The following is a 60,948-nucleotide window of genomic DNA, read 5'->3' as shown; positions in this document are numbered from 1 at the left end:
GATCTTTTCATTTTGTTTTCTTGTTTCATCCTTGAGCCTGCACTTTCTAGAAGTCAGGTCATTTCATTCTTCTGTAGCTCCAGGGCTGCTGGGAGTGTCTGTTTCCAGTTACTGCTGCCCTTTCCTTTGTTTTTGTCTTTCAGATGTTGGGGCCACCAGTCTCTCCCTCCCTCTTTCCCGTCTCAGTCCCTCCCTCCCTTCTTTTTCTCTCTCCTTCCTCTCAACCCACTTTCTGTACACTATCTTCCTTCTTTCCTTATTGATTTATTTTTAATTTTTGATCCTTAAGTTAGAATATGCTAAGCACAGAGTGTACTAAGTTACATCCCAGCCCCCCACACCCTCTCTTTGAAAGGACTGCGGCTTCTTGTGGTAGCCCAGGCTGGCCTCTTGCTTCTGTGGACTATAGTACATCCTCCATTCAGTACACAGCACTCACCAGTTAGGTTTTTATCTTTTAGACTGTTAGACTTACTGTTTTATGGGTATGAGTGTTCTGCCTGTGTGCTTGTATGTGTACCACAAGAGTTTCTGGTGCCTACAGAATTCAGATGAGGGCATTAGATCCCTGGGTCTAGAGTTACAGGCGGTTACGAGCTGCCATTTGGGTGCTGGGGAATTGAACTTGGATCCTTGCAAGATCAGCCAGTGCTCTTAACTACTGGGCCATCTCTCCAAACTATCATATTTTAAAAGAACTTGCTTCCACAGCCCACTGAGGACTCGCCGCTTGCCATCTCTGCTCTTCTATAACCAGGCAGCCTCGGCTCAACAACGAGAATCTCCGCCTTTCTCTGTTCTTCACTCCCCTACACTGGAGTGAACATTTTCTCTGCCTGACCCCCGAGATCCTCCTCTCCTTGTTCTCTTGCTTCTCCTTCTTGGTTTTCCTCCTATTTATCCTCTCTGCCTGCCAGCCCTGCCTATCCTTGCTTCTGCCTCGCTATTGGCCGTTCATCTCTTTATTAGACCATCAGGTGTTTTCGACAGGCACAGTCACACAGCTTCACAGAGTTAAACAAATGCAGCGTAAACAAAAGTCACCCAGCTGAAGATACCATCCCCTAACAGGTACCTCTGCTATCATCAGAACTCTCTTTTACTTCTCTGGAGTTTTGGGTCCCTGTGCACTAGGTGCCGTGTGAGGAAGACCACCTCTAAGATAAGCAGACACTTGCTCGGAGTGGTGGTGCTCACTCGGAATCCCAGAGTTTGGAGGCAGGAGGATCAGGAATTTGAGGTCACCCTGGGCTACGTGAGACCGGACTGGAGGAAGGGCTGCTTGTGGACAGCTAACCCTTCCTTCAGCTGCTCCTTTGTCTTCACACTCTTCCCTGGTCCCCAGTGCCAGCTGTCAGTAGCTCTGAGCCTGGCTAGTCACAAACACCTGCACAGGCTGGCCCCCTGCCAGTCATACACACTCCCTATCGCTGCTATGTCCTGACTGTGCCCCTCCCTCCTCACGCTTGACTGCAGGCTCAGGCCCAGCCTCATGTTTCTCGAAGAAGGTAGTTTATCATTTTGTCCCATCTGTCCTGTGAGGCCTGGGACAACAGTCCTGCGTCAGTAATTTATTTGTCTTAGCCCAGACAGGTGCCTACTGAGTCAAGTCTCAACCCACTGCTCCTGGTCTGAAATGAGTTCAGCCATTTTAACTATTTTCAATTAAATTCCTCTGCCTGGTTTTGTGGTGGTCTGCAGTGCTGGGGACCAAACCCTTGTGCCCTGGTCTGTGTGTCGTCTTAGCTCAGATTTATATGTGACCATCCATCCTGCTTTGGGAATTCCCCCAGTGGAAAAGCCTGGGTTCTTTCCTTCTCTCTGAGAGGAAGCAGATGTTACACCAGGAAGAGGTGTGAATGCCAAGGGTTCCAGAAAGGGCTTGTGGTCCACGGGAGCCAGATGTCCCCTCCCATGGTGGCTCCCTTGCCCAAGGATCCACCCTCCGTGGCACCATCTCCAGGTGGCCATGTGGAGAGGGTGTTAGAACCGCTTCTGGGAGGAAGAAACTAAAGAGCCATGGGATTCAAACAAGTAAGCACTGTCACCGTGAGTCTGCAGCAGGCTGACAGAAGTGCTGGCCGTGGCTGGAGAAGCGCAGTGAAGAACAGGTGAGGATCTAGCTCAGTGCAGACGGCTGAGGCAGGAGCAAGGCCACACAGCAGAACGCGAGGCCTGTGGGCCATCATTTCCTTCAGGCAGTTTACTTTAGACCACTTTTGGAGTAGACCTCTCTGGACCGACCCCCCACTTCTGATACCCCTTCTATATATGTGTCTGTTTAAATTCTAGTTATTCTTTTTTTGGTTTTGGTTTTTCGAGACAGGGTTTCTCTGTAGCTTTGGAGCCTGTCCTGGAACTAACTAGCTCTTGTAGACCAGGCTGGCCTTGAACTCACAGAGATCCAGCTGCCTCTGCGTGCTGAGATTAAAGGTGTGCACTACTGCTGCCCGGCTCATTCTTAAGTCTTCACACTTAAGCGTTCACAAGTCTGTACTGGTCAGGAACTTCAACTCCACATGTCATGTCTCAGAGAAAATCTTTTTAAAAAATGGAGAGGGGGACACCTGCAATTGCAGAAGGAGAGCAACTGGAGAGTAGCTAGCCTGGGCTACATAATGAAAACCTCATCTGAGGAATGAGAGATCGCCAACCCCCCACCCCCTCCACTTCTTCCTTGTCTCTGTGGCTATTCCTAGTCTCATTTAAAAGGCTGTGTTGGGACTCTAGACAAGGTTCAGCATTGGGGACTGCCTGATGCTCTTGCAGAGGACCTGAGGTGGTCACTTAATGTGGCTGTCACAACTCAGTTCTACCACATGCATCTCCGTGGCTAGGGCCTGGGGACCAGGCAGCTGGGCACATCCTCTCATCCTCCCTTGCTCTCTCAGTGGCACTGGCAACTTCCCCAACCCAATCCTGGGGTGGGGCTGGGGAAAGCAGATCTATAAGGCTCCTTCCTTGTCCTGTCCTCAGCATTTGTGGGTGTGAGCTGTTTCTGGAATTGCCCCCTGAGGATCTGCCCACACCTCTGGAGGGTCCATGGGGCTCACAGCCCCTAGCCTGAGCCCCGGTACCGAGAGAAAGGAGACTGTTGCCAAGGACTCCAGGGGAGTGGACTCAACTCTGGTCCAGACCCAAGGCACCCAGCCCTCCTGGAGACATTGTGTGAGCCGGGCTGGGCGTCCAGACACAGCCCCCGCCGCCCCACCCTAGCCAGGGTGGTGCTTGTGTGGGAAGGACTTTTAAGTCCAGCCGCCAGACCCCTGATCGGGAGAGACTAAGAGGGCTGGCCACCATGCATAGCTCCTGCAGCCTCTGGGCGACAGCCCTGTCCCCACTGCTGCTGCTGCTGACCGCTGCTGGCCCCACCTCAGCCCTCACGGAGGATGAGAAGCAAACCATGGTGGAGCTTCACAACTTCTACCGTGCCCAGGTGTCGCCCCCAGCCTCAGACATGCTGCAGATGGTGAGTGTGACTGAGGGCCCCGCCTCCTGGGATTGGAGGGGTGCTGGGCGCAACCCTTTACCTCACCCCACTCCTTATGGGGATGCTCTCAGACCCCTTCCTCTGGCCAGCGGCAGAGTCCCTAATGCTGTATAATGCTGGTCCTCATATGCAGCTCCATTATCTAGATGGGGAAACTGAGGCTTGAGGGACTGGCACTCAGGCTTTAACCCTGGCTCCCCACACTGATGGCCTCCTCCTCAACTCTTCCCAAGATGTGGTGACCTGAGGGGAAGCTCTTTGTGAATGGCCTGACAATCCCCCAGGAGAGGAGCCTGGATGAACCTGGGAAGCACTGGGGAGGGGAGAGCAGGCCTGAGAAGGGCCACAGGTGCTGTCTCCAGAACCCAGATTGTGGTTTAGGGCCCCTTCTGTCACCATGTGGGCCCTCAGCTTCTCGTCAGTGAAATGAGGTCTTAAGCACATTCACATATGTGGGCTGAATCTCACACATGTAATCCTGCATGCAGTGAAGTCTAAAGCACACATGTAGCACAAATACAAACTGTCTTCACGGCAGCAAGAAGGGCGCAGACAACAGGAGCCAGAGGCAGGGTGGCAGAGGCCAATCTGGCAGGAGGGATGCTATCAGATGACAGGGTTGGGACAGGATGTCTGCTCTGGTTTCAACTGATAAAGTGAGATCCCTTTCCGTTCTTGCAGAGGTCTGACTGGTCCAGCGCCCCACCCCACCCCCAGACACCCTCTGGTGACCTGGAACCCCTGAGCCAAGAGCCAAGTCACCAGGGAAATACAGCAGCAAAGCTGGGGTCCCCACGTTTAGGTTATAGCCTCAGCTTGTCCTCTGTGGCTTGGTGACTCTGAGGGAGCCTTTTCCTGCTGGACGGTTAGGTATGGCAGTCCCTGCCCTGCAGGTCACACAGAAGTGAGAAGTGCTCACAGCACCGTAGCCATCTCAACCCCGTTGTCCTTGGCAACCAGGGACCGCAGACAAATCTGAAGCCGGGATACTAGTTATCAGTTACCTGGACTCTGAGGTCCAGAGTCGCCATAGACACTGCGTACCCCTGCTGCCAGTGTGCACCTTGCTCAGGGTGCCCCCCACCTGGCTAGCACCTTGTCATTTAGCCCCATCTCTTTCTCCACCCTCAGCCTGGCTACACAGCCTTCCCATGCCCCACAATACTGAGTTGCCTGTGCCATTGACCACAGCGGTCATGTTCTCCAAGTGACTTATGACTATGTGAAGTTGGGTTTCTTGGTTCTTACTGTTGCTTTAGCCTGGCCCAGTGCCCAGGACTACTGAATGACAGGGTGGACGGACCTACTTCCAGGACAGAGGTTCTTGCAATGCCACAGGCTGAGAAACCCACGGTGGCTTCCCTCTTGGTCAGGAAGAACTGACATCTATGAAGTACCCACAATCCCCAGCACGGTGATCGATGGAGAGCAGGGTACTGTCAGCTCTAAAAGGGGCCTGTCTCTCCTGGAGCCCTGCAGATCACCCTAGAGTCCCTGACCACAGCTTCCACCCCCACTGTTGCCAGAGTCCATGGGACTACCCAATCCTGTGATTTGAAACCAATGACTAGAGCAGGGACAGCCAGGTGTCCTTCAGGTAAAAACGCTTGCCTGAGCAAGCCTGAGTCCCCTCCCTAGAGTGACAAAGAATGGACCCTGAAGGTCCTACAGGCACTGTTGGGTGTGCGCTAGCCTCACGACACACACGCACACCTTTAGTATGTACAAAATTTTAAAAATGACGGGAGAGAAAGGAGTCAGTAAGGCGCAGCGGCGGTTCTGTCCGGGTTCAGGCTCCCGTGAGGGCTCCAGGTGGCTGCTCCAGAAAGCACTGACTGGGTGGGAAGTGGGTATGGTCTCGTTGTCACCAGCTCTTGCTGCTTTTTTGGCTGTCGGGCTCTGGAAGCTGGAATGGTGCCCCCCAAGCATCCGTTTCCAGGAAAGGCCAAGAACAGAATTTAATAGGATCCAGACCTTCCGCCTCAGGCCTTGGGGTCAGATGCCCCAATCCTTCACCTCCCACACTGGCTGCATCTTCTCCTAGCCGGGGACAGAACTTCGGAGGGGCTCTAAGCAAAACTCTTTTCCCAGCGTCTCACCGGAGATGCCCACGGAGAGCATTGACCTGGGGTTAAGCAAGGCTCTGACGACTGGAAGTGAGGGACCTTCTGTGTGCCACACAGACACAATTTCATCTGGAGAAGGGACCCGATGAAGGGAGTTGAGCTCTTAGGAAGAGTGCCTGCTGGGAAGGGCCTAGGCAGTGGGGTGGGCCCTGTGTTAGATGCATGGACCAGAACAAACCATCAGTCCTCCAGCATATCACTGGACACGTCCCGAGCGTCTCCACCCCCTCCCCAGCTACAGAACACTCCAAGATCACACTCGGCCTCAGTCCCCCATCTCGCCCTGCGAGGGGTAAGAGAGGCCTGAGGTGGCACTCTCCCGATCCCACTGAAACCCACGGGGATCGGATTTCTGAGAAAGGTCGGGAGTCACCTTGCTAAGAGGTGGTGAGGCAAGTCCTGTCTCTGGCCTACTGAGGTCCCAGGACACCCCAGCCTACTCTGACCACCCTCACCTCCCTCTCCTGCCTCCCTGGCTGCCCTGCAGAGGTGGGACGACGACCTAGCCGCCTTCGCCAAGGCCTATGCGCAGAAATGCGTGTGGGGACACAACAAGGAGCGCGGGCGGCGCGGGGAGAACTTGTTCGCCATCACCGACGAGGGCATGGACGTGCCGCTGGCCGTGGGGAACTGGTTTGAGGAGCGCGAACATTACAATCTCAGCACCACCACCTGCGATCCGGGCCAGATGTGCGGCCACTACACTCAGGTGACAGGTCCAGGAGGGCGGGGGTGGGGCGGAGGAAGGGCAAACGGCGTCGCGTGCTGAGCTCAGGTGTGGGTGGGGGCGAGGGCTGAGGCCTCCAGGTGCTGGGCAGGCCTCTGCTTGTTGGATCAGCCACGTGATGGGGGCGTCTCTTGGTGTCCGGCACCGCCGCCAGCACGATGGGCGGGGCGGACCGGGGCCTCCAGGTGTATGGGGTCACGTGTGTGGAGAGGGTCTGGACCTCGTGAAGTAGGGGGAGGGCTCCAAGTGATGTGCCACGTGCGTGCGTGAGTTTGGTCTCGACCTCGAGGTGCACGTTGGGCGGGGGTGGGGTGCGCTGAGGCCTCTTAGTGTTGGGTGGAGCCACCTGGTCCGGGGCGGGGCGGGCAGGATCTGCGGGTGTTGGGTGGAGCCTCGCGCTGGGCCAGGTGGGGCGGTTCATAGCTTTTTGGCTCCACTGGGAGCAGCCTGGCTTTAGAATGGTACTCTCCTTAGAGCCTCTGTAAACGATGTGCACAGCAGATAGCGCGCAGAGGCCACTCAGACTGCCCCATCGTTTTCATCTCTTCGTAAAGGCTCATCTTTTGACAACCTCGGTCAACCTTTTCAGCCTGGTGTCACAGCGCCGGTCTCCTGAATGCAATGATTGTCCTGGGTGACAGTGGACCCCGAGAGGTCCAAAGCATTCGCAGCAGCCGCACATGCCCCACTTACCCCTTTCCTGCCACTTGTTGCTCTTGGCTCTCGCGCGCTCTCTCTCCCTCCCTCCCTCCTTTCCCTCTTTTTCTTTTTTTGATTTTTTGAAACAGGGTTTCTCAGTGTAGTCTTGGCTGTCCTCGAACTCATAGAGATCTGCCTGCCTCTGCCTCCTCCCGAGTGCTGGGATTCAAGGCATGCACCACCACTGCCCAGCACTCTCGGCGTTTTTCACGTCTAATTTGCTGTTTCAAATCTGCCAAACTGATAAAGCAGACGAACCCATTTAATTTTTGTTTTAGAAAAAAACTCTGTAGATAAGAGTAGTGGGTAAAGGAGTTGCCACCAAGCCCGACCAAGCTGGATCCCCTCTACCCCATTTACAAAAAAAGTTTTAGAAACATTTAGGATTAGAGCTGGGTGGTGGTGCACGCCTTTAATCCCAGCACTCAGGAGGAAGAAGCAGGCAGATCTGAGTTTGAGGCCAGCCTGGTCTACAAGAGCTAGTGCCAGGGCAGGCTCCCAAAGCTACAGAGAAACCCTGTCTCAAAAACAAAACAACACACACACACCCCAAAAAAAACAAAACAGCAAAACCACTTAGGATTAGAATTAAAGGAATTGTTTTCTCTTCCCAATGCTTATTGTACAAATGATTACACCAGAAAAAGAATCCCACCCACATCCCTCCCTCCCATTTTCAGTGCCCTGTGGAGCTGATATTTTTAGCCCTAATCTTAAGGAAATACTCAGAAGCACCCACCCAAGATGGGAAGTTGTGAGGTCCCAGCACCCTCCCTCCTGGGACCTTGCAACTCACCTCACCCGACAGACACAGTGCCCCCAGACTGACCAAGCTCTCTCTGGCTCTACCCGGACCTAGGAGCCATCTGTGCCCAAACAGGAACCCAAGGAGCCGTAGATAGCACAAGCAGGGCCCCTCCCCACCTCCCACCCCCAGACAACGGTGAGCCTGGAAATGGACGAGAGCCCGGTGTTCTCACACCCGTGGCAGGACACACATTTTTGTTGTTGAGCCAGGTCTCATTAGGTAACCAAGGTGGCTTGAACTCCCACGGAGATCTGCCTGCCTCTGCCTCCAGAGCTGGGATTAACGCTGTTTTTGTATATAAGAAGAAATTATTCTAGTAGCCAGCCCATTCCCCCAAAGAGGCAGACAAAATGAGTGAGAAGGGCCCTGGCGGAGGAGATAGCTGGGATGAGGAAGGTTTCAGTTCAGAGTAGCCCTTCCTTGGTCTTCCCTGTGGCTGTGACTCTCCACTATCTCTTCTTTGAGTGTACCCCTTGTTTAAGAGGACAGAGCTGGGTGTGGTGGCAGACGCCTTGATTCCAGCACTCAGGGGGCAGAGGCAGGCAGATCTCTTGAGTTCTCTCTCAGTCAACCTGGTCTACAAAGCAAGTTCCTGGATAGCCAGGGCTACACGGAGAAACCCTGCCCAAAAGAAATCCCACAAAACAAAACAAACAAAAAACATCCTAAGAACCTCTAGAAAGAGGCCACAGGGAAAGTGGACAGGGTGTATCAGAGGCGTGGTGACTTTGTTTGACAGGAGAGGGTAGCCGCTATGACCTCCAACCTCTAGCCGACTCGGAAGGCCAAGGCTATAGAGTGTCTTCAAGCCACCCACAGAAAGCTGGAGTGGAGCTAGCTGGGGCAGGGACTGTCTGCCCAGCCCAGAGCTAACTGCTGGGTTTACCCTCCTTTAGGTAGTCTGGAGCAAGACGGAGAGGGTTGGCTGCGGTTCCCACTTCTGTGAGTCGCTCCACGGAGTGGAGGAAGTCAATATCCATTTGCTGGTGTGCAACTATGAGCCCCCGTAAGTGCCCTTGAGGCCGGCGGTTTGGGAGAGAACAGACCTGGATACAGCTCAAGGACGCTGTGGGCTGGCCCTATCCCTCCTGGCAGCTGTGATGTCCCTCCGATGGCAGATCTAATTTAGTTAGTCAGAGGATGCCAAGGAGCCTGTGGTCCCCAGCAAGCAACTTGTGGGAGTTAGCAGCCCCGTGGGCTCCTAACCTGTTGTGCCTCTGGGGATCAGGGGGATGGGTAAGAAGGAGCAGACCTTCCCCTGCAGCAACGCCTTCTCCTTCAGGGGGAACGTGAAGGGGCGCAAGCCCTACCAGGAAGGGACTCCTTGCTCCCAGTGCCCCGTTGGCTACAACTGCGAGAACTCTCTCTGTGGTGAGTGACAGGCCAGAGCTGAGAAGGGGTTGGGAGAATGCGACGCTGTCTGGGTGGCCTCGAGTCTCAGGACTCCCATCTTGAGAAGCAGGTGATGGGGCTACAGATGCGACAGCGGGGACCCTCTGCGACTTTCTGCCCTTCCTGCACCGCCACCTTGGCGCCCCAAGTGACAGATTCCATCCTTCGGTCCCTACAGAGGGTTGAGAACCAGAGGCCCTGGAGTGCCGTGCCAGGGGGCGTGGCTGAGCGGGAAGGTTTGGGCTGGTGGGCGGGGTCTTTGATCAAATAGGCGGTGCCTCCAATTCAGTCCCTAAGGGAAGCTTGGAGAAAATGGTGGGTGGAGGAGTCGTGTCAGTGACGAGAATTTACATTACCAGAGGGGCACACCCGCTGCAGAGGAGTGTGGCTTGCGCGTCCCTGTGGAACATTGCGCGGCCGGGTGGGGTCCCGTTTGCAACACTAATGCTTAACCTTGCCAAACAGAGCCCACAAGAAACCCGAAAGAGGAGCAGGATTCTCCTCCACGGGTGACTGAGGTCCCTTCCATCACCCGGGCAACTGAAGCACCAAGCTCCAGGGAAACCGGTACTCCTTCCCTAGCAACCTCTGAAACTCTACGTTTCTCCTCGGTAACAAAGGTCTCGGACTCCCTGGCAACCGAGTCCTCACCTGCGGTAGAAACAAAAGCCCTATCTTCCTTAGCAACGGAAGGCCCTTCCTCCATGGCAACAGAGGCTCAATCTTTCCCGATCGAGGTCCCCTACGTTTCCACTACGCACACCCAGCCCTCAATGGATGAAAGGCCAGTTAACTTCCTCACATCAGCGCTTATCCCTGTCCCCAAATCTACGGACAAAGAAGGCAGCAAGTCGAGCGCAACCTCCGTGAGCTCAGAGAAATCTCTGTACCCTAAAATGTCCTTGACACAGACAGGAGAGTCCCTACCCCTGGCCCACGAGGAGGCTGAGGCGGACGCTGAGTTGCCCGAAGCAGAGGCAGAGTTGCCTGAGGCAGAAGCTGAATTGCCAGAGACAGAGGCTGAATTGCCTGAGGCAGAGGTCCAGTTGCCTGAAGCAGAGGCTGAATTGCCTGAAGCAGAGGTCCGGTTGCCTGAAGTAGAGGTCTGGTTGCCTGAAGCAGAGACCCGGTTGCCTGGGGCAGAGGGCAAATTGCCTGAGGCAGAGGCCGAGCTCCCTGTTTCCAGTGAGGTGGTGGTCCCAGTTCTTCCAGCCCAGGAGCATGGTGAGCCGCAGGCCTCACTGGACCACTCGGGCCCTCCTGCCTCCACCTCCCCGCCCAACTTCCCCAGTGTCTCTGCCGAGGCTAATGCCACAGGTGGGCGCACCTTGGCCCTGCAGTCACCCTTGACAGGTAAGGCCCGCAGCCCCTCCTTCCCTTCCTGGCTGGTGTCCTGTGCTGGTACCAGCAGTTGGGGCATGGCAAAGCATGCGTGATCTGGAAGATGCTTCCTCTGCCTGCTGCCTGGACCGTGTATGGAGTCAGGCTCTTTTCAAATCGAGCCACAGCCCCTTCTTTTCCGCAGATGCCGGCTTGGATTTGGAGAATTCTGGTCACGTTCAGGGCCCTTTCCTGGGACTGCTGCTGCCTCCTTTGCTGTTGAGTGGAATATTCTGAAGGGGACACTCAGAGGCAAGGCCTGGTGAGACTGGCCTCATGCCTGTTCTGAATTCTGTCTCCAAGTCAGAAGCCAGAGCTTCTGGAGCAGGTCCTTCTCTCTGCCGCCCTCCCTCCCCTCTACTGAGCAGTGCCAGCCCAGTACCCCCAGAGAAGTGCTTCTTCCACGGGGGTGGGGGTGGGGTGCTGCCTTCAGCAGGGTTCTAGGGGCCACATGTGCCTAAGGACAGAGGATCATAGCCTCCTCAGGAACTGTTTGGCCCCTTCTAGTCCCTTGGGCTCTTTCTTGAGCCTTTTGAGTCCAGCAGTGTCTGCAGAAGTCCCTACTCCTTCCCAGGGAGAAGAGGTAGCCGCCTGACTGCTGTGTCCTCCATCCTGTCCCCAGCCCTCAAACAAGGCCCTCTGGAAAGGAAAAGCTGTGGGGTCCAGCTCACCAGAAATTGCACACCAGGGCCCTTCCTGCCCCTTACAGCAGAGCCCCACAGAGGACATGATTCTGAGGATACCTGCTTGCCCCACAGGGTGGAAGAGGGGTGTTGTGCTCCCAATCTCTGAGTGTCCATATGGCTGGGACAGCAGACCATGGGGGGCAGGTTAAGAACAAGCCCCACCCAAGTGGGGTTTTGTGGGTGGGGAGACAGGGAGCCAGGGAACCCAGGTGGCCTTGACTCCTGAATAAAGCCTGTCTGAGAGCCGAGTCTCTGCTGTGCGAGATGGAGCGCTGTGGGCAGTTGCTTCTGCCTACCTAAGCAGCTTTGACCTTTTCTCTCCCCTTTCCCTCACTCTGAGGCCCAGCCCTTTTCCTTCCTGTACCTTCTGCTCCACCCCAGACACAAGTGGCCTGGCAGGGAAGAGAGAGCAGAGAGAAGGCAGCTCAGGGTGACTGCTGGCTCCCCTAACCTTAGTCTCAGTAGGTGCTGGCTCCCCTAACCTCAGTCTGAGTGGGTGCTGGCTCCCCTAACCTCAGTCTGAGTGGGTGCTGGCTCTCCTAAACTCAGTCTCAGTGGGACTTACTCAGGTGACTTCAGGACATTTCCACAAGGGTGCTGATGCTCCGGGCCTGTCCTGGACACAGGTTTCAGGTGCTTGGAGGAGCCCCGAGACAGGGTCCCCGGGCCTAGAAACCTCTCTGGGGATCAGAATAGAGTGGGCCAGAAAACAAGTACTGACCCTGGTCCAGGCTGCCCCTCTCAACAGACAGAAGGCACCTAGTTAAACTATACAACTTGGGGCCAGTGAGATGGCTCATGGGTAAAGGTGCTTGCTGTCAGGCCAATGACCTGAGTTCAATCCCCTGGACCCACATGGTAGAAAACAGACTCCTACAAGTCATCCTCCAACTTCCACACATTTTCCTACCCCAACATCTTTATTGGGGTAGTTTTATTTTTTGATTTTTTTGTTTTATTTTTGAGACAGGGTCTTTATGTAGCCCTGGCTGTCCTGGAGCTCTGTATGTAGGCCAGGCTGGACTCAAACTGAGATCCACCTGCTTCTGTCCCCTGAGTGCTGGGATGAAAAGCATGCACCACCATATTGGGCTGAAAAAAAATCTTAACGCACACAACTCAACGTTTTGAAGATTTATTTAGTGTCTGTCAGGGTGGGGCAAGCACAGTGATATTCATGGGGAGGTCAGAAGACAACCCGCAGGAATAGTTCTGAGTTCTGGGAATCAAACTCGAGGAGTCAGGCTTGGCAGCAGGTGCCTTTACCTACGGAGCCAACTGGTCAATCCCAACCTGATGGGTTTAGTGTATTATAGGACTATGTAACTATAATACCAACATTTTCGTTACCCAAGAAACACCTTACACCGGTCCCCACTCCCACACAACCCCCCTTAGCCCGAAGCAACTGCTCCTCTATTTTCTATCTGTATGTACATTTCCTGTTCCTTCTCTTTTTGTTGAGAGGGGCTCATGCCAAGGTGCTCAAGGTCAGAGGACCCCCTCTTCTGCAGCATGAATGCTTTCTTCACTACAAAGCTGCATTGTGTGTACTGGTTTGTGTTACACTCACACGTGCATATGCACGGGTAGCCAAAGTCAATCTTGGGTGTCACTCTAAGGAGCCGCCACCTTGTTTTTGTGAGATGGCTGGCACCTCTCAGGGATGCTGGAGCTCAATTTGGCTAGGATAGTTAGCCAATGCGCTTCAGGGATCTGCCTCCACTCCCCATTTGCCCTGCCCCCGGTGTGGGGGTGCTAGGGATCACACTTGGGCTCTCACGCTTGTACAGCAGGTACCTTACGGACTGACCCATCTCCCCAGCCCCAGCTGTGAGAATTCTGCATGGATGCTATCTTAGTCCTTGTCTACTTAAATATTTTCTTGTGAGAGTGTTGACTTTTTTCAAAGGCCTTCCTTCTCTCTGTCTATTGAGATGGTTATGTGGTCAGAGTATATGACTATAACATCTGGCTGATCTACAGCTGTTACAGTGGCTGCATTCCTTGAAGGGCCTTCTTTTGAGCTAGTGTTAGGCCTGAGTGGTCAGGGGTGGGAGCCTCCGGACCAAGCAGAGGCCCAAGCCTATCCCGGTTTCCCTGTGGCTCTTCCTGACTTGCACAGCATCTGCTGGCGGCCTGCAGATCTGTCAGAGATCAGGGGTACAGGATGAGGGAGGCTGCTAGAGCTCAGGCTCTAAGATGGGCTGGGAGGGGGAGACATGTCAGTAAGGACTGAACTGTGTTCAACAGAAGATCGAGAGGCCTGGCACCCAGAGGCCTTGATGACCTGAGAAAGTCTTTTGCACTGTAAGCCATGGCTTCCAGGCTTCTTAGGGCTGGCAATGACATGGGCTGCTGAAGGGGACAGCTCAGGCTACCACTGCCTCCTTAAGAGGAAGTCTCAGAAGGCCTGCTGCAGGTCCTTCCAACTTTCCCTACGAATAAGGTTACCCAGGAAGGAGGCCACTGGTTCCCTGCAGGACACCCCCACTAAGAGTCATCTGTCCCCCACTGGCACAGCAGGACCTCCTGTGCCGAATGGTCAGGCTACCAAAGCTTTACTTGTTAGGCTGGGCAGCTTCTTAGAAACCTCTGGGAGGTCATGGCAAGGGGACAGCTCAGCTCAACTTTGAAATACAAGTGTCCCTAAATCTGGGGGTCACTGGAAGGTCCAGTGCAAAGACAGGATCTAGAGGAAGAGTCACCCCAGCATCGTGGTCAATGTGGCGGGGATGCACTGGGCTGACAGCCTCGGGACACTGATCTAAAGACACAGCACAATGTGGGCAGCACCCCGGTCATCGCTGTCTGGGGTGAGGCTCTCCAGCAGAGGGAACGTAAAGTACAGCAGTAAGCACACAGCCTCACCCTGCTCGTGAGCACAGGACCCAGCAGTGAGAGCACAGAGGCTCACACTGCTTGTGAGCACAGAGCCTCACATTGTTCACGAGCATAGGACCCAGCAGGCCTGCCCCCGAGTCCCTGCCACTAGACTACTGGAGAGCAGATCGCCAAAGCTGCCTGGGGGATGACCCAGACCTTACCTCTCAGGGCACAAGAGAAGCAGCAGACTGTAGCTTTCACACGCCAGGCCCCTGGAGGGAAGGCAGACACTCTGGCTGGCCATTTCCTTCTGTCCTAACTATGCGGCTGCTGTACCAGAAGGCTCTGAAGGCTTGGAAATAGTCACCTTCAAAAGCTGCCACTTGGTAGCTTGGGTGGGACTCTCTGGAACAGCTGCTACCTCCCTGGCAGAAGGCCCAAGTGCCAGCTGCTGCTCTCAGCCTCAACCTGAGGACAGACGGCTCGGCCATGTCACACCTCTGGGCAAACGCTGGCAGTCCAGAGACCTAAGACATCAGCACAAGGGTCTGGCAAAGCTCACAGAATAAAGAGGCTCCCACAAAAGTCCAAATCACCACCAATACATTTATTTGAGGAGATGGGGTCATCTTACCATGAGGGGAGGACTAGACATTGGCCTGCGTGACCTGTGTGTACTCACACACTGCACAGGTGACAGAACCCTCACACTTGGTGTCAGCGTCACAGACAAGCGAATGAGAGGGATAGTCTTAGGAGTCACATGATTTCCCAATCAGGAGAAGGCACTGCCCTTCAATCAGAAAAGTAGTGTTGAGGACAAGGGCCGGACACAGCACTAGCCTCCCAGCACAGGCCCAGGCATGATGGCGCCCTATTTACAAAGCAGGAACGGATGCTTCTGGCTGAGTGGCAGGGTGAGCTGAGCTGGAGGTGGAGGGACCTGATCCCGTAAGCCTTTGCCCATGACCTTTGCCTACACAGTCTTTCTCTGCCCTTGTACAAGATAAGACTCAAGTACCTCTGGGCAGGAGGGGATTCTTCCCCCAACTCTGCTCCCCCAGGTTTCCTCAGGTCCCAGGTGAACCACCTCCAGCAACCCCACATCTGGATAGACACATGGCAAATATGGACATGAAGCCGGACTGGGCTGGAGTCCCTCAGGCCCTCACCAGGGGTAGGCCAAGACCCCATAAATGTTTGGTCAGGCGACTTAGATTACTCAAGGGCAAAGCATGACCCTGATGACACCCGGCGGAAAAGCAGGCTGGAGCCACGGAAGAGCTGGCCCTGCAAGAGAAAAGGGGCAGTCAGTGGGAACGAGGCCATACTTCCTCAGAGTAAAAGAGAAGGCCCAGAGGCCCAGAGCCACACAGAAAGGGTGTAAAGGACAAGACACAATCATGAAAGCAGGGACAGATGCTGCCTTCACCAGCAAGACTCATTCAGGGTCGGTCCGGTCCACAAAGCAAGTTCATGGCCAGCCTGGGCAACTTAGTGAAACCCTGTCTAAAAATAAAAAGTAAAAGGGGGATGAGAGCTAAGCAGTGGTGGTGCACGCCTTTAGTCCCAACACTCAGGAGGCAGAGGCAGGCGGATCTCTGTGAGTTCTAGGACAGCCAGAGCTACACAGAAAAACCTGCTCTTGAAAACCAAACCAAAAATAAACAAATAGACAAACAAATAAAAAAAAGGGAGGCTGAAAATGGATCTAGCTCAGTGGTAGAGTGTTTGCCTAGCACGCACAAGACACTGGGTTCACTCTCCAAACAAAGGTGTTCCCTTATGCCTGGGGGCTCAAGTACCTATGGCTGAGCAGGAACCCCAGCCCCAACCATGCAGGAAACCCCCTGCTCTCCCAATCCCCATGGGGAGGCTGAGAGGTGAAGCCCGACTAGTGGTGCTGGAGGGAACTTTGCCTCTTACTCTGTTTCTCCCTCCGAGGAAAAATTAATTTTTTTTAACAGTTACTGTGTGTACGTACACTGGGGGTGAGGTGTGTGTGTACTAGGGCTCACGTGTGCAGGGCAGAGGACAACTTTGAGGAGTTAGCTCTCTCCTCCACCTTTGGGTGGATTCTGGGGATGAACTCTGGCTGTTAGGCTTGCACAGCAAGCACCTTTACCCACTGAGCCACCTCACCCCATTCCACCTATTCTCTACCTAAAGGGTACTCAGCACTCTTGGCTCTTCTTCAGGCCAGAGCTTCATTTGACTGGTAGCAAAGTAAGGCCAAGAAAAGGCAAGCACCTGCCCCTAGTCATGAGCTTGGTCCCTGGCCACTGACCCCCAAAAGCTATAGCCAGCAGGAGGCTTCAGTACAGAGCCCCAGAAATCATGGCTGTCCCTGCCAGACTGCCATCAGACCCAGCTGAACCTGAAGATCCCCCAGGTCCAGAAAGGGCCTATGGAGGAGTTTGGCTCAAGGCATCCCAAACGCCCTTCTTTTTTTTTTTTGGTTTTTCAAGACAGGGTTTCTCTGTGGCTTTGGAGCCTGTCCTGGAACTAGCTCTGTAGACCAGGCTGGTCTCGAACTCACAGAGATCCGCCTGCCTCTGCCTCCCGAGTGCTGGGATTAAAGGTGTGCACCACCACCGCCTGGCTCAGACGCCCTTCTTATTGGGGGAGTGAGTTCTTGGTCTCTGCTAGCTACCACCTCCAAAGAAGGTACAGCATTTATTTATTTGGTTTTTTGAGACAGGATTTCTCTGTGTAGCTTTGGAGCCTGTCCTGGAACTAGCTCTTCTAGACCAGGCTGGCCTCGAACTTAACAGAGATCTGCTTGCCTCTGCCTCTGAGTGCTGGGATTAAAAAGCGTGCACCACCACACCTGGCCCTTTGCTCACAGGTTTTCACTGTTGCCCAGGCCCTGAACTTCAGCCTCATGTGACTTTCTCCTCTCAGCCAGAGCTGGGACTACTTAGTACCTATTTAGTACTGAGGCCTTTTTGAAAGGTGACCTTGTGAATGTCTCAGAGCAGGTAGAGCAGGTGTGTCTCCTCTACCCTCTCACAAGCCAGCTCCTCCGGAGCAGCCAAGAACACCCCCCCCCACACACACACCGCATCCAGCTGCTCACCTGCACGCTCAGGTACTTCCAGCAGTGGATCCAGGACTTGAACACAGGGGAATAAGGAGGGAGTCCAGCCTGCAGCCTGGAGGGAGAACAGGGGTCCTCAGACACATCGTCAAAGAGGGCAGAGAACTCAGGCGCTATGCTCTATGCCCACCCTGACACCATGCTAACCCACAGGAAATTATGTGTAGGTGGAGGGGCTGCAAGGGCTCATCTGGATGTCCCAGCAGCCTTGGCAGAGGGCCAGGTGGAAGGGTACACACGTACCCACAGTTGTTCACAGCCATGAGATCTCCAACAAGCAGGAAGGGGTAGGTCAGCATGCTTACTGCAATCTAAAAAACAGACAGACCTCAGTGTTAGCATGCCCCTTGCCGGGTCCTCCAGGCCCAGTGAGACCTGCCTCCAGCCCACCCTGGCCTAAGAAAGCAGTCAGCAGGACTTACCCCCATCACAAACTTGGTGTAGCTCCTGATGGCCAGGGCCTGGCTGAACTGTAGACAGAAAGGAAGCAGCATTTACCACATGGAGGTCAGGGGCAGACTTTAGGTCTGTGGTACCCTCATCTGGCCTCATCTCACCCTCCACACCCCCTTTTCCAGGGCGGTTCCTGCAGATGAGGGTGTAGCTCCACAAAACTGCTTTAATTTGTAGACACTGAACAGGCAGGAAGATCCACCCACCAGTCTCCCCTAGGACTGCCAATTGGAGCCAACAGACACCCCATGGACCATGAATGACCGAATGATCCCCTCCCCTATCCTTCCAGGTCTGGCCATTCCTGCATCAGAATGCCTGGCTTCCAGGAACCCTAACCTGCTGTGAGTCCCTAATCCTTATCTTGGTTGAGCAGAAGCCATCAAACTATAAGTGCTCAGGCCTTCTGATGCCTGACCCCTGCAGGTGAGGTCTGCAGGCTGACACAGAGGGCACCACCTGGCCCAGGATAGCACACCTGTGCTGCCAGGACCAAAGGTCACTATGGTCACGGAGGGGCAGCCTGGGATGGCCTTGACTACATAATTCTCCTGCCTCTGCTCCCAAGTGCTGTGATTACATGCCAGGCCACAGTGGGATTTTTTTGTTTTTTGAGACAGGGTTTCTCTATATAGCCCCGGCTGTCCTGGAACTCACTCTATAGACCAGGCTGGCCTCAAACTCCTCAAAATCCCCTGCCTCTGTCGCCCGAGTGTTGGGATTAAAGGCGTGTGCCACCACTGGCCGGCTCACAGTGGGTTTTAAAGCAGGAAGTCTGAAGGTTAAACAACTGTAGCTATTAGCTGCCCTCATCTGCCGAAGCTTTGGATAAACCAGGGCTCACTTCTAACACTATAGAGACGGAATTTACTTTATCTCAGGCAGGGGTCAGGGTAATCTCATCTACCCAGCCCCAGGGACAATCAGGGCCTCATCCAGGTCAAGAAAATCCCCAAGTCCCAGCCTGTCCCAGCCCCTGGGCATCAGTACACAGAAAGAAAGGCAAGCCCTTGTTCCAACCAACCTGGGAACCTGGATTCTGGTCGTTCCCCAGCCCCCCTGGGGTGTCACTCACGCTGTCATCCACCAGGTAGGCATTGATGAAGTGGGCCAGCAGGTTACAGCCCCACAAGAAAACCACATCGCCCAGGAGATGAGGGATTAAGCCGCTAAAAAAACAAGGTGAGCAGAGATGAGCAGGGTCGAGACCCAGGAGCTGGGAAGGCTGCATCCAGCTTACACCTGCAGCACCCAGGCCCAGCCTTGGGGAGGCCTGGGCAACAGCGGCGGTCCTCCTCCCACACGGAGGTCTCGGGGGTCACAAGCTACTCTCAGAAGCCCTGGCGTCCCAGTGATAGCAGCCACACCTGGCAAATAAAGGTCACAAAGGAATGCCTGGCAGCTTCTCCTGGTCACTCACCCGACCAACTCTCAGTGAACCACTCAGGGTCTCTGTCCTTCACCTTGGAATGTTCCACCAACAATGCGTCATGCATGTGCTTGCAATGCACCATGCAAGTGTTTGCAATGCACTACACAAGTGCTTGCAAGGACAGCTTCCCTGTAGAGATGGCCTTCAGGGCAAACCACTCTCTGGATCGCAAGGTTTTCTGCGAAGTTGCTGAGATGCCAGAGATACGGCCAGGCAGTTTAGAGGGCCTCTTGCTCTTACAAAGGACCCGGCTTGACTCTAGTTGTAGGGATCTGAGACTTCCTCTGGCACCCATGGCTCCTGTGCACATCTGGCACACACAAACTCACACACGCACACACATAAAAACAACACACGCATAAATTAATCCAAGAAAGTTAACTAAGTCACACACCAGTGTTTGGAGGGCGGTCAACAAACATCTTGGCGGAGGCATCACTCCCCAGTGGGTGCAGAGACTGTACCTATATGCATCCCTTCTCCAAAGCCACCCACAACAAGCATGTGCTGCGAGGACCCCAGTCACGAGCTGCCCAGGGCTGGAGTGTCACGATCTGATGGACCAGGCCCTTGAATCCACACTCTTACACATGGGTGTGAGTACAGGGATGGGTTTCTCAACCTTGCTCTACGGCCATTTAGAGCTGAGCAAAACTTATCTAGGGTGTGTGTTGTCTTATTCTAGCAACAAAATGTTTACCTACAACTGGTCTGTTCATTTCCTTGTATCATGTTAATGTAGTTTTTATCTTACTCCTAGCTTTTGGGGTCAGGCATTTTAAGTAGCTGGAAATTAAATGCGGACGATTTCGGATTTACTGTAACTCCCTCCAGGTACTATCTGTGTTTCTTTGTTATTATTTTCACTTGCATCTTTATCTTCTTTACTTTTCTGATCCCCATGCTTCTACCCTAGTAAGTGGCATTTTTGTCAAAGCTGGTCTCTGACAATGCGCATGTCCACTGTACACCACTGCCTAGACCTTCAAGTAGCAAAACAAAAGCCACACTGTCAGCCTGCTTCCTTGGCTGCCTGACACATATTCTTTCTGAAAAGTCTTCATGGTCTGATCTTTCTTTGTGGTAAGTAAGCTGGGCTCAAAACCAACAGTGCCAGGTCTGTGGCCCTCAGGAGATCATATACCCAGTGATACAGGCCTCTGTCCCTCTCTTTGTTTTTTTTTTTTTCTTTTTTGGTTTTTCGAGACAGGGTTTCTCTGTGGCTTTGGAGCCTGTCCTGGAACTAGCTCTTGTAGACCAGGCTGGTCTCGAACTCACAGAGATCCGCCTGCCTCTGCCTCCCGAGTGCTGGGATTAAAGGTGTGCGCCACCACCGCCCGGCCAGTCCCTCTCTGTTAATGGCTGCTCTGTGGAAATAAAGGCCCAACAGGGTCAGGTTTTCTGACTTATTATAAGAAGTCAGAAACATGGACTTCTGAGCCAATCATACTGAGCATTCAAAGTCCACTAATTGTCAGAACAGAGCCCTACTGCCAACACCCAATCCTTAGAGTTGTAGCTTGACAGTCACCTTTGGCAACGACACCAAGGACTATGCAGAACTTCTGAAATCGAGTTCTGTGTCCCTGGCAACCCCAGAGCCCAAATGAGGCCTGGCAGGGGCTGGCTAGTTCCTCTCCCTAGCATGAGAGAGAGAGAGAGAGAGAGAGAGAGAGAGAGAGAGAGAGAGTGAGAGAGTGTGAGTGTGGTGCTGGGTGCAGAGCCTAGGCCCTCAGGCACGCCACGTTCTATCACTAAGTTATACCTCTTGCCCACGTCCATTTTCACCTAAGCTGTGACCCTTCTGGGTCACATGGACAGCTCTGTTCTCCACCATGCTATGAAGTCCAACACAGCTGGGCAGCAGCTGCTGAGCCTGGCCCACTCTGTGGTGAGGAGGGCACACCTGTTAGCAGAGCCACGTGTGGCCGGTACAGGGATAGACTCACGTACACGAAGAATCCCAGCAGTCCCTCCTCCTTGAAAATCTTCCCAATGGAGCTCAGGACGCCACTGGGGAGGCAAGATGGAGACGAGGTCACCTAGCAGAAGGCCACCCTCCAGCCTTGCTCAGATCAGCAAGCACAAGCCAGAGTGGGAGTCTGTCACCAGAAAGGACCCCAGGGGAGAAGCAGCCTTCTTTTGGGGTGAGATGAATTTATTAAACCACTCGTGGATGCTGGGGCGCAGCAACCCACAGGGCAGAAGACGGAAAGTGAGAGCAGACAAGATCACCTGCACCGGGCAGCAGAGGACACTGCAGCTGGAAGGCCTAGGGTCAACCCAGGAAAACACACTTCAGTCCTCCCACTCAGCAAGCCTGGGGTCAAGAGCCCTGCGGCTGCCTGCAGGAGATTAGCAGGCTTCCTGGCTCCGCAGCCACCTCTGACCTGTGGCTGGAAACAGCTGGCCTGCACAGAGGCGCTGCAATGCCCAGGTGAAGAGGCAGGCGTACAGGCCTGGCTAGCTAGAGCTGGTGGCGGCTCCTAGCCCTATCATACCCTATGTTCTCTTGTGACAGTGGCCTGACCCACTGGGGTTTCAGCCAAGCTGTCCCCTCGGGTCATTTACCAACCTCATATCTCAGTCTGGGGAATCAAACAACTCCCATGAGTGAACCCAAAGCCAAGCATCCTGGCTGTAGAAAACAACCCAAGTCAGGAAACAGCAGCGGAAAAGGCTGTGTGCTTGGGCCATGGGCTTCCCGGCCTGAGCTGAATTTGGGTGTGTGAGGAGAAGGGAGCTTCACAGTGGAGGATGAGAAGAGCAGAAAGCCAGGTTTTGGGAGCCAGAGAAACTGAGGAGCTCACACCTAACCCAGACTCCAGCATAGGGCATTGAGGCTCTGCACCCCACTCTGCAAGGAGCTGAGGCTCATTCAGAAAATCACGTGAGGCAGGGACATTCCTCAGAAGTGAGTCGGTAAACAAGCTATCCCCTGCCAGAAGAGTACAGACATTCAAGAATTACCTACCTGTACTTGGCCTCCCGTCCCACAAACTGTACCATGCAGCGCATTGAGATGACTGAGGAGAGAGAAAGCACTGGGGTGACCTGGAGGGAAACTGCTGGCACCCGACCCCTGGGGTGTCCAGTGCAGCTCAGGAGGGGTGGCCCTCGGACCTCACAGCCACAGCATCGCCTGTGGAAGGGCACAGCCGGTCTCCTCCTCCCCCACCCCCACCAGTCTTCCCAGTCATCATCCTACCGCTGCTCCTGTGGTGTCCGGGAGGGGCCAGCCCACCCCACCCACTGCACTGTAGCGGCTCAGCAGCAGGGCCTCACCATGTAAAGGATGGGCCAGCATGCGCGACACACACTGCATCATCATCTCATAGGACGTCTGTGAGAGAGGAGGTGGAGACGTTTCGGGGAAACAACCTCCTCAGGCCTGGGTCTACCACAGATGCGGCCTGCCCCCACCCTGCGGCTCCCCAGGTGTGCTGCCACCCTGGGCCAGAGCGGCTTCACAGGCTTTAGGGAGGGAGATCCCCTGCAGTGTCCACCTGGGGATGAGAAGTCTCCTCTCTGTCCCTTGGCACCAACCTCTTTCACAACTTTCCTCAGCGAAGTCTTCATGTCGTCCTTATTGGAAACCTGCTCGATCTCGTCTGGAGGGAAAACCTGGCCACAAACAGAGTCATGAATCACAGATAAGCGCCTAAGGGACAGGCACTCTGTTCGTTGTCTGGGCTGTCGGTAACCACCAGGCTTGGGGAACTGAGGGGCAAAGCCACCATACAGCTGCCACAGCTGTGGGAAAGAGGGAGGACAGTGGGGTAGGAGCCTCCCAAGCACAAGCCCAGGGGCTATGCACTGGAGTCTGCGTGAAGAGGTGGGATCAGGGCCAGCAGATTGCACCCGACCGTGACCAGAGCCTGGGGAACCCTGGGCCGCTGCTCACCTTCTTCATGCTGCCCCGGGTGACAGTGGACAGGGCGTTGGACATCAGGCGGGGGCTCAGGCCCCGGAACAGCCCTATCTTCCCATCCACCTGGACAATGTACTTGGCTGTAAGAAGGCAAAGGGGGTGGCATCACACCCAGCCCAGGACACCACTGTTGGACCACACACCCAGACCAGTGGTTTCCCAATCACTGCTAAATGCAGCCAGGGTGTGTGTCCAGGGTCTGACACAAGCCAGCTCCGACCCCAAGTGTCACCTGATCTGTCTCTTTTGGTAAAACGCTCCACCGTTCTTCTGACAAATAAGCCCATCTGACTTCTTTCGTGCTTCCTTTCTTTCTTTTCCTTAGCTTTGAAAACTACTTGGCAAACTCAACTGTCGTTTCTCAACTCAGCAGCTGGAATGCTGTAATCCAAAACCAATTTCAGCTGCTTTTATTTTTCTTGGGGTGGGGGTGGGGTGCCCACAAGCAGAGATGACCTTCCCTACCTAAGGGAGGGGGAAAGGAAGGGCATGGTTAGTTAGACAGGCCTAGAAAGGTCTGTGGGCCACGCTGTAACCGTTACCATGCTGTGCTGTACCTAGGATGACACTTGACACCTCCAGCTCCTGTTAGTAAGGGACACGGTAGAAACAGAGCAGCACTGGGGGAGACCCTGGATGGTAGGTGGCAATGGCGACTTCCTGTCCCCACTGCTGAATTTCACACTCAGTGTGACATGTCTTGTACTCCCTACTTTACATTTAATCCATGTTCAAGAAGGTAATGTGCTTCTCTAAACCCTGGAAGCCAACAGAATATTCCCTCAATTGGATCCCCTTTCAGACCTGTGACGTCAGCTCTCTAGCACAGAACACAAACATGACGCACAGAGGCAGTGACGAGCATGTGTGCCCTTTTCTCCTCTGCAGCATAGCTGCCAGGTGACTCCACGTCACACCCAGCAAGGGCTTCTAGGGACAGGCGGTACACCTGTTACCTGCATAAACAGCTGAGGAGGGGGGCAGGGAAGGAGGAGATGAGGGTGCAGGAGGCTGGACAATGAACTGAGCAGAGCTCAACTCTGGACTGAGGGGCAGGCTCTCACAGAACCAGCTCCCGGATTTTCCCACTTCTGTGCTCAGCTGTCCAGTACAAGGAGACAGCACTGTCCAGAGGCCTTCTCCGGAGCTGCGCCGTACCAACTCCTCAAGCCCTTTCTGCAGAGCCTGCAAACCCCCAGGGATTCCAGCCTTACGCCACACAGTGTCCACAGCTGTGGGGGAGGAGGAGACACTGGCCAGACAGTTCTAGACAAGCCAGACAGCCGGCACTTCCTGACCCAGGGGCAGTCAGTGTCCAGAAGAGCCCAGCAGACACCCGTTCTTGACATTTGATCTGAAACATTTATAAAACCTGGGTGGGGGCACCTCAGAACCTGGCTCACGCTAGCAAGGAGGGACCCTTAGATGAAGGTCAGGACAGTCCCATGTGAACAGACATGAGTCCTTCCTAACGGCGCCAGCTGCCATGGACAAATCTGAGAAAGCCGGGTTACCACGTGTCTGGGCTCACTATCTTTGTGTACAATGGTGGGTGGGGGTGCTCTACTTGCATAGTTCCCCTACATCAAGGATCTTAAAGAAACACAAACACATGTCCCCACAAAATGGCCATTCTGCCTGGGCCTACATGCTACACTCAGAACTGGAGGCAAAATTGGAAAAGAACCTGACCTGTGGTTCTGCCAACATTTAATGTGTGTTGGAGAAGGTGGCTCAGAGGTCAAGAACCAGGTTATGTAGCAGGGGAGACTCAAAAAGAACATTCTAGATTAGCCAAATGGGTAAGAGAGGTCCGGAATGGGACTCAGGCAGTAAACTCGGAAAGGCATTTTCAGATCCCTTGTGCTGGCAGGAGGGGACAGGGAGACACAGCTATGGCAGATCCTACCATACCCTAGCCAGCTGTCACCCACAGCCTGAGAACAACAGCGGAGCCAGAGAGGTGGGTATCTTGTCAGACCAACCTCCCCACGGGGAGGAACCAGTGCCATTCGTGGGGCTGGAGCAGACAAGAGGTTGCACAAGTTTGCGTATCTATAGAGAATCTCCCCCCGCCCACCAATGCCCAGTTCTAGAACCAGCCTGTGTCCTGCAGCCTGGACTGCAGCACCAATAGGCTCCCACCCAACTCCTCTGCCTCGGGCCACTCTCAGGTCCCCTCCTTGGAGCTGGCATTAGTTCCTGGTGCCAGGCCGCACAGCAGGCTCCCAAGGCTAGTTGGGCCTGTGGCACTCACCGTAGGTGAAGAAGCTCGGCAGGTAGAGGACCTTCCTCCCCAGCACATTGGTCCCAAGGGTGGGGGGCATCGGCTCATGACCCACCTTCAGAATCAACAGAGACAAAGGACAGGGTCACTCTAAGGAGCCTCGCTCACAGCTACCTCCTACACCTCCCTGGGAGCATCAGCTGATACCCTTCATCAATGCCCAGACTTAGGTCCCACCCTGGCCTCAATCTAAATCCCACTTCCCCCACAATCTAGATGCTAGATCTTAGTACACTCACTGGCTTACATTACTTAAGAGCCTTTTGCTACATTGTAGTCTATGACTATGTGCAGGAGGGAAGGAGGGAGATTGAGATGTGCGTGCTCAGAGGACAACTTTGTGGAGCTGACTCTCTTCTCCTGCTCTGAGGTGGGTTCCGCGATAGAACTCAGGTTGCTTTATTACATTTGTTTTACGTCCCTGTGTATTTGTGTACGGGCACACACATCCAGATGTGCAATGGAGGTCAGAGGACAACTTGCTGAGCTGGTTCTCTCCTTCCACCATGTAGATCCTTTGGAGTCAATACAAGTCCTCGGGTGTCTTTACCCAAAGTCATCTCATTGGTCCAGAAATACACGTTTAAGTTTGTTTGGTTTTTGAGACAGGGTTTCTCTGTGTAGCCTTGGCTATCCTAGAACTCAGCTCTGTAGACCAGGCTGGCCTCGAACTCAGAGATCTGCCTGCCTCTGCCTCCCACGTACTGGGATTAAAGGCGTGTGCTACCACTGCCCGACTGTTTAAATTTTTTTAACACTTATTAACTATGTGCACATGTGTGTCATGGTACGGATGTCAGAGGACAATTTGCAGAAACTGGTTCTCTTTCTGTCATGCGGGTTCTGGGGATCCCCCCCAAGACTGGGTTTCACTGTGTAGTGTCCTGGAACTCAGGGTTCTGGGGCTTGAACTCAGATCATCCACCATACTTGACAGCAATGTCTTTATCAATCCGCTGACCTGCAGCCCCCAGTTTTAAGTCTTCGTTCTCCATTCTCCTCTGAGACGAATCTATTCATTTCCATCTTCAGGAGAAAACTTCATTCCTGCCTAATTCCCACCACAATGACAAAACGGCAGCCTTGGGTCTCAGCTCTGCTGCCACCTACCCGGTTCCTCTATGGCTCCGGCGAATACCTCCCCATCTGTCCCTGCCAGTCCCAGGCTTAGCAAGCAAGGTCTCAATCACCCTGTATCCCGAGGACAAGAGGGCCTGTTTCCGCAGACTGTAGAGCAGGGCATTATCACCGAGGATCTGTCTGTCCCACAGAGGGACAGCAAGAGGACTGAGTCAGCCACACCTACATGAGGCCCCTGTGGAGGGGCCAGGGTGCTAATATTTTGCCAATCAATGAGAAACTGCTACCAGCAGTTGAGGGGTACAGACCAGAGCCTATGTGGGGGTGAGGACTACCATACTTGGCACAAGGGTGGCACACTAGCCTTAAGCCCTCAGCACAGACCGGAGCGGCACCTGCTGGATGTAACAGAGGACAAAGCCTGGCCTTGTAAACCGCACTGGCCCTTTGCTGCCTGCTGCTGTTTCTTCATCTTCATTAGGAAGGGGTTGCAAAGTTTACCCTGTTCCTGTGGGCGCACCTCCGAGACATACTAAAGATGACTGCTCGCAAATGTTTAATTCTTATTTTATTATCATTGTGTAGGTGGACCTCTGGAGTCGGGTTTTCTCTTGACACCTTGATTGTAAGTTCCAGGGGTTGAACTCACACCCTCAGGTTTGAGCAACGAGTGGCCTACCTGCCGCTAACCATCTCACAGACCCTGACTGTAAAATTCAAAACCCTCTCTGTGAGTTCGAGACCAGCCTGGTCTACAAGAGCTAGTTCCAGGACAGGCTCCAAAACCACAGAGAAACCTTGTCTCGAAAAACCAAAAAAAAAAAAAAAAAAAAAAAAAAAAAAAAAAAAAAAAAAAAATTCAAAACCCTTTCATTGTGAGGTCTTTAAAATTAAAAAGTGCAGCTTGCAGAGCTTATCCAGGGAAGAGTCAGGTGAGCCAGGTAAACAGCTTTCCCTTCTAGAGTTTTTCTTCTAGTCTGAAGTTCCCACCATCTTCCTTCAGTAGTGATGGGTTCTTCCTTTGTGCTCCTGACTTCCAGCCCCAGGCTCTTGCTACAGAGCTGTCCTCTCAGGCTCACCTCTCCAGCTCCAGCCCAGCCCTGAAACCTGTCCTCCAGCCGCACATGCTCACGGCGCCCAAATCTGCTGAGTGCACTGTCTTGATTTTGACCCCAGACAGGGTTTCTCTGTGTAGCCCTGGTTATCCCGGAATTCGCTCTGTAGACCAGGTTGGCCCTGAATTCACAGAGATCCACCTGCCTCTGCCTCCTGAGTGCTGGGATTAAAGGCGTGCGCCACCACCGCCTGGCCGAGAGTCTATTTTCCTAATGTCCACTGGGTTACCAAAGGCACACTGTTAGCCATGGTCAAGTTCTCCATGATCTGTTCCCAAGTCATGCTCACCCAAATGTGTTTGTGTGTCCTGACCACATCCAGCACTGTGAACCTAATACCAGCAGAGCCAGTTCACCACCTTCAAGCCTGTGCCACCTCCACCCTGACACCCACAGTCTTGATCTAAGGCCTTACGTTTTCTTCCCCTCACTGTAGGCAACCTCCATCTAGCACTGCACACCTGCTCCCTGCAAAAGACAACCTGTCATTATTATTACTTTTTTTCAGTGTTACTCTGATTGCTAAGCTATATCCATTAAGCTCTTGCCCTTAGCTGTCACCCCCAACAGAGCTCTCCAGTCCACACTCCTGCCATCGAGGTCTCGCCGCCCTTGGGCTCCCACTCACTCTCCAGTCCTTTTTCTTTTTTTCTTTTTTTTTTTTTTTTGGTTTTTCGAGACAGGGTTTCTCTGCGGCTTTGGAGCCTGTCCTGGAACTAGCTCTGTAGACCAGGCTGGTCTCGAACTCACAGAGATCCGCCTGCCTCTGCCTCCCAAGTGCTGGGATTAAAGGCGTGCGCCACCACCGCCCGGCTCTCCAGTCCTTTTTCAAAACCCTTTTATGTCATTCTTCTTTTCAGACCTGTACACTAACACCACCCAGTGATAAGCCACTTCCCACTGCCCTCCCACGAAGCCCACCCATTCCTGGCACCCAGCAGTCCTCCCACCTCACCCCACCCCACCCCACAGACACTCCACCTGCCATTCTAAGGTCCAGCATTCAACTCTCAACCCATCAGCTCAATTCAAAATACCTCCAAAGCGCAGTCAGTGTCTCTCCTAAGCTGAGGCTCAGCATGCTGGAAACCCTAATGTGTAAATGCCCCATCAGCCACCTCCAAACCTGTCAGTTTGATGCCCAGTGGCCCTGATTGCGTCTTCTCATTGCTTGTCATATTTTCTAGTCAAATTCCAGTTTCTACATCCCCATCCCCCAGAGCTTCAATGATTCCCATTCTCAAGGCCCTCTTATTCCAAACGCATTCCTGATTCTCTCAGTTCTATTACAAGGACAGTAAAATCTCACACCCACTTGCCTTAAATCAATCCTCAGATCTTAGCTGGGTCTCCATCTCAATTTTCACTACCCATCCTCCACTCCTCCGAACTGGAAATTTCTAGAAAACATCTCTGGCTATCAGTCTGAGACTGAACCATGCCAATCAAAGTGTCCCCACCTCCATCACACCCACTCAGTTCTGCCAAATGAACACGTTCTTCCACCTCCCCCATCCCCCATCCCGCCTTTATCCTCCCATCATCCTCTTTCTGAACTGCATCGCTGGCAACAAGCAAAAACAAACAAACAAATAAATAAAATTAAAAAAACACGTTATAAGCCCAAGCATCCTAGAGTCTAGACATCCCTACCTTGGCTCCAGTTTTAGCCGGCCCTTACCTATTGTGCCTATCCCACTGCCCTTTCTGCCCATTCCTACCCACGCAGACACAACCACTGCAATTCCATTTCCTTCCTCTCCTAAATGCGTCATCCCCTTCCCCCTGAAAGCCGCCTCCTGGCTCCCCTCTCCAGACTCGTCGCTACCACCGCTCCACTCCCCCAATGCGGAGGCCCCTCCTCCCACCAAATCTGTCGTCGCCATCAAATCCACAGCCCCCTTCTCAAGTAAACCGATCGCTCTTTCCTGTTACATTCTCTCCCTCCCAGATTTTTGGCCCCAGTGCCCACTCCTTTGTCCCTCAAAAGCGCTTTTATCCATCCCTATAAATCCAGAGCCCCGTTGTCCTCTGCCCCAAATGGATTCACCTTTTAAACACTTTGCTTACGTCCCCAGCCCTCCTCTTCCCATTCACCAAACCTTCTCGGCCCTCCCCCAGCTCTGTGGTTTCTTCTCGCACCCCAAATCCATTACCCTTCGTAATCTCAAGCCCACTGCCTCCGACTATTTATCTCCCATATCTTATCGCCCCCTTCCTTGCACCCCCCCAATCCCCTCCTATCCCACGTCTGTCACTCGCGTCCCTTAGCCCCCTCCCTGCACCCCCAAATCTCTTCCTATTCCACGTCAGTCACCCGCGTCCCTTAGCCCCCTCCCTGCACCCCCACGTAGCACACCCCCATCGTCATCCTCCCGCGGCGCCCCTCGGCCGCACCTGGATCAGCAGCTTCACGTAGAGCAGCGGGTGGCTCAGAGCCGTCACGCCCGCGCCCAGCGCTACGAACAGCGCCTCGGTGGTCGGGGCGTTGTCCCCGGACCCCGGACCCCCCGCTCCGCCGTCCATCCTGCGCGCCGACGGCTGAGCCGCCGGCCGAGGGTGGCGAGGATGCGCGCGGTGCGCGGGCGGCGGGTCGCGAGCGCGGGCCTCGACTCCCGCCGGCGCGCCGCCGCGAGCTCCTGCTCCAGCTCCGGCTCCCGCCATCCCCGCGGCGCCGCCGGGAGCCCAAGGCGCCACTTCCGGGTCCGAAGCCCCCATGGCGCCAGGCGGCAGGTCACTCCCTGTCACGTGGTGATGGCCACGCCCCCTCGGGCGTCAAGGGGCGGAGCCGGGCGGCACCACTCGCGCCGCGGGGAGAAGGGGGTGTGGCTGGCTGGCCTGTGCCATCCGGCGCTGCTCTGCTGCCTGGCCTCGTCTGCCCGGAGCCCATTCTCTGCAGCCCGCCCCTTTGCGGACCAGGCCTGTCGCCGCAGTCGTCTACTGATCAGCGCCTCTGCGGCCTGCCTTTGCGCCCCTCCAGCGAACTCCCCGGGCCTGAGTAGAAACCCCTCAGTATTTGAGTAACTCATGGCTAGTGAGGGTTAGGAGCACCCGTAGCTTGTGCACTGGCGCAGGCCCCGTGTTGGGTGTGTTTTGTAACTAAATAACTGGGCCTAGAGTAGCTCTAGTCTAGTGGCTGGAACACGGTGTTTTGCAGGGCTTAAGTGCAATCCTCACAGCCACCTTCCAGGAAGGTGCTTCCTCCAGCGAGTGTCTTGTTTTTGTTTGTGACCTGATCCCACCTTTGAGCCAGCCCAGCAGCACTCTGATAGTGGAGCCCTGCCCAATAATATAATTTTCTGGACCTTAGCGTGAGCAGACACATGGGCCCTTTGCCTGCCCGTATTCTGTTGCTAGTTCATTCCTGAGGACAATCTTTAGCCAGGCATGTGCATCCGTTTATGATTGCCCACGAAAAAAGCCCATCACTGCCACCAGCACCGCCTCTTCTGACAACCCGTCGTCATTTTCAGAACCTTATAGTGAGCTTCCTCCACCTCCCATTCTGCTTCCCCTACCCAGACTTGTCCATCCTCCCCTGGGGGGGAGGGGGCAGTGAGTGGGGGCAGGGGAGGGTTTCACTTCACTGTATCATCAAACCTTCTATCTTTTCCCGGACAGACTTTAAATGATTTCCTCTTGCCTGGATTCTGATTTAACTTCTTTATGGGGACCTTCAAGACAAGTTCATAGCGCAGGACTATACCTGGAAGACCTCTTTCCAGGATGAGGGAAGGGGCGGGATTTACCTCACCTTCCTGACACTTCCCCACCCAAATCCTTTCCTTCCTTGGGCTTTTCCTTGGCATTTTCCCCTAAGCCTTGCTTTCCCGTCTGAATCTGACTGCCCACCATTGGGCCCCGTGGCTCTTGCAGCCTGTGGCTCCCTGTAAGGGAGCTGTATTGTATTGGCTGGTATTAATGTCTGTCTTCCACGACCCCCAATATAGGGATGCATACAAAGTATATCTTCAGAGAAATCCTTCCTTAGTGAACGAACCAGATAAAGAAACTTAGGTGCAAACAGTCAAGTGTGGTGGCTCATACTTGTAAACCAGCAGAACTCAGGAGGTGGAAACAGCAGGATCGAGAGTTCAAGGCCATCCTGGGCTGTGTACTCTGTTCCGTCAATTTCCTTGACTGCAATAGATCCTGGCTGTGAGCAATACAGGCTCTTTTAATGCAAGATACAAACCACACTGAAATTGTATGTGTGTGTCTGCGTTACAGACGACTTCAAAGGGTTACAAAGGACTTCAAAGGGTTACAAAGGCCACAGAATTCAAGGACTTTCAAGAGGCTTTACCGGAGGCAGAGGCAGAGAAAGTCACTTCTGAGGTTAGATATTAACCATTCAGAGAGCTGCTGAGAAAATGCCTAGAGCAGAAGGGTTGCAGATCTGGCGGGGAGAGTGGAGTTGAAAAGGACAGGGTCCAGGCAGACGAGCAAATAGACGGGTGCGTGGCAGTTCACACAGGCTAACAACGGGCGGACAGACAGGTGGATGGCAGTTCACACAGGCTAACAATGGGCGGACAGACAGGTGGATGGCAGTTCACACAGGCTAACAACCGGCGGACAGACAGGTGGATGGCAGTTCACACAGGCTAACAACCGGCGGACAGACAGGTGGATGGCAGTTCACACAGGCTAACAACGAGCGGACAGACAGGTGGATGGCAGTTCATACAGGCTAACAATGGGCGGACAGACAGGTGGATGGCAGTTCACACAGGCTAACAACCGGCGGACAGACAGGTGGATGGCAGTTCACACAGGCTAACAACGGGCGGACAGACAGGTGGATGGCAGTTCACACAGACTGTATCAAACACTGGGGACCCAGATGAGCTGAACGAAGCCCCCGGGGCTGCCAGGAGTTCTCTATCTCTTCCCTGGCATGTCCACTGAGTGGTCAAATGTTAGGTCTGCCATTCACTGTCAGGTGTCCTCGTCTCTGAGGCCCCAGGGAGGGTGCTCCATCCTTTCTTGGTCTGGTGTGCTAATTTCTGAGGCCTGTTTTATTTTATGTGCATGGATGTTGTATCTATATTTATGTGCAATGTGTGTGTGGTATCCTAGGAGGTCAAATGGTTGCAAGCTGAGAACTGAACCCAGGTCCTCTGTAAGAGCGTTGAGAGAGCTTTATGGTCGCGCCATCTCTCCAGTCCTTAGTATTTTAGTGTGCCCATGTGCCTGGCTAAGTTTTCAGGGGGTGACTCTTTACATTTAGGAATAAGCTATCTATCTTTGCCATCGAATAGGGCTGCCCAGGCAGCGGCTGGAAGATTGAGAGAGCTGAAGTTCAAGAGTGCTGCTGAAGAAGCTTACTGGGGAGCAAGGAGCTTATTAGGAATGTTGCCGGGCAGTGATGGCGCACACCTTTAATCCCAGCAATCGGGAAGCAGAAGCAGGTGGACCTCTGTGAGTCAGAGGCCAGCCCGGTCTACAGGGTGAGTTCCGGGACACCCAGGGTTGTTACATAGATAAACTCTGTCTTAACAAACAAACAAACATCCCTGAGTCTTGAGCTCCTGTTGGGGAGAACAAAGAAGAAAATCTGGTATCCATGCCTGACAACCACAGGCCATTACAGTAGAAAATCTGCCCCCAAGGAGAGAGGCCTGGCTTCTCCACACAAGAAGTTCATCCTACAGCTTCTGAGGCCAGTGTTGTTCGCCGTGTGGTTTCAGTTGGCACCAGGGTGTGCCAATCATTGTTTAGAGTGTGTGCTACTGAGAAGTAGCAACGCCAGTCTTATTCTTTTTACTTTTCCTTTCTTTTTAAAAATTGTGTTTTTTAAAGCCGGGCGGTGGTGGCGCACGCCTTTAATCCCAGCACTCGGGAGGCAGAGGCAGGCGGATCTCTGTGAGTTCGAGACCAGCCTGGTCTACAAGAGCTAGTTCCAGGACAGGCTCCAAAACCACAGAGAAACCCTGTCTCGAAAAACCAAAAAAAAAAATTGTGTTTTTTAGCAGTACTGGGATCATGGACGACCCCAAGGCCCCACACATCCTAAGCAGTCGGTCTCCCACTGGGCCATACCCCAAGCTGGGATGGGGCTGAATTCCACTCATACACTCCCAAAAATTCCCAGTGGAAGTCACAAGACAAGGCGTCCTAGGGAACCCGTGCTCAATCTGGGTGCTCAGTATTACTTGAGACACCAAGAACCACCACTGTTTTACTATAGCATTGTCTGGACACCCCATTCCTGATCCTAATTTTTAGGGTCACCAAAGGATTAAAGGAACCAGGGCACACCCTTGAATAGCATGTTGAAACCTCTGGTTCAGCATGACAAAAAAAATTAATTTAATTTAAAAAATTAAAACCCTCTCTCATAAAAAAAATTAAGATTTATTTTTACTTATTATTGTGTGTGAGATGATAGGTTTTCTATATCCCGATAATCAGTTTCTTCACCGGCGCAATAGATCAAGTTGAATTAAAAAGTAAAAGACTAGGTGGACCAGCTTTATTTGGGCAAAGTACTCCCAGGTGACTCTCCAGCCCCCAGAGAGCAAGGCAGGGGAAGGCAGGAGAAAATCATGAGGCCGATCTGAAGGAGGGGGCTTAAATACCCTGTGGGAACATTTTATACCTAGGGATATTTATAGGATATTAAATAACCTAAGGGATAATTACTCATTCTCCGCAAAGTGGGTTTGTGCCCAGTTATGACGCTTTGGACGGGGACTGGGGAGCTGGTGGCTTCAGGGGAGTCGTTGCCCACCGTGTCTGAGCATGTGTAACTGGGCCTGTTGGAGATTCTCTGAGAGAGAGAACGGGGTTCTAGCTGGAGATTTCAGCAGAACACGTGTGTGTACCAAGTGCGTGCAAGATGCCTAAGGAGCCAGAAGAGTTCATTGGCTGCACTGGGGTTGGGGTGACAGGCAGCTGTGAGTGGGCTCACATGGATCCTGGGAACCAAGCTGGGATCCCCTGGAAGGGCAGCCAGAGCCCTTAACCACTGAGCCATTTCTCTAGCAGCCTCCTAAGATAAAACCCAAAAAGTTCAGGCCAGAAGATGGAGCGGTAGCACCATGTAAACGTACACGCATGCATGCACAAATGCATGCACACACACGAGGTAAATAAATACATTGCAGGCTGGGCAGTGGTGGCACACGCCTTTAATCCCAGCACTTGGGAGGCAGAGGTTGGTGATCTCTGTGAGTTCGAGACCAGCCTGGTCTACAAGAGCTAGTTCCAGGACAGGCTCCAAAACCACAGAGAAACCCTGTCTCGAAAAACCAAAAAAAAAAAAAAAAAAAAAAAATACATTGCAATGACAAAAGCTTGTCCAGTCGAGGGCTGTACAGATAATCTAAACCCTGAGAAGGTGAGGCAGGAAGATCCTAAACTTACAGCCAGCTTTGGACACTAGTAAGATCCACCAAGGGGGGTTGGAGTGAGATTGGCTCAAATATTTGCATGCTTAGTCTCTAGTAGGTGAACTGTTTGGAAAAGATTAGGAGGTGTGGCCTTGTGGGAGGAAGTGTGTACTGGGTATGGGCTTGAGGTTTCGAATGCCCAGGGCTAGCCCCAGTGTCTCTCTCTGCCTGCTGCCTGGGGATCGGGATGTGAAGTTCTCAGTTACTTCTCCAGCAGTGTGCCTACCCGGTGCCACCACCCTCTCCACCATGATGCTGGACTAAGCCTCTGAAACTGTAAGCAAGGTCCACATTAAGTGCTTTTCTTTATAAGAGCTTCCTCAGTCATGGAGTCTCTTTACAGCAATAGAACACTGTGGTTTGGAAGAACATGCTCCTCAAAGGGAAGGGCACTACTAGGAAGTGTGGCCTTGTTGGAGAAGGAAGTGTGTCACTGTGGGCTGGGCTTTGAGGTCTCAGAAGCTCAAACCAGGCCTCATGGCTCACAATTACTTCCTGCTGCCTACAGATCAAGATGTAGGACTTTCAGCCCCTGTCTGCCTGCAAACTGCCATGCTCCCCCGCCATGACAACTAAGGACTAAACCTCTGAAACTATAAGCCAGTCCCAATTAAATGTTTTCCTTTATAAGAGTTGCTGTGGTCACAGTGTCTCTTCACAGCAATAGACACCCTAAGACAAACACTAACTCAAATGACACCACCTCAAAAATAACTAAATAAATAGACAGGCTTGGTGGCATACCCAGCACTAGCAAGTTGAAAGCAGAAGAATGAAGAATTCAAGGCTAGCCTCAGCTACATAGAAAATTCCAGGCTAGGCCGGGCGATGGTGGCGCACGCCTTTAATCCCAGCACTTGGGAGGCAGAGGCAGGCGGATCTCTGTGAGTTCGAGACCAGCCTGGTCTACAGAGCTAGTTCCAGGATAGGCTCCAAAACCACAGAGAAACCCTGTCTCGAAAAACCAAAAAAAAAAAAAAATTCCAGGCTAGACAGTTATACAAAACCCTACTTTTAAAAAAATTGCTAGAGAAATGGCTCAGAGGTTAAGATCACTGACTGCTCTTCCAAAGGTCCTGAGTTCAATTCCCAGCAGCCACATGGTGGCTCACAACCATCTGTAATAAGATCTGATGCCCTCTTCTGGCCTGCATGTGTACATGCAGGCAGAATACAATATATATAATAAAATTTTAGCTGGGCGGTGGTGGCGCACGCCTTTAATCCCAGCACTTGGGAGGCAGAGGCAGGTGGATCTCTGTGAGTTCAAGACCAGCCTGGTCTACAAGAGCTAGTTCCAGGACAGGCTCCAAAACCACAGAGAAACCCTGTCTCATAAAACCAATGGGGCCGAAGAGATGACTCTGTGGTTAGCAGCATTTGTTGCTCATACAGAGGACCCATGTTCAATTCCCAGCACCACATGTGGCTTGAAACCATCTGTAACTCCAACTCTAGTGGGTCCAGTGACTTCCGAGGGCATTGGCAACACACATGCAGACAAAACACTCACACACATAAGATAAAAATCTTTTAAGAAGTGGAATTTTATTCAGTTATGAAAGTGATAAAATCATGCCATTTGGAGGAAAACTGATGCAACCAAAGATTATCATAATAAGTGAGTTAAGTCAGACTCAGAAAGACAAATATGTCATATTTTTTCATGTGTAGATCCTAGGTTTGTTTATTTATTTATTTATTTATTTATTTATTTATTATGCAATATTCTGTCTGTGTGTATGCCTGAAGGCCAGAAGAGGGCGCCAGACCTCTTTACAGATGGTTGTGAGCCACCATGTGGTTGCTGGGAATTGAACTCAGGACCTTTGGAAGAGCAGGCAATGCTCTTAACCACTGAGCCATCTCTCCAGCCCCTAGATCCTAGGTTTTATACAGATACACAAAGTCATGTCTATATAACTAGGAAGATGAATGGAACTAGAAGAAAGGGAAAGTGAAAAGGGAAGGGGCGGGTACAGAACACAGTCAAAAAGCTATTAGTTTGTACAAAGGTGAAACCTAGTACTATCTACAATAAATATAAACCAATAAATATATTTTTAAAAGGAGCATTGGGTTAGGCACAATGGCATATGCTTTTAACCTTGGCACTTGAGAAGTGGAAGCAGGATTCAAGGCCAACCTGGTCTACATAGAATGTTCTGGGCAGCCAGGAGACATCGTGAGACTGTTTCAAAACAAAAACAAAAACGTTTTATTTGCCAGGTGTGGTATGGTGGCTCCTGTCTGCAATCCCAGCTCTCAAGAGACTGAGGCAAGAGAAGGGGGATCCTTATGAGTTCAAGACTGGCTTGAATTCCAGGTCAACCTTGGCTGCAGAGTGAGGCTTTGTCTCAAAAAGGAGAAGGACTGGGGATATAACTCAGAATGTAGAGTGCTGGCCCAGCACCTACAAAGCCCGGGTTTCTCCCCTGGAACCACATCAACCACAGGCAGGAGAATTAGAAGTTCAAGGTCATCCTTGGGAACATAGTGAGTTTTCATGAGACCCTGTTGAGTTCATGTTGAATAAAACAAGGAAGAATAAATAACCAAGCTCAGACTTCCGTTCAGGGTTAACTGAGCCCTTTGTGATTTCGCCCCTGGAGTCGGTCTGAGCTCTGGCTGGGGACATCTATATATTCAGCCCTGGTAACTGGCCCAAGAATAGCCTGCAATCTGGGTCCGGGGGCTGTGCTTGGTTTTTCAGGGTAAAGGTCACCTTTGTGTTTCTGTGACTGCCCATCCCATCCCTAGTTTGGAGGTAGGAAGTGGAAGAAAGAACCCTGGGTCCTTTCTGTCCCCTTCTGGGAGAGATCTCTGGTAGGTCTGCTGGTCAGCAGGCTCTGTGCTGGCCTCTGGGAACAGGGACGCCCTCTCAGGGTTTTTGTGAGGACTAAAACCACAGGTGAGTGTCCTTTTCAGTTTGCCAGGCCCCTGGTGGTGAGCTCAGGGCCTCCTGCAAGCTCAGCATGCGCCTTATCCGCCTTATCCCTGAGCGACGCTTGACTATGGCAATGAGCTTTTGGTGTCTCTCGTGGGCTTGCTTTCCCTGAGGGCCATCATCCAGGCACTTAGTAACGTGGGAAGGATAATATGGCCAAGCTGTGGGAGGGCTCACTGTTTACTATTGTTTTTTTAAAATATTTATTTATTTATTTATTTATTATGTATGCAATGTTCTGTCTGTGTGTATGTCTGCAGGCCAGAAGAGGGAACCAGACCTCATAACAGATGGTTGTGAGCCACCATGTGGTTGCTGGGAATTGAACTCAGGACCTCTGGAAGAGCAGGCAATGCTCTTAACCACTGAGCCATCTCTCCAGCCCCCCACTGTTTACTATTGTATGTGAAGTCAGTGGGCAACCAGCCTGGGGTGGGTGCAGCTGGGAGAGAGAGCAACAGTGGGCAGGGTGGCTAGACAGGCAGGAACAAGCCATTCTTTCCTTGCTTGGACGCCTGGCCACTCCAACCATTCGGGTTTCTTCTTTGGTGTGAAGTCTAAAGCAGTCAGGGCCTTGAAATATGGAGAAGCCCAGGCTAGACTGGAGGGCCTATGTGCTGTCTCTGTGTAGGGCTCAGGGACCTTCCCAGGCATTGCACGGACCCCTCTCCTGGGATTGCTTCTGGCACCTTCTTCCCCAGGCTCCTGCCAGCTTCATACTGTCGTGGTCAGGCTGGCCCCATTGCTTGATCCCCAGGCCCAGGCTGCCCCTCCTGGTCCCCAGCTAGTCTAGGAGCCACCTCTCATGACCTTGGGCCCTTCCTGAGGGCCTGGCACCGGCCTCTCCAGAACCCAGCCAACTCCCAACTTTGAAACTGGATAGTTGATGCCCAGAAGGATAAAAGGCTCTTTGCGTGGTCCGCTGACAAGCCGCAGGTGTCACGTCAGGCCTGCCTGCATATTGCGCTCACCCTGGCTCTGTCATTGCAGGGACTCAGGGGCTCCACCAAGCCGCAGCCAGGCTCAGGGGTGTTTTCCCTCGTTGCCCTCACAGGGCTAACCAAAAACACATTGCTCAGTTTAACAGTAAAATACAGGAACGCTCAGGCCTCTTGGCAGCCAGAACACAGGCATGTTCCTAGGAAAAGGGACATCAGGAAGTCAGCAAAACCTTTGTGCCTGCTGAGGGGACAGTCAGCTGCAAGCCCTTCCACAGCAAAGCCTGAGAGAACTGTGGAGTTTCTGGCAGTGAAACAAAAAAATCCTTGCTGTCTGGGGGAGGGGCAGGCAGCATGAGCTCCAGACTGGCTGGTTAGGCTAGACATTTCCCTTCCCCTCTTCCTCTCTGTATAGCCAGGGACTGGTTACCTGGATACTTGCCTCCTAGAATGGCCATGAGTGGCCTCTGCCTGCGTGTGACCGACCAGGCAGCATACACCCCTTCCCCAGGGCCTCTCAAAGAGGAGGAGGTGAGGCCTCCGTGGATACTGAAGCCACAGTGTCAGCTGCCTCGCTGGCTAATCTGTCATTTTGCAGGTGCTGTGTGTCTGACTGTGTTGAAAGCAGGATTAGGGCTGAAGAAGGAACTAGAACACACCCTGTCCCCACCTAGGCCTTGGACTGTTCAGGACAGTGCCTTCTCTGCAGCTGATCAGTTCCAAAGAAACGCACGGAGGCTTATAGTAACTATGAACTGTTTGGTCTATTAGCTCAGTTATTTGTATTTTAATAAACAAAATATTCTTTTATTTTAACAAATAAAGCTTGTCTGAAGATCAGCGAGTAAAACAGCCCCACTGGTCAGTCTTACAGACCAGGCAGTGGTAACACACACCTTTAATCCCAGTAGCCACACCCGTTGCCATAGAAACCGAGCAGTGCACACCTTTAATCTCAGTCCTAGAGAAGATTATAAAACAGGAGGAGACAGCTCTCAGACAGTCTCATTCTGAGATTCCTGGAGTCAGGATGGCCATTTTCGGACTGAGATCAAGGTAAGAGCCAGTGGCTGGTTGCTTTGCTTTTCTAGTCTTTAGGTTGAACCCCAATTTTTTTCTCTGAGTGTTTATTAATCATGCTTCATTAGTTGGGTGTGGGCTGAGGGTTCGTGGGGATTGTTCATTCTGTCTATTTCTGTGTCTCTTTTAAGTTTTTTGAGACAGAAAGTAGGAGCGGGGCTGAGGGTGACTGACACCCAGTTGGCAGAGTATTTGGCCAGCTCTGAGTCCTCAGTGCTGCATAAAACTGGCCTTGTGAAGGCTGGGGAGATGGGCCAGTGGTTAGGAGCACTTGCCATGCAGGAGAGTGGTAGCACACACTTTAGTCCCAGCACTCTGTAGGCAGGGGCAGGTGGATCTCTGAGTTCAAGGCCAGCCTGGTCTACCTAGTGAGTTCCAGGATAGCCAGAAGGCCAGGGCTACACAGAGAATCCCTGACTTCAAAAATAAACAATCAATCAAACAAAAACAAACAAACAAACAAAAATTAGCGCTTGCAAAAGATCTGGGTGTGGGCTCAGTGAGATTTAGGTTTCAGGACTGGGCAGGCCTCCAGTGGAAAACTCAGCTGAGGAAGGCTTAGGGCACGTGACTGCAGGGCAGGAGGCCCCAGGCCACAGAGCTACAACAGCATACACTGTGCCAGGCGTTTTGGGCTCCACAATGATTCATGCTGGATCCTAGGACAAAGGCTGGTTTCAGTGGAGGGTCCTGGCTCAGAAGCCATGGGAGAATGAGGAGTGAATGGCCTTCCAGCTTGAGTGAGCAGAACAGAGGCACTGGTCATGTGTTCCGGAAGCACTGAGTGACCAAGGGGCCCAGGAGTCGGCAGGCAGGTTTCCCTAGGGTGCTGTGATCAGGGGACCGAGGATGGGGCAGCATGAAGGTCGTTCTCCAGGTTCCCCAGACCTTTGCTGAAGTTGTAGGTCACCCACCTGGACTTCGGAAATGGCACTTCTCTCCTGTCCTTACTGGGTGACTTCAGGCAGGTGTTGTGACCTCCCTGGGCCTCAGTTTTCTATAGAACTGGAGCTGGTAACAGAGTGAACCACCTAAGGCAGCTTCTGGAGGAGACAGGTAACTGACAAGCTGCTCCCCGAGGCACCAGGGTGACATTAACTGCCTTAGGATAAATGCACCCAGAGAGGCTTTTGTAGAGCACAGGGCCCCTCCCTGCAGCCCCTCTCAGTCTGTGTTTTCCTTTGTTTTTGAGACAGGGTTTCTCTGCATAGCTGCAACTGTCCTGGAACTTGCTCTATAGACCAGGCTGGCCTCGAACTTAGAGACCCACCTGCCTCTGCCTCCTGAGTGCTGGGATTAATGGTGTACACCACCACCGCCCAGTGTGTGTGTTATTTTTTTAAGGGAGAGGTACAAGAGACACAGTAGGGGGCTTGGATCTCAGAGGCAACCTGAAGAGTCTTTCTCTGGCTGGAGAGATGGCTCAGTGTTTAAGAGCACTTGTTCCTCTTCCAGAGGACCCAGATTCAGTTCCCAGCACCCACAGGGTGGCTCAAAGCCATCTGTAACTCTATTTCTAGGGAATCCAACACCTTTTTCCGATCTCTATGGGCACCTAGCACTCATGTGGCTCACGTACACTCATAAATAAAATGAAAGAAAGAGCCCTGCTATCGTCTTCCTCCATGGAGGACTCTGGGATCAGACTCAAGCTGCCGGGCTTGTCAGCAAGTACCCTTACCCACTATGCCATCTTAAAGCCCATGCCAACCCTCCTCCCGTTTTTTTTAAAGATTTATTTATTTATTTATTTATTTATTTATTTATTTATTATGTATACAACATTCTGCCCCCATGTGTGCCTGCATGCCAGAAGAGGGCACCAGATCTCATTACATATGGTTGTGAGCCACCATGTGGTTGCTGGGAATTGAACTCAGGACCTCTGGAAGAGCAGCCAGTACTCTTAACCACTGAGCCATCTCTCCAGCCCAGCCTCCCGTTTTTGAGACAGGGTCTCATGTAGCCCAGGTTGGCCTTAACTCTTTAGGCAGTCAAGGATAACCTTGAATCTCTCTCTTCCTGTGTCCACCTCCTAAGTGGGTACCACAGGCCTGCATCCCCACACCGGGTCTGCTATGCTGAGGTCGGATCCCAGGGCTCCCTGCAGGCCAGGCAAGCATGCTACCAACTGAGCTACATCCCCAGTCCTGTGATCCATTTTCAGCATTTAGCTGTTTTCTTACTGTTGGGACCATTTGGAGTTCTGGCCTCTAGCTGCTCTTCCCTGCTAGAGATCTTTACTTTCCTTCTGATTTGAGTTACTGAAAGCTATGTCAAAGTTGTTTATCAGCTCTGCTTCACGAGCCCGTGTTGCCTTGGCCTTGAGGATCAGAGGATAAGGTTTTCACCTGTTGGCCCACCTGACTGTTGGGTATATAAGCCTCCGTGGTGCTATCGAATAAGGGGCTTCTTACCAGTGACTAGAGGTTCATGTCTCTCTGTCTGTGTGTGTTTGTGTGTTTCAACCTCCAGCCCCTTGCCCGAAGCTCGGGAACTGTATGGTAGCGCATAGAGCACAGACAGGCGCTGTGTGCTGCACCTTACAGCAATGAACGGGGTTAGATGCAAGAAGATGCCGAGAATGGTAACAAGTTTAAAAAAAATCCCTGGGGGCTGGAGAGATGGCTCAGCGGTTAAGAGCATTGCCTGCTCTTCCAGAGGTCCTGAGTTCAATTCCCAGCAACCACATGGTGGCTCACAACCATCTGTAATGAGGCCTGGTGCCCTCTTCCGGCCTGCAGGCATACAAACAGAAAGAATATTGTATACATAATAAATAAATAAATAAATATTTAAAAAAAAAATCCCTGAACCCCACGCAGAAGATTATGGGTCAGTCCAAGCTGCTCTGTCCGGGCTCCAGCTCCAGAAACTTCCTGTGACCCCTGTTGCTTCTGCTTGTGTTTTCTCTAGTGGGGCAGGGTCAGGGTAGACATCTCCAGGGGGTAAAGGTCAGAGTTCAGGAAAGTGGGCAAAACTCTGCAGGCTCCTCCCACAGCAGGGAGAGCTGCTTCTGGGACCACTTCCTCTTTTCTCACTCTGAAAATAGGACCTACCCTGCAGGACAGCCTGAAGAGATGGGCACAGATTTAAGGCTGTCCTAGCCCTGCCTCGCCCCCAGGACAAGGAGTGCGGAGTGCGCTGGCCAGTTGCCTCCCTCCCAGCTTCTGGGGTAACTGAGGACCACCCTGCAGCCTTGCAGGATGGAGCATGCCGGTAGCAGCGAGGAGAAGCTGGCCTCAGTGTGCAACCTGGTGGCTGTGTTTGAGAACAGCAGGTACAGGTGTTTGGGGTGGGGTCAAGCCCTTCTATTTGCCTGGTTCTTCGGGTCCTGCCCTGGGTTCTCTCCCAGGTGCCTTCAGGACAGGTGACTGGCAGTACTGGAGACTGCTCTTGGGGTCCTGAGCTGGACAGGGTGAACAAACAGCATGCATTGGGGGACTCCCAATACACACACACACACACACACACACACACTTCCCACTCAAACCAGGACACAGTTAAGTGGCTGTCGTTGAGATGGGAGCCAAAGGACAGGGCACAGATGACATGGGACTGGACAGGGCCAAGCAGAGCCAGGCTCACACTGCCACCATCTCACGGTTCCTTTCCTATGGGCTCACCCTAATGGCCCCAGGGTTCTGTTCCCACCCTTAAAGAAGAGGCAGGGGTGGGGGTGAGACCAGGTTCTTTACATTTCTGAGCTTTGGGACCTGTGCTGAGGCTTGCATCTGAAGGGGAAGGACAAAGCCAGGTGAGGAAGGGGGTCCTAGGTGGTCCTGGAGGGGCGTGAGTGTGACATGTGGAACTGCTCTGCAGACCTGGGACTTGGGAGTGTCTTAGGTACCGCTCTCTGGAAGCACACCAGATATAGGTTGGCCCCAGGAGGCTTAGGGGAGACTCTTTGAGAAGCAGAGCCTGAAAGATGGGAGGGAGAGGCTGGACCCTGTTTGTGCTAGGGAGTTCCAGAACCTGGATGCACCACAGGAGTTCTAGCTGAGGCACCCAGGCCTCCAGTTGCTAGATGCTGGGTGAGGCAGGTTTCTTCCCTGGAGGGCAGCTCCCAGAAGGGGGACTCTGACAATAACCCTCAGCCACCAGTGCTCCCAGCCCTAGGGAGCCATGAGAACACAGTGCAGTGCCTAGGGGCAGGGACAGACTTCTGCTTATGATAAAAAGTTACCTCCTCCCACAATGCAAGACCACAGGCTTGGACTGGACAGGCCTCCCTGCTGTGTGCAGGCCACGGAGTCCCACATCATGCCAGCAGTACTTTGGCAGCTGACCCTGCCTCTCCAGGGGCTTGGCCACGCTCAACCTATTCAGCACCCGGGACAGCTCCCCACCACCCCAACTGTGGGACCACCACACTCAGAGTGCCAGAGGGTGAGTAGGCTCGTGTGGGTGCCAGCCTTGGGGTACCGAGCTGTGCCAGAGTGCACCTCACAGGTGGAGTCACCCTAGATGAGAGCAGGTCACAAGAAGCGTGTTCAGAGATGTAGGAGTCAGCCTACAGAGCAAGGGGTGCCGTGCAGGCTTCCCGTCTGGGCCCTTGGCACCAAGCTGATTTGAAACTAAAGCCTGGGGAGGAAACAGCCACAGGCCTGAGTGCTTGGAAAATACAGAAGCTGAAACCAAATGCTGAAGAGAAAATCTGAGACTCAGCACACTCCCAACCCGCCCATCTCCCTCTACCCATGCCTCCCTGGCTGCAGGCTGTGAAGCCAAGGAACTCAGTTTCCAGTGCCTGGAATGGGCCCTGATATTCCTGCTACTACCTCCATTGGGCCCTGTGACCTGGACAATTGCCTCAGTTATCAAGAGAAAAGGCACCTTCTTGTGGGGGTTTGGACCCCAGCCTGCACAATTTGAACCCCTTCCGAGTTCTCATCCTTCCTGCCTCAGTTTCTACAGCTGCAGCATGGATGCAATGAAACTCTTTCTCTTTGTGTTTTGGAGGTTTTTTCCAACCTGTCTGGCCTTTATTTCCTAGTCTTTTTCAGAGATGCCTACCTGGTGTGCTTCCCTGCACATGCCTAGCAGGGAGCACTCTGCCAGGGCAGGCTTCTTTGGTCTGTAGAACTGGTATATGCAGTGGAATAAAACTGCCCTGTGAGGGTCAGACCCATGGGGCAGGGGCCCTGCTCCCCAGGCTGCCTTTGTGCCCTGGTAGTGGTGTGAAGGGTATGGGTTCCCCTGAAAAGCCCCAAGTTAGCATCTGGGTCCTTCTGTATTATTCTATGGTTCCCACCTTCCCTTGATCAGGAGAAGTATAGAAATTAAAATCGGCGTGAAGTCCAAAGTTGAGGGTGACCCTAAAGGTGCCCTGAAAAGCTGTGTGCCAAAGGAGAGGTTCTCTGGACATGGTTGCATTTGAAATGGTTGCATTTGAAACAGGGAAGTATACAGTTCCCCAAAGAATAAAACAGTCCACAATGACTCATTTGAGAACCGCTGCAGTTCCCTCCCAGAAGGGTGTTGGTGGTGCCGGAGACATGGCTCAGTTGCTAGAGTGCTTGCCTAGCATGCACAGAACTCTGGGTTCTGTCCCCCACACCAGGCACAGTGCCCCTATGCCTATCCCGGCTCTAGGGAGGTCAAGGCAAGAGGAACAGGAGTCCAAAGTCACCTTCTGTAGCACCTGCACTATGGGATGGTACGCAAGCTGGGAACTAAGCTGCAGACTTAAAAAAACATGCACACAGACAGACAGAGACACGGGTCATCCCTGATACAAGAATGCCCACTTTATTGTGCTCAGGGACAGCTTACATAGGGCTCTGGCCACGCCCCAGCTCTCGGGGTCTTTCAGCTGCAGACCCACCAGCCTACCATCAGGGTCTCGTGCTCAGAGCAGCTGCAGGCTGCTCAGACCAGAGGAAAACAAGTTGTTTACAGGAAATTCAGGGTCTGGTGGTCCGTGGTCCCCAACAACCTTCCACTATAAAGAGGGCCAAGGCCAGCCTGTGATGCAGGAGATCCTGGCTCAAAAGAGAGGGGGGCAGGAGGGCTGAGGAGAGATGCGGAAGTCTTAGCAAGTTCCCACGGTGTACCAGGCACTTGGGGGCCGTGAAGACCAGTGACTCACACCAGTCACCCGGAGGGGACCCTCAAGCGTGGTTTGTTCTTAGCAGGAACCTGGGAACAACACCTGGATCCCATAGTCTTGATGACCAGCCCCATAGCCCCGAACACCAGCTGCCCCTGTCCCCAGGGCCTTGGGAGGCACCTCCTGCTGAGGAGGCCTTGAAGTCTGAGCTCCGACCAGTCAGCAGGACATATCTGAACTCCCTCAAAAATAAGCTAATAAGTGGGGCTTGGAGGAAATCCTGCCAGCCTGGGGCCAGGCCAGGGCCAGAGGCACAGGTGAGGAGTGGATCTCAGGGCTGCTGGCTCGGTGGGGGATGGGTAGAAGAGCCCCTCAGCCTTCCATCCTTCTTGCTCTTCCTGCCTCCTCTCCCTCTTCCTCCTCTTTCAGACAGGACCTTAGAATGTAACCCAGGTTGACCTTAAAGTTACCTTCTCCTGCCTGTACATCCCCAGTGCTGGGATGGCAATTGTGTTCCAATAAACCCAAGTCCCCCTCTTCCTATAAGGTCACAAGCCACATTGGTTCGTGGCCCTCCCTTATGACCTAATGTAACCTTGTAGCCCCCTACCCCTGAAGAGCCAGAGAGTGGCTCAGCTGGGAACCAGGCCCCTTCTGCTCCATGTCTAGAGAATTCCCCAGCAGGCAGCCAGGTCTCCTCCATGGTGGCTCCTTTGTCCCTGGCTCCCATGAAAACCCAGATGGAAGCTGCCTAACCTTAAAGCTTCAGCCCACGAACTAGGCACCCCTTTAGGCTGTATCCTAAGAAGGCTAGTCCAGGGCCAGAACTGGTGCACTGTGGGAGGGCAGGGATACCAGAGGAGGTGCTTACTGGGCACAGCCACAGTGTCCTCTGAGGAGTGGCAAGCCAAATGACGATCCTTCTCCCCCCCCCCCCCCGCCCCCATAGGAACCTGAGGAGAAGAGGGTCGTGCAGGAGCTTCTGGAGACAGAGCAGGCCTACGTTGCACGCCTGCACCTGCTTGACCAGGCCAGTGGAGACTCCCCAGCACCCTCCATATCAGCAATGCTGACAGCAGCCCAGGGCTTGGCTTTGACTCAACCCACTGACCCTCGGGTGGGGTTGGGGCAGCATCGGAACTGAGACCCTTAGCACCACGGGCACTGCCTTTGTTCCTAACCAGCCTTATACATGGCAGCCCTGCCTGGTTTCCCCAGGTTGCCCTCACCAGACACCCCTCCTTTCTTATGGTGCTTCAGCCCAGGGAAGCCCAAGGCCCCCGGATGGCACAGATGGAGCTGTTTCCCTTGTTCCCTTGGCCACGTCCTAGAAATTCCTGGCTTGCCTGCCTGGCTGTAAAGTAGCTGGAATCCATTCTCCCCTGGCCATCTCTCCCAGGGCTGTGGCTAGGATGCAAATCTGGCTCTGCTGGAGCCGGGCGTCCTCCTGGGCTGGGGGGTGTGGATGGTGGTTCCTTCTTAGACAGGGTATGTATGACCTGGTGCTGGTCCCCTGCACAGGTGTTCTTCCAGGAGCTGCTGAGGGAGGCAGGCCGCAGCAAGGCCTTCCCTGAGGACGTGGTGCGGCTCATCTTCTCCAACATCTCCTCCATCTACTGCTTTCACGCTCAGTTCTTCCTCCCAGAGCTGCAGCGGCGCGTGGATGACTGGTGAGGTCCCAGGTCTCAGTGCCCCAGCTTGATCAGGGGCCACAGACCCAGGCTAGGGAGGCTGTGAGGCAGTGAGTGTAACGCTGGCCATGACTGTCTCCTAAAGGCCTCTACTCCTTGCAGAGCTGAGGTGGAAGGGGGCAATCCTAGACCCTGGGACTTAAGAGGCCATGATGTCATGAGCCCAGGAGCTCAGAGTCTAAGGAGGAGTGGGACCCTCGGGGTGTCGCTCTCCCCTGCACCTGCCCCAAGCGTACTGGAAAGGCTGGGGCCAGACTGAGAGCCTTCCCTCCCCCACTCAGGACAGCCACACCCCGCATCGGAGATGTGATCCAGAAACTGGCCCCGTTCCTGAAGATGTACAGCGAGTATGTGAAGAACTTCGAGCGCGCGGCGGAGCTGCTGGCCACCTGGATGGAGAAGTCTCAGCCCTTCCAGGAGGTGGTTACTCGCATCCAGGTGAGGGGCACAGGGGTGGAGCCTGCACAGCCGCCTGGTGGGCCTGCCTCATTTCCCCAGGTCGGGCACCCCACTCAGACCTGAGACCCTGCTCTCTGTCCCCTCACCCTCCCGCCCCCGCTTCCCGCTCCCCAAGCTCAGCGAGGCCTCAGGCAGCCTGACCCTGCAACACCACATGCTGGAGCCGGTGCAGAGGATACCACGGTACGAACTGCTGCTCAAGGAGTATGTGCAGAAGCTGCCAGCCGAGGCGCCAGACCGTGCAGACGCGCAGAGTGAGGACACCATGGGTCCCAGGGAGCTGGGGTGGAAGGCAGGCTGGTCACTGCCATGTGTATACCGAGGACCTACTACAGTGATTCTCATGACATCTGTCATTGCATCAATCACTGGCACGTCATACATGTTATCGACACCACAGCCACAGTTGACAGACAACCCAGTAAGGCCCCGAGAGGTTAAATGACTTGCCAGAGTCACACAGGCCAGAACGGAGCAGGGCTGGGATTTGAATCTACATCTGTAAGGTGTACCTTCTAGGTCTGGCTTTGCTCAGGGAGAAGAGATGATTGCTGAAGTCATACGTCTAACCACACAGCTTCCCGGTGGTCTCGGTGCCCCTCTCCTCGGTGGTTCCTGCCTTCTACACCCTCACTATGCTGGCCTGCATGGGCAGGGCTGTGATGTGCCTGGTGGTGGTTATGGCAGGTCCCCAGGCCATATTGCGGCGCCCCAGCCCCAGCCTGCAGGTCTCCAGGAGTAACTGCATCCTTGCTCCCTTGCTAGGAGCGCTGGACATGATCTTCTCAGCTGCGCAGCACTCCAATGCAGCCATTGCAGAGATGGTGAGCAGCCCCTCCTGGCATGGGTGTGGGGCATTCCTGTATGCACGGATCTCGCCCAGGGTACCTGTCCCACGCTGCCTCCTTGCCTCTGGCTCCCTCCTCCCATCCCCACCAGGCACATTATCAAGAAGCTGGGACCCTGCCCAGTAGGCTGAAGGTGTGCCCCATCTCCAGGAGCGGCTGCAAGGCCTGTGGGAGGTATATCAGCGCCTGGGCCTGGAGGACGACATGGTGGACCCCTCCAACACCCTGCTCCGAGAGGGCCCCGTCCTGAAGATCTCATTCCGACGCAGCGACCCGATGGAGCGTTACCTGTTTTTGGTAGGGGCTGCCGGGTTCGGCTTTCTGGTGTGCGCTGGGAAGCAGAAAACCAGAGTCTGAGCCTGGCTGACTTCTAAAGACAGCACAGCCCGCGGGAATTAAGGCAGTTTTCCGGGCTGACCCTGGAAAAGCCAGGGTCTCCGGACATCCAGCTGTATGGCTACCTTGAGGTCAATTACCCCGTCAGCTCTGAGGCTCTTCCGGCTGCTCTGGTCCCCTAGTGCTCAGAGTAGAGGGACCCTTCAGAGTCCGTTGGTGCAATTGGGGGCGAGACAGCTACATTCTCGCTCCTTCCCAGATCACCTGTGCAGACCTGTGCGCCAGCCTAGAGTGTGGCAGGGGAAGGGTATGGCCAGATCACCTGAGAGACCCTGAGCTGCTACCCATACCGCCTGTGTCTCCCCAGTTCAACAACATGCTGCTGTATTGTGTACCCCGCGTCCTCCAAGTGGGCGCCCAGTTCCAGGTGAGGACCCGCATCGATGTGGCTGGCATGAAGGTGAGTCATCCTCCAAAGAGGACCCAGGGTGGGGGACAGTGGGGGGCAGAGCAAGTCCTTGGGGGGAAATGTGAGCAGAGCTCTGCTGTCAGGCCCTTGTGGGGGCAGCACAGCTTATCCCACAGCAATGCACAACCCTGGCAACTCCCTAGCTTTCCTTGCTATCGGCACCATTGCTGTCCACATGGCAATGTGTGACCAATGTTCTGAGTGGCAGGTCCAGGTGGGCCTGGTGGGCCTGGTGGGCCTGGTGGGCCTGGCGGGCCTGGCGGGCCTGGCGGGCCTGGCGGCCTGATGTGTGTAGGCTCTTCTGTACTGTGTGTTGCCGGGGACGGACCCCCTGCCTGGGAAAGCCCCCCTGCCTGGGATGACTGGCAGGCATTCTGTTGGGTCTTACCCCATGCCTGGAGCCCTGATGCTCCTGCCCACGTGCTGATGTTAGAGCAGGATTGGAGAGTAAGGCAGTCCTGGCCACTGATTGGATGTGTTCTCATCTAGAGTGGAGCTCAGATGAGCGGGGCCAGCCCCGCCGCCTCCTCCGTCAGACCCTCTCCACAGCCCTCTGCTGCAGTGTGTTTCCTGGATGAGGTCTTATTGTCTAAGGACAGTTATAGATAGGGCTGGGGATGTGACTCAGTCGACTGAGCACTTGTCTGGTGGATTTCATCCCCTGTGCTGCACAAGCTAGGTAGAGTGGGCCACGCCTAGAATCCTGGCCCTGAGGACCCCAAAGTCGGGTAGTAAACCCTCCCTATAGTACCCAAACCAGAGGGGAAAGCTCAGAGGTACTGAGTCTGGAGCCCAGGATCTCACCCCCATCCCCACCCCATGGAGAGTTCCAGGGGTATGAACACCTTCTGAGGGTTCATAGTGTCTTCACCTGAGTTGGCTGGAGTCTTTTAAGTGTGTAGCTCCACCTGAGACTTCTAGCCTCCATCCTGAGATGGTCAGAGAGTCTCAGAGGCCAGCGTGTGAGCAGGCATGTCTGAGAAGATTGAGGGAGGAGGTAGACAGAACTATGGATAAGAGAAAGATATTGGAAGGATGGACTCAGCCTAGCCTAGAGAGTGTCAGAGGCCGACCGACAAAGGCAAGAAACAGACACCAGGGCCGGGTGTGATGGTACATGATTTTGATCTCAGTTTTACGGAAGTCGAGGCAGGCAGATCTCTGTGAGCTTGAATCTAGACGGATCTACATAACGAGAATAAACTGGTCTACATAGTGAGTTACAGGGCTAGCCAGGGCCTCATAGTGAAACCTTGTCCCTAAAGAAGGGGAGGACCCAAAGGAGGCAAAAGCTATACAGACCAAAGGAGATTCACAGCCCGGCATGGGAGCTCACACCTGTAATCTCAGCGCTTGGGAGGCTGAGACAGGAGGATTGCTGCAAATTCAAGGACAAACTGAATTGTGCAGTGAATTTCAGGTCAGCCTGGGGTGTACAGAGAGACCACCTCAAAAAACAGAGTTTGTAATGTCTCTCAGTTGGTAGAGAGCTTGCCTAACATTCCCAGAGCCCTGGATCGGATCCAGGCAACCAGTAGCTCAGATGTGCTGGCCCACACCTATAATCTCAGCATTTGGCAGGTGCTGGCAGGAGGACCAGGAGTTTCAGCCGTCCTTGGCAACACAGTGAGGTTAATGCCGGCCAAGACCACATGACCACATGAGAACCCGCCTCGGAAACAGAAGGGTGGCTGAGAAGGCCACATGTCCCTCGTGAGGCTGCCACCCTCTGGCACAAGCCTGTGTCTCTTGTCAGTGGCCTCACAGTACCCTCTGCTGGATGTTGCTGGGCACAGCGGGTGAAGAGCAGGCTAAAACAAATGGGAACCATTTTCTGACTCAGGTTTGAAGGAATGTGGCTTGAACCATCCTGGTGGTTCTTCCAGTCTATGGTCTGGTGCCAGGACCACATGGTTCTCACAAGGTGATTGTGCCCATGGTGTGAGCCGGTCCTGTGAAGGAGAGGTCACAGAGGCATGCCTTTCCAGAACCTCATATCCAACCGAACAGGTGCAGGAGGGCACCCCATCGCAGGGGTGCCATCTGTAGCCAACTGTGACATAGCATAGCTCACATATTTGTAGCGAGAGTTGACCGGCAGATGGCAGTCAAATGCCTTGTTCTAACAAGATCTGGAGATGAGCCAGTTGGCCAACAGACGCCAGGAAAGCCTTCTGAACCACGGAGTCCTTTGATGATGGGTACAAAGACCTGAGTGGGCTAGAGGAGTCCTGAACTGAGCCAGACCCAGAGAGGACCAAGCAGGCTAAGATGGCCCAGCAGGGCGCCAAAGCCTGAAGCTGCTCATGAGGACCCCAGAGCATCTCGACCCAGGCAGGGAGTTCCCCAGGGGTCCCCCTTTCCTTCCTACCCTGGACCCCAAGCTTTGGGCTTCCACCTTCTTTTCTTGGCTCCTCCCCTGGCAGGTTACAGAGTCTGCCCAGGCCCCCCATGCTGTCCCTCAGTGGAGTCACCCTTCTCTCCCCAGCCCCTCTGTCCCCAGCATCAGGTCCAAAGGCCTGAGCTGCAGAAATGCTTGGCCCCATATCACCCAGGCTTTGTCATTCGTCCCTTGTGCACGGTGGCTGTGTGCAGTCTCCACCATTCATAGGCCTCCCCTAGGCAGGAACAGGGTCCAGGCCATGCCCAGTCCTTCCCAAAGGACAGACTGCGCAGAGAAGCCTGGCCGCCATGGAGCTGTAGGAACACAAGTCCCAGGGTCTAGGCTTGGGTCTGGCTTAGGTTCCCTGGGCCAGTCTCTGTGTACACCTGGGGCAGGACTGGGTTGACTGCACCTTGGGGGAGAAGTGAAAGTCAGTAGTCATCCAACCTCATTCTTGATGGCAGAAACCCAGTGTTCGGTGCCTCATTTTCCTTTTGAAATGCAGTGTGGTCTTGGGCAGGTCTCAAGCCTGCTCTCAGCTTCCAGTTCCAGCACCATGTAAATATGGATGAGATCTACTTCCCAGGATCTCTCTGAGAATGACCAAACTTTTTAAGATGGAAATATTTAGGCCATGGAAATAGTCCCATAAGCTTTCACAGACCCGTCTTACTTTGAGGTCCAGTTTCTGTTTCTGGTGACTCTCTGGAACTGTCCCTCTACTTCACACCGGATCAGCTTCCATGCTGCTGACAAAATCCTGAAGGCTTCAGTCCAGTTTGCTTAGAGTCGGGTGCCTGTGCACTGACCTGGGTTAGGGTTGTTCCTGCCTGCAGTGCTGGGTGTGAGCGAGGGCTGTTTCTGCCTGCATGAGGCCTGATGCTTCTTCCTCCACCGGCAGGTGCGGGAGCTGACTGACGCTGAGTTCCCACACTCCTTCCTGGTGTCTGGAAAGCAGCGCACGCTGGAGCTGCAGGCCCGGTAGGCACCAGTGGACTGGGGCTATGGGAGACAGGCAGACAGGGCGGGTGGGTGCTACCCTCTGCCCTGTTCTTTCCTTCCGAGCAGGTCCAGAGAGGAAATGATTTCCTGGATTCAGGTATGGACACTCCAGGGCTACTTGGGAGGGAGGGGAAGGAGGGTGTATGTGTGCCCCACACGTGAGTGTGCTCAGCTGCCCCCTCTTCCTGTGGAGTTTGAAGTCAGCCCCGAGTTCAAATCCTGCTGTGTCTCACTGCCTTGCTGGGCAGTCTGGAGCAGCTCCTGTCATTTCTGAGACTCAGTTTTGACGTGACAATCTGGAGCTAACGCTCTGCTCCTGTGGTTAGAGTCTGGGCCTACCTGAGGTCGGGAAGACGCCTGGGGCAGCTCTCACCCTCCACCCTCACCTCCACTCAGGCCTGCCAGACAGCTATTGACCACGTCGAGAAGCGGAGTGAAACCTTCAAGGCTGCTGTCCAGGGACCGCAGGGGGACACACAGGAGCCCAAGGTGCAGTAGGAGTTCTGTGCCCCAGGACAGAACAGGAACAGAGAGTCCCCTACCAAGACTAACACGAAGCGCTCCAAGGAAGCCCTTCCACCCGACACCACCCTCAGGTGACCCAGGGCCAGTTTCCTAGTTAGCAAAATCTGTCTCTGAGCCAGGCGTGCTGGGATGCCAGCCCTCGGGAGGGAGAGGCAGAGGGTCAGAAGTTCTAGGTTGTCCTCTGATATTTTGTGAGTTCAAGGCCAACTCAGGCCACATGAGGTCCTAACTCAAAAAGACCTTCAAAAATAAAAATAAAACTCTCCGCCTTTAGCTAGGCATGGCACCAGGCTTTAGTCCACATTCCATGAGTCTGAGGCCAACCTGACCTACACAGTTCCAGGCCAGCCTGAGCTACATAGTGAGACCTGTTTCAAAAACAAAGCCAAAATTTCTGCTCCATCTTGGGTGGAACTGTGCCAGGGACGACCCCTGCACAGCTCAGGCCTAACAACCAGAGCTGAGCCTATCAGAGAGGCAGAGAGAGAGGGAGCAGCCCAGGCCTAACAACCAGAGCCGAGCCTATCAGAGAGGCAGAGAGAGAGGGAGGTGAGTGGGCTTTTGGCTCTGAACTCTGGCTCTCCGGGTGACAATCCTGAGTTGTTCGACCTCTCTAGGCCTGTTTCCTCCCCTATACAGTAAGAATATTAGTAGGTAGATTATCTCCGAAGCTGCAAGGCTTTCAAGGGGTGCAAGATGCCTTGACGTGCCCACCCAGCCAGATGCTCTCCTCCCTCAGCCACAGGCAGAGGAGCTGGGCCTCCGAGCGCCTCAGTGGGTCCGAGACAAAATGGTGACCATGTGCATGCGCTGCCAGGAGCCCTTCAATGCCCTGATGCGTCGGCGCCACCACTGCCGGGCTTGTGGCTATGTGAGTATGCCTGTGGGAACTGGGGACCCAGTCCAGGACCTGTCTTTGCCCATGCCATTCCTGCCTCCAGCATCAGGCTTCAGCTGGCTCCCCGTCCTGGCCAACTTGAGTGTTCACTGCCCTGGCCTTGCAGTGCCCAGTATGGTGAAGCAGTGTGCCACCTCCCTGCTTTCTTGGGATAGGAGGTGGGCTGAGAGGGTGAACTGGCTCCCTGAAGCCTCCTTCAGTGACTCTCCTGTTCACTGAGAGGGTCTCTGTCCCCAGGGGGTATCAACCCACTACCTTTCCAGTCCCACCATGTGGCAGGCACCCCAATCTCATTCTCTCTCTCCCATCCTCTTATGTGCTGCCAACTCCACCCTCTTGTGAAGGCCTCAGTTTCCCCACCTGGCCTAAAATAAAATTTTAGAGAGGGGAATAAAGGAGGATCGGATCTGGGGTTCATAGCCAGCCTGAGCTATAGAGAAAGACCCGGTCTTAAGTCTTTAAAAAACAACACTATGCCACTGAGATGACTGGGAGGGCATTTGCCGCCAACCCTGAGTTCGATCCCCGGAACTTATTAGGAGAAGGAAAGGGCTGACTCCTATAAAGTTATCCCAATTGCACACTCACGCCATGATGCGGGGTGTGCGTGCACATGCACACACAAACACACACACATACATTCATGCTCATGAACACTAAATTTAAAAATAATGATAATTTAACACAGAACCAAATGTCCTGGGACATGTGTGTAGCCTCAGCACATGGAAGGTAGAAGTAGAAGGATCGGAAGCTCCAGGTCAGCCTGGAACACAGCTACAGGAGAGCCTGCCTCAGAAAAGCAAACAAGGAGCTGGGCGGTGGTGGCACACGCCTTTAATCCCAGCACTCAGGAGGCAGAGGCAGGTGGATCTCTGAGTTTGAGGCCAGCCTGGTCTACAGAGTGAGTTCAGGACAGACAGGGCTACACAGAGAAGCGCTGTCTCAAAAAACCAAAAATAAACAAACAAACAAATAAATATTGAAGGGTTATAGGAAACAAATTTCTCTTAGGCAGGAGAGAGAGCTGGCTCAGTACTTAAAGAGCACTGGCAGAGGACTCGGGCTCCAGGGGATCCAACACCCTCTTCTGGCCTCCACAAGCACCCACACGCCTGTGGCATACACTCACACAGACACCTGTATGCACATAAATAGAAACAAATGTTTAAATTTCTCAATAAAAGCCTAATATCCACCTAAGGCACGCAGGCCCTGGGAGTCCCCATCCTGACTCCTGGGTGTCTGGGGCTCATGATGTCCTCTTTAGGGAGCCAATGAGTCACTCTTTCGATTCGTGCTCCGCTGTCAGTTTCTGTCTCCCCTTTGTGCCTCGGGCACCCTGTGAGGGCGGGGTACACAGTGACTCCCTGAGAGTGGCCACACCCAGCATGCCTGGGGCACCCCAGTGTTCCTTGGAGTCACACAGCACCCAGAGTTTCTCTTCACACCTCCCTACTCAGCCTTACCTAGTATCGCTGAATATCTTATGCACCATCACCCTTAGGGGTGAGCTGGGGTGGCTGGACTCCCCAGAATACTCCTGCCAGGTCTTCCTGCCCCTCTGTTCTATAGCATGACAGACTCCAGCAAGATGACAGACTTCCTGTCTTTTGTTTGTGTTTTTGAGACAAGGTCTCACGGAATCCAGACTAGTTTTGAGCATTTCTTCCCCTCCTGTTCCTGTACTCAGTCATGGCTGCCACCATAAAATAGACAGAACCTGCAAGAAAGATTTTTCTTGCAAATGTAATGTGGCCTTGAACGTCTTTAACCTCCTGCCTCCGCACAAACGCTGGGATTACAGGTGTGCGCTACATCACCCATCACCCGCTTTCTGTGATCCCGAGGATTTACCCTGGGCTTTGTGCGTGCGTTTTCCCAACTGAACTACATCCCTGGCTCTAAACTGTGGGCCTGTGAAGACGCCGAGGGCGCCTGCGCTGCCGGTTAGCTGTGTGGCGTAACCAAGGCACTTTCTCCTCTGAGTCACCCTTCCCTTGTGTCGGGAGGACAGAGTCCCGCCTTGCCGGGGCCAGCGAGGTGCTGGCAGCTACCAGCTTGCCCTGCCGAGCCCTCCAGGACCCAGCTCCAGGAAAGAGGTTCATGGAGGGGGCGTGGTTAGTTGCGCTGAACCCTGGGCCTTCTGCCTGGGCTCCTGTGGTCATGCTTTCTCACCGCCCCCCCCGCCCCCCGCTGCCCCCATCCTCAGGTGGTCTGTGCCAAGTGCTCCGACTACCGCGCAGAGTTGAAATATGACGGCAACAGGCCCAACCGCGTCTGCCTGGCGTGCTACACTTTTCTCACCGGAAACGTGCTCCCTGACAGCAAGGAGGACAAGAGGAGAGGCATATTGGAGGTGAGGGCTGGCAGCATCCACCCCATTCATCCTTTCCCAGAAGATTCTGTCCTAGGTTCTGAGAAACAAGCCACCATGTCCCGCCTTTCCTCATCTTTCTATGCACAGGCAGCCCCATCGTCTCCTCCAGTCCAGCCAGCCTGGGCCTGACGGCAGCCAGAAGTGGCTATGGCCTGTAGGCTACTAGCCAGTCTCTTCTGCTCCTCTGTGTCCCCATCCAATAACAGTGCGGCCCATCTGTTCCAGTTCACAGTCCTAGGCCACCCTGCTGCTCTGCACAGTAGAGCGAGGAATATGTGTGTAGATGGGGTGCCCAGGCTCCAGTCAGGCTGACTTCAGGCAGTGTCCTCACTAGAAGGGGCCTCAGAAAACCCATCCAGAGAGGTGACCTGCTTAACATCCCACAGCTCTTCCTGACCTCTGTGATCTGTGTGCACCTTCAAAGCGTCCCTGGACCACTCCCCATCCCGTGAGCCCTCTCTGTGGATTCCAGTCATGTTCATCTTTGACTCCCAAGTGCAATGTTAAAACCCAGATGCTAGCTGGGCAGTGGTGGCACACGACTTTAATCCCAGCACTCGGGGGGCAGAGGCAGGTGGATCTCTGTGAGTTTGAGGCCAGCCTGGTCTACAAGAGCTAGTTCCAGGACAGGAACCAAAAAAAGCTACGGAGAAACCCTGTCTCGAAAATCCAAAAAAAAAAAAAAAAAAAGAAAAAGAAAAGAAAACCCAGATGCTAGCTGGCTCCCCTATCTACCCCATGACGGCCAGAGAGGTATCCCGCAGTCCCTTGGGAAAGAAGGAAAAGCTGGCCTATTTGAGCCAAGACTGATTCCAACAGGCAAGTTAGCACCTTTTCACAGACTGCAGCCCCTTCCCGTCCCATGTATCCCCTCAGATCAGCCCCTGACTAGGCAAAAGGCCTGCTTCTGGAGTCTCATGCCTGGCAAACCCCAACTCTGTCCCCTGAGCAGCCCAGGATGACATCCCTGGCTCTGGCACCTGTAAGCACACACACCTCATCTCTCCTGCAGTTATGTCTGTTGTGGGGTCAGCATGAGCCAGCCACATGGTGGGGTGTCTTCACGCTCCAGCGACAAATGACGTCTTCATTCCTTGTAGTAGCATGCAGACATTAATTAAGGCTAGTGACTGTCGGAAGTGCTGGCATATGCCTACTCCCCCAGAATCTGGGGGTGCAGGGAAGAGGTTCAAGGCTATCTCCTGATACATACCAACTTTTAAGCTAGCCTGGGCTATGTGAGCCTCTGTCTCAGACAGAAAAAGTGGCAGTGATCGTGAAGTTCCCTGGCGTGTCTGGTCCCTGACACCTTGAGAGCACTCTGTCACCTGACTGTCCTCTCTGCTTTCAGAAAGACTCCCTGGCAGGGCCTGACCAGAGCCTGGTGTGCAGCTTCCTGCATCTCATGGGGGACAAATGGGGCAGGAGCGGCCCCCGGGCCTGGTGTGTGATCCCCCGAGATGACCCCCTAGTGCTGTATGTCTATGCAGCCCCTCAGGTACGCCATGCCTGTCCCACCTAGGCCTCCTCATTCTCACGGGGTAGGGAGAGGGGGCTTAGGGTACTATTTGCCCTACAGGGACATGGTATTCTCAAGTTACAGTTTACTGAATTTCAGAGCTAACCCATACCGCAGTTTGCAGCTACTTTGCCCTGAGGAAGGCCCCTTCTTTCCTCCTCTTCCTTCTCCGGCTTCTGACAGCCCCCCTCCATCAGGGGGCTTGAGCAGGGGTGTGTGGCTGTCGGGAGCATCAGGGCTGAAGCGGGGCACACGGCTTTCTTCTCCACCAGGACATGAAGGCTCACACCTCCATTCCCCTGCTGGGCTATCAGGTGACGGCGGGACCCCAGGGGGACCCTCGGGTTTTCCAGCTGCAGCAGTCCGGTCAGCTGTACACCTTCAAAGCCGAGTCTGAAGAGCTGCAGGGCCGCTGGGTGAGGGCTATCAAGCGCGCGGCCAGTGGCTGGACCCCAGAGGGGCCTGACGAGGAGGACATGTCTGACTGAACCACGGCCGATATTTCTCAAGAACCTTGCCCATGGCAGCCTTCCCAGGCTGACCCCACTGCCCTGTCACTCCATGCCAAGTTAGGTTACTCTGACCCATTCTGTCATCCTTGTCCAGATGTTCTCCCCGACTCTGTATCCAGTAGATGCAGGTCCTTTACTTCAGGAAGACACAACCACGTGTCTCAGCTGGTTGGGGGCAGGAGTGTCCCTGAGCCATGAGATCTTCATTGCTGAAACAGGAAAGTGTGACCAGTGTTGTAGCTTAGCGGGTAGAGTGCCTGCCTAGCACATATGAAGCCCTGAATTGGGTCCTCAGCATGACACACCCTGGCCATGCTGACACATGTCTGTGATCCCAGCAATTGCGTAGGTAGAAGAAGGAATACCAAAAGCTCAAGGTCGCCCTTGGCTGCATAGCGAGTTACAGTCCAACCTGGACTACATGAGACCTTGCAAGCACACACAACACACACACAAAACACAAAATAAGCCAGGTGGTGGTAAACTGGGCGGTGGTGGCACACAACTTTAATCCCAGTACTGGGGAGGCAGAGACAGGCAAATCTCTGAGTTTGAGGCCAGTCTGGTCTCCAGATCAAGTTTCAGGACAGCCAGAGCTACACAGAGAAACCCTGTCTGGAAAAACAAAAACAATAAGCAAACAACTCAAAGTATGAGAAGTCCCAGGTACCCAGTACCCATGACTGTTGGCACCCTTGTGAGGGTCTCAGCCCAGGCTGCGAGGTAATCACCTAGGAAGGTTTGGAATGATTGTGGAAAATAGACACCAACTGACTCTGAAATTAAACATTGCCCATGTCTACTAGCAAGGCTTTTTATTTGCTTGGTTTGGGAAGAGGGGGGTAAGGGAACTTGGGTTGTTTCCACTGGAGGGCAGTGTGTGCTGGGCTTCATGGCTGGGGAGGAAACAAAGATACTCGGGGTACCTGCCAAAGCCGATGGGACCAAGCTCACAGCAATAAGCTTACCGTGGGGCCTCTGTGAGTGAGCATGCGTGTGTGTATGCGTGTGTGTGTGTTCGTGTGCGTGTTTTGAGTCAGGGTCTTACTGTGTAGCTCTGTAGCCCCGACTGGCCTGAAACTGACAATGTAGACTAGGCTGGCTTCGCAGAGAAAGCCCTGCCTCTGCCTCCAGAGTGCTGGGATTACAGGCGCACGCCTCCAATGCTCTGGATGTTCTGGCTTCACAGAGAAGCCTTTGCCTCCAGAGTGCTGGGATTACAGGCGCACGCCTCCAATGCTCTGGATGTTTCATCTGGACTCTCTGAATCATTATGAGCTGAGACTCCCGTTTTCCAGATGAGGACATCCATGCAGGGAGAATGACTAATTGCCTCCGGGTCACACAGGTATGAGAGCAAGTCATTAGCTCAGCGAAAAGAAGGCAGAGAAAGGAGGGAAGAGGAGAGTGGGGGAGATAGGAATGAAATGGGCACCTCTGTCTGGCCCCAGCCCTTCTAGCACCAAAAGAAAAAAAAAAAGAGTGGGGAAGCTTGGAGACAGAAAGATGGCCCCCACAGGTAAAAGCATTCGCCACCAAGCCTGACAGCGAGAACCCACAAAATGGAAGATAAAAACTAACTCTCTGCCCTCTACATGTGTGCCAGGCATGCTCATATGACCCCACCCTCAGCGAGCAAATAAATGTGGAAAAGTATGTTTTTAGCCTAGCAATCCTTCTGGTGCTGGGTAGTAGAGGAGGGCTTTTAAAAGTCCCGAGCCCCCACTGGTATTATCCCTGTGAGGACCAGCCTGGCCGGAAGATCGTCCCTGTGCTCATTCATTCAACAAATGCTGAACATCTTCCAAGAGTCAAATTCATTAGAGACATAGCAACAGTCGAGCCCCCAGACAGCTCATCTTGAAGGGAGGAACTGGCAGGGTAGAACACACAAGTGCAAAACAGAATTTGCCAAATGTCATGAGTGCCAGCCATACGCCACTTCCCTGATGTCAAAACTGGAAGTACAAATAAGTTCAT

At 53.6% G+C, this 60,948-nt stretch overlaps 3 protein-coding genes and 1 long non-coding RNA gene across 8 annotated transcripts; 3 read left to right on the top strand and 1 right to left on the bottom strand.

Annotated features, from left to right (window-relative positions):
• Positions 1-3,239: 3,239 nt before the first annotated feature.
• Pi16 (peptidase inhibitor 16) lies at positions 3,240-11,550 on the top strand. 2 transcript variants are annotated; one of them, XM_057752088.1, is made up of 7 exons: positions 3,240-3,469; positions 6,104-6,325; positions 8,747-8,856; positions 9,133-9,221; positions 9,708-10,595; positions 10,768-10,884; positions 11,245-11,550. In XM_057752088.1, the coding sequence occupies exons 1-6, from the start codon at positions 3,299-3,301 to the stop codon at positions 10,857-10,859; spliced, it is 1,572 nt and encodes a 523-aa protein (XP_057608071.1). In that variant the 5' UTR covers positions 3,240-3,298; the 3' UTR covers positions 10,860-10,884; positions 11,245-11,550. The 2 variants fall into 2 exon arrangements, with proteins under 2 accessions (XP_057608071.1, XP_057608070.1); XM_057752087.1 differs by having other exon boundaries at positions 3,242-3,469; positions 11,197-11,550.
• A 3,172-nt stretch (positions 11,551-14,722) lies between these two features.
• Mtch1 (mitochondrial carrier 1) lies at positions 14,723-30,279 on the bottom strand. Of its 2 annotated transcripts, none has more exons than XM_057794585.1 (12): positions 29,930-30,279; positions 25,308-25,392; positions 23,024-23,130; positions 22,666-22,743; positions 22,405-22,462; positions 22,094-22,145; positions 21,073-21,132; positions 18,712-18,856; positions 17,657-17,704; positions 17,478-17,545; positions 17,214-17,289; positions 14,723-15,424 (listed from the first exon to the last, which is right to left on the bottom strand). In XM_057794585.1, exons 1-12 carry the CDS (start codon positions 30,248-30,250, stop codon positions 15,353-15,355), a joined length of 1,170 nt encoding a protein of 389 aa, XP_057650568.1. In that variant the 5' UTR covers positions 30,251-30,279; the 3' UTR covers positions 14,723-15,352. The 2 variants fall into 2 exon arrangements, with proteins under 2 accessions (XP_057650568.1, XP_057650569.1); XM_057794586.1 differs by having other exon boundaries at positions 18,763-18,856.
• Positions 30,280-31,931: 1,652 nt separating this feature from the next.
• Positions 31,932-37,208, top strand: LOC130890384 (uncharacterized). The gene is made up of 3 exons (XR_009058752.1): positions 31,932-31,989; positions 32,797-32,985; positions 37,159-37,208. It is a non-coding gene; the product is annotated as an uncharacterized LOC130890384 (long non-coding RNA).
• A 5,746-nt stretch (positions 37,209-42,954) lies between these two features.
• On the top strand, positions 42,955-59,757 carry Fgd2 (FYVE, RhoGEF and PH domain containing 2). Of its 3 annotated transcripts, none has more exons than XM_057751070.1 (16): positions 42,955-43,174; positions 46,032-46,263; positions 46,896-46,976; positions 47,468-47,616; positions 47,919-48,075; positions 48,212-48,350; positions 48,862-48,920; positions 49,095-49,241; positions 49,648-49,740; positions 53,034-53,113; positions 53,201-53,231; positions 53,531-53,623; positions 54,399-54,530; positions 56,770-56,916; positions 58,289-58,435; positions 58,729-59,757. In XM_057751070.1, the coding sequence occupies exons 1-16, from the start codon at positions 43,101-43,103 to the stop codon at positions 58,942-58,944; spliced, it is 1,977 nt and encodes a 658-aa protein (XP_057607053.1). In that variant the 5' UTR covers positions 42,955-43,100; the 3' UTR covers positions 58,945-59,757. The 3 variants fall into 3 exon arrangements, with proteins under 3 accessions (XP_057607053.1, XP_057607054.1, XP_057607052.1); XM_057751071.1 differs by having other exon boundaries at positions 46,029-46,263; positions 58,771-59,757; XM_057751069.1 differs by having other exon boundaries at positions 46,029-46,263.
• The last annotated feature ends 1,191 nt before the right edge of the window (positions 59,758-60,948 follow it).

This window comes from Chionomys nivalis, chromosome 19, assembly GCF_950005125.1.
Source record: "Chionomys nivalis chromosome 19, mChiNiv1.1, whole genome shotgun sequence".
Classification (NCBI taxonomy): domain Eukaryota; kingdom Metazoa; phylum Chordata; class Mammalia; order Rodentia; family Cricetidae; genus Chionomys; species Chionomys nivalis.
Note: the sequence above shows the minus strand (reverse complement) of the source record. Positions and strands in the feature narration are given on the sequence as shown.

Excerpts from the sequence above, each read along its gene's own strand:
- Pi16 (XM_057752088.1), top strand. The coding sequence starts at position 3,299 with ATGCATAGCTCCTGCAGCCTCTGGGCGACAGCCCTGTCCCCACTGCTG. Across the intron at positions 9,222-9,707 it reads CTGCGAGAACTCTCTCTGTG|AGCCCACAAGAAACCCGAAA; the intron begins GTGAGTGACAGG and ends CTTGCCAAACAG. Across the intron at positions 10,596-10,767 it reads CCTGCAGTCACCCTTGACAG|ATGCCGGCTTGGATTTGGAG; the intron begins GTAAGGCCCGCA and ends TCTTTTCCGCAG.
- Mtch1 (XM_057794585.1), bottom strand. The coding sequence starts at position 30,250 with ATGGGGGCTTCGGACCCGGAAGTGGCGCCTTGGGCTCCCGGCGGCGCC. Across the intron at positions 25,393-29,929 it reads ACGTGAAGCTGCTGATCCAG|GTGGGTCATGAGCCGATGCC; the intron begins GTGCGGCCGAGG and ends TTGATTCTGAAG. Across the intron at positions 15,425-17,213 it reads GGAAGTACCTGAGCGTGCAG|GGCCAGCTCTTCCGTGGCTC; the intron begins GTGAGCAGCTGG and ends TTTCTCTTGCAG.
- Fgd2 (XM_057751069.1), top strand. The coding sequence starts at position 43,101 with ATGGAGCATGCCGGTAGCAGCGAGGAGAAGCTGGCCTCAGTGTGCAAC. Across the intron at positions 49,741-53,033 it reads TCGATGTGGCTGGCATGAAG|GTGCGGGAGCTGACTGACGC; the intron begins GTGAGTCATCCT and ends CTCCACCGGCAG. Across the intron at positions 53,624-54,398 it reads GGGACACACAGGAGCCCAAG|CCACAGGCAGAGGAGCTGGG; the intron begins GTGCAGTAGGAG and ends CTCCTCCCTCAG.